General features: G+C 43.8%; 1 protein-coding gene across 1 annotated transcript; it reads left to right on the forward strand.

Annotated features, from left to right (window-relative positions):
- Window positions 1–1,971: 1,971 nt before the first annotated feature.
- Window positions 1,972–28,785, forward strand: LOC106591224 (putative G-protein coupled receptor 139). The gene is made up of 3 exons (XM_082976378.1): window positions 1,972–2,612; window positions 20,275–20,277; window positions 26,090–28,785. The coding sequence occupies exons 1-3, from the start codon at window positions 1,979–1,981 to the stop codon at window positions 27,070–27,072; spliced, it is 1,620 nt and encodes a 539-aa protein (XP_082832504.1). The 5' UTR covers window positions 1,972–1,978; the 3' UTR covers window positions 27,073–28,785.
- The last annotated feature ends 43,304 nt before the right edge of the window (window positions 28,786–72,089 follow it).

Genomic DNA, 72,089 nt, shown 5'->3' on the forward strand with positions numbered 1-72,089 from the left:
CCTGTCCTCGCCAGATATCCTCCGCTGCTTGGTCCTGGTATGGTGGGTAATTCTGTAACGGCTGTCTGAAGAGAGAGTGGACCAAAACGCAGCGGAGTTAGTGTTCATCATATTTAATTAAGAAAGAACACTATACAAACAAAACAAGAAAAAAACGACAGCCAAACAGTCCTGTCAGGTGAAACACAATGACAGAAACAATTACCCACAAAACCCCAACGGAAACACATGCACTTATGTGTGACTCCCGATCAACAACAACGAACTTCAGCTGTGCCTGATTGGGAGCCACACACGGCCCAAAACAAAGAAATACAAAAACATAGAAAAAGAACATAGAACGCCCACCCAATGTAACACCCTGGCCTAACCAAAATAAAGAACAAAAAACCCCTCTCTATGGCCAGGGCGTTACAACAATGTAGGACCCGCAAACAATGTATAGCTAATATGTTGTTCAAATGTTGAGAAAGAGGACTTGTATGCAGAAGATTGATAGTCTCCTGTGTGGCTCAGTTGGTAGAGCATGGTGTTTGCAACGCCAGGGTTGTGGGTTGGATTCCCACGGGGGACCAGTACGGAGAAAAAAAAAATGTACTAAATGACTAAAATGTAAATTGAGCATAGAAATGGAATGAAGAGATTGTATTTCTATGGGACGAAGTAGGGCAGTGGAGTCATGTGTGTTATGAACAAACAGTTTGACCATTCTGTAATTGTAGAGACAGAGGATTAAGCGAATGAATATATTGTATTTCTATGGAATCAACCAAATAAATAGAATGAATAGATTGTATTTCTATGTAGAGGATTAAGCATAGAAATATAATAAATATATTGTTCTATGGAATCAAGCAAAGGTATGAAGTAGAGCAATAAATATGTGTTATGAACAAACAAATAACTTCCACCCATAGGACCCTAGTACAAAAATGTTATTCAATGTAGAGACAAAGGATTTATTGCACTAGATTAAGCATAGAAATATAATGAATAGACTATATTCCCATGGGATAAAGTACGGCAGTAGAGGCACATAGGGATCAACAGGAATAGATGCCGAGGGGTGAGCACTTTGTACGTGTCACAATGACACTGATTCACTGATTCACTGATTCACTGACTCACTGATTTACACAGATTACCTCATAGTTTACACTGTAGGCAATCAGGATATCTAGTTAACCATGCGCACAGGTGTTCCCACACATGTACACAACACGTGTACACACGTATGACCATTGAACTTGTTGGCACACAAGCAATCACACACAATCACACACGAGATGACAGATGGGAGTTCAATGATGCATGTGTACATGTGTTGTGTACATGTGTTGTGTACATGTGTTGTGTACATGTGTGAGAACACCTGTGCGCACACATAACCGTTAAACTTGTTGGCACACAAGCAATCACACACAATCACATGCACACACACACACACACACACACACACACACACACACACACACACACACACACACACACACACACACACACACACACACTACTCCCATCTGTCATCTCGTCTTCCCCCCAATTTGATATGTTCTTTGTGTAGACTATACTATGTTCTCACAAGGGAAACATTACCACTCCTCCTCCTTCCTCCTTCCTCCTTCCTCCTTCCTCCTTCCTCCTTCCTCCGCTCCCTCACTCTCACTGCCTTCCTGTCTTCTCCTCACTCACACATATCCAAATCATCTTTATCCCTCTCTCCTCTCTCCTCTCCTTCCCGTCTGCTTTTCCCTCTTTTGCTCCCTCACTTCTCCTTACTCACTCCTCTAGTGTGCCCTGGCTCTCTCTCTACCCCCTCCCTCCTGTCTCTCACTCCATCTCTCTCTCTTTCAATTTCTCTCTCTCTCCCTCTCTCTCTGTCTTTACCCCTCCCTCTCTAAATCTCTCTTTTTCTCTCTCTCCATCCTCTCTGTCTCTGTCTTTCTCTCGGTTCATTCTGATTCTCTCTTAGTCACACATGCATGGAGCATCTTCCCTCCCCACTTACTTTCTCTCTCAACTCTCCTCCTCCTCCCTCCCTCCTCCTCTCTCCCTCTATCACACACACATATCACCTCTTATCTTCCTGTCTGTGTCGTCTGTGTCTCAACATCTGTCTCTCTCACACAGACACTTACAGCCTCTTCTCCCCTCTCTGTCTCCCTCCCTCTCTCTTCTTCTCTCTCTCACTCAGACACGCACAAACGCTCGCGCAACCTCAGCTTCAACACATACCACACATTCATGCCGACTGGCACCCAAGGACAGAGCACCCTCTCTCTCTCTCCCTCTCCCTCTCTCCCTCCGTCTCTATCTCTCTCTCTCTCCCTTTCTCTGTCTCAGTCCTGCTGTCTGGGTCTGTGAGAGTGTGTGTGTTTCTGGGCTTCCCCGACACCGAGCCGAGCTGAGCTCACACGCTCCTGAGCATTTGAGGACGAGGACCAGGAGGAAGAGGAGGGCCATGGAGCACAGCCACATCTTCACCCTCCTTTCCCCCCCCAACAGCAGTGCCTGGAGCCCGGGGCAGCAGCTGGCCGACACTCCCCAGGGTTGCCCCCTCGGACCACTACCCGTCATCTACTACAGCGCCCTGCTCTGCCTCGGCCTGCCCGGTAAGAGAGAGAGGGGGGAGAGGATGGATTAGAGAGAGTGTGTGTGTGTGACAGTGTGTGCATTGTTTGTGTGTGTGTGTTGTGCCTGTCTTACTACGTATATGTATTTTCTGTGAATATGTATTTGTTTGTGTTTGTATGACAGTGTGTGTGTGTTTGCTATACTCTAAGTGAGTGTGTATTTGTGTTTGAAGTCTGTGTTTTGTGCTCAGCTGCTCCAGTCATTCATTTATATCTCATATTGACCTTGTCTTATCTGTGTGCTCGAGTGTGTGTGCATGTGTCTGTGCCAGTGTGTGTGTGTGCCCATGCCGCACACACAAACACAGAACTACTTGTGTGTGTGTGCTCACCTGCACGTCGGTCTGTTAGATCAACAGAGATAAAAAGCCAGACAAATGAAAAAAGGGATTTCATTTTCTGTTACTCAGCTCAAATTTCACCTCTTTTAAATCATCCGGCTTCTATTCACCCAGTGAATTACAATGATGTGAAGCAGAAAGAAAGACCTGAAGGATTTATCCAGGTGATGACTGGTCCTGAAGTGTGACTATTTCCTATGTAGACGTGACCTCTAGGACATAATGTGGGACTGTCTTTCCTACGTAGACGTCACCTCTAAGACATCGTTTGGGACTGTCTTTCCTACACAGACACGGCTCCCTGACCTCTAGGACATACTGTGTGTTAACCGGCTCTCTGACCTCTGAAAGATATTGATGCATCCCAGTCATGTCTGATCCAAAGACGTATGGGTCAGTTCAGACCTGGGCTGATAGCTTGACTGTAATATGTGTTTGGAGTAAAACACGCTGCTTCCTAGAGAACTCCTTGTCTGTGTTATAGCTGCGGGTAGACACACTTAAATGAACATACTGTACCATTAGTCTGTACTGAGACTGCCGTGGCTTTCAGGTGCATAGCCTACGAGCCATCGTGTTGTTGGGTTACTTACAGTACTTCATCGTTTCTGTAAAGGCTTATTGATGAGTTTATTCACAAGACAGATTTTCTATGTCTGCTTCCCTACTCTGTGGTCTATGGATGAACACTTACCCAGTCTGGGCAAAATAGTCTCATTAGAATGTGTTAAAATAGTGGCATATAACCACTGTAATAACCGCGCATTTGGAAAGTATTCAGACCCCTTGACTTTTTTCACATTTTGTTATGTTACAGACTTATTTTAAAATGGATTCAAAAAAATCCTCATCAATCTACTCACAATACCCCGTAATGACAAAGCAAAAACAGGTTTTAAGAAATTGTTGCAAATGTATTAAAAATAGTATTCAGACCCTTTACTTTGTTGAAGCACCTTTGGCAGCGATTACAGCCTCAGGTCTTCTTGGGTATGAAGCTACAAGCTTGGCACACCTGTATTTGGGGAGTTTCATTCTTCTCTGCAGATCCTCTCAAGCTCTGTCAGGTTGGATGGGGAGCGTCACTGCACAGCTATTTTCAGGTCTCTCCAGAGATGTTCGATCCGGTTCAAGTCCGGGCTCTGGCTGGGTCACTCAAGAACATTCTTGTTCCGAAGCCACTCCTGCGTTGTCTCGGCTGTGTGCTTAGGGTCGTTGTCCTGTTGGAAGGTGAATCTTCGCCCCAGTCTGAGGTCCTGAGCACTCTGGAGCAGGTTTTCATCAAGGATCTCTCTGTACTTTGCTCGATTGAAAAACATTGCCACAGCATGATGCTGCCACCACCATGCTTCACCGTAGGGATGGTGCCAGGTTTCCTCCAGACGTGACGCTTGACATTCATGCTAAAGAGCTCAATCTTGGTTTCATCAGACCAGAGAATCTTGTTTCTCATGGTCTGAGAGTCCTTTAGGTGCCTTTTGGCAAACTTCAAGCAGGCTGTCATGTGACTTTTACTGAGGAGTGGCATCCATTTGGCAGCTCTACCATGAATGCCCGATTGGTGGAGTGCTGCAGAGATGGTTGTCCATCTGGAAGGTTTTGCCATCTCCACAGAGGAACTCCGGAGCTCGGTCAGAGTGACCATCGGGTTCTTGGTCACCTCCCTGACCAAGGCTCTTCTCCCCCGATTGCTCAGTTTGGCTGGGCGGCCAGCTCTAGGAAGAGTCTTGGTGGTTCCAAACTTCTTCCATTTAAGAATGATGGAGGCCACTGTGTTCTTGGGGACCTTCAATGCTGCAGACATTTTTTGGTACCCTTCCCCAGGTCTGTGTCTCGACACAATTCTGTTTCGGCGCTCTACAGACAATTCCTTCCACCTCATGGCTTGGTTTTTGCTATGTCAACTGTGGGAGCTTATATAGACAGGTTTGTGTCTTTCCAAATCATGTCCAATCAATTGAATTTACCACAGGTGGACTACCATCAAGTTGTAGAAACATCTCAAGAATGATCAATGGAAACAGGATGCACCTGAGCTCAATTTTGAGTCTCATAGCAAAGGGTCTGAATACTTATGTAAATAAGGTATTTCTGTTTTTTATTTTTAATACATTTGCAACAATTTCTAAATACCTGTTTTTGCTTCATCCTTATGGGGTATTGTGTGTAGATCGATGAGGGAAAAAATGTGAGAATAAGGCCGTAACGAAACAAAATGTGGAAAAAGTCAAGGGGTCTGAATACTTTCCGAATGCACTGTATATGTCACATATTACCTCTGGTCTGGTTCTATGTGTTGTGGAGAGTGAGAGGGAGCGAGAGGGAGAGCGAGAGGGAGAGCGAGAGGGAGAGAGAGGCTAGGGGTCAGGACAAATGCTGATGTCCAATCTATGATTAAAGTCTATGTTCTGCCCTTGAGGCTATAGCAGATATATTCACTCTGCTTCAGCTCCAGACCAGAACTTCACCTCAATTTGTTTCAACAGGGAAAAAAGATTGTAACCCTCAATTCGAAAGCTATTACCCTACGTGCTTTAATGTATTATATTCCAGTTTTATTTTCAACATTGCATGTTTTAAATGCATTCACTAAAAGAGGTTATTGCACTCAGTGCTAGTTTTAAGTAGAGTGTGGAGTGAATTGACTGGCCCTTATTCTGAGCAGTAATACTGTGATCTGTGTTTGATAACAGTTTCATAAGGGATGTCCTACTTTCTAGTACAATGGATCAGGAGTAAGAGATTTGAAGATGTACACTCTGTTCTCAATAAGGGAATCTGCAATTCAAAGTAATAGAAGTGCTTTGTTTGCCAAACTATCATAAAAATGTTTCCTGCACGTCGCCTGCTGTCTTGAAGAAAGAAAGCTCCTTTTACCTCCTCGGGCTCCATTTTTCTGTTGGAAGGTAAATCTATACTGTAGTAGCTGACCACAATCAATTATGTTTTCAGCCCTGCATGCTGAATCCTTGGAAGATTGTAGGAGTTTGAATCTTCTGATTTTGAAATGGTTGATTTTTACTTGTTCTACTCCAGTAGTTTTGCTGACATATCATCCCACCTGACCTGGACTGATAGCTTGACTGTAATGTTCATTTGGAGTAATAGTATTGCTGCCTAGATACCTATTTGTCTGTGTTGTAGCTTGGGGTTAGTCGCACTCCCACTGGGCACAGATGTCAATTCAACGTCTATTCCACGTTGGTTCGACGTAATTTTGTTGAAATGACATGGAAACAATATTGATTCAACCAGTGTTTCTCCCAGTGGGATGTAATTAACACACTGTGCCATTAGTCTGTTCTGAGACTGCTGTGGGCTTTGGGTACGTATGTAAATCATCTTGTCTTTAGGTTACTTACAGTGACCTCGATGTAGAAAGACATAAAGAGAGAGGGATGGATAGATTTGAAGATGGAGGTAGAGAGAGTGCATGATGAGACGATGTGAGAAAGAGAATGTTATTTCTAGGACAAAAAGAATAAGTGTCGAGGAAAAGATGTGCAAGTGACTTGAGGGTGAAAAGTGAAACTGAGAATGAGAGAGATAACGAGAAAGAAGTTTAAATAGAGAGGAAGATCAGGAGAGAAAGAGATGTGAGAAGGGAGAGAGACGTAGAACAGGAGAGAGAGGTGAAGAGCCAGAGAAGGAGAGTGAGAGAAAGAGAGAGAGAGATGAAGAAGGATAGAGAGGTGAAGTTGGAGGGAAAGAGAGAAAGGGGTGAAGAGGGAGAACGACAGAGCAATAGAACAACGGAGTGAGAGAACGACAGAGCGAGAGAGGTGAACATGGAGAGCAAAAAGAGAGAAGTGAAAAACAAATTGCTAGAGATATTAGAAGAGAAAGAGAGAGGTGAAGAGAGAGAACGACAGAGAGAGGGAGAGAGATTAATAACAGTGGAGTCAGTGAAGTAGCACCCTGAGACCTGAGTGAGGAAGCCAGACGACAGAGCTATGACGAATTGCCACCTATTTAATTAATCGCTCACCCGTTCTTAACGGGCGCTCTCTCTCTGCCTCACGAGGCTGCTGCTCTATGGGAACAAAACCAGCGTGTTCAGGCTGTCGTGTTCAGGCAGCAGCAAACATTACAGTACCCTACAGTACCACAACACTGGGCCGGGGATGTGTTATAGTCTGTGTCTATGCTTATGTGTGACTAACAGGAATTCAACTTTTCAGTTGTTGTATTGAAGTTATGGTTTGTAGCCTAGGCAAAGCAATGAAACACAAGCATAAGTTTAGGTATTGTTACAGCATTGTTAGGTGTCATAAAAATGATTGAGGACTTTTATGTGGTGGTTGTGGAATGAAATAATGTCTTCTTATACCATAGAGAGTTTGACCGTCTCTACTGCATGTTATTGAGAGGACATCATTTTTGGGGGATTCTTGTTTATGGTTGGTGTCACCTAGCCTGGCTAGACCACACAAAAGCACAATGTTCAGTCCTGGTGTAGCCAGGCTAGGTCATACCATGAGGAATATCTGAAACAGTGTTCAGTCCTGGTGTAGGCAGGCTAGGTCATACCATGAGGAATATCGGTAACAGTGTTCAGTCCTGGTGTAGCCAGGCTAGGTCATACCATGAGGAATATCGGAAACAGTGTTCAGTCCTGGTGTAGCCAGGCTAGGTCATACCATGAAGAATATCTGAAACAGTGTTCAGTCCTGGTGTAGCCAGGCTAGGTCATACCATGAGGAATATCGGAAACAGTGTTCAGTCCTGGTGTAGCCAGGCTAGGTCACACCATGAGGAATATCTGAAACAGTGTTCAGTCCTGGTGTAGCCAGGCTAGGTCATACCATGAGGAATATCTGAAACAGTGTTCAGTCCTGGTGTAGCCAGGCTAGGTCACACCATGAGGAATATCTGAAACAGTGTTCAGTCCTGGTGTAGCCAGGCTAGGTCATACCATGAGGAATATCTGAAACAGTGTTCAGTCCTGGTGTAGCCAGGCTAGGTCATACCATGAGGAATATCTGAAACAGTGTTCAGTCCTGGTGTAGCCAGGCTAGGTCATACCATGAGGAATATCGGAAACAGTGTTCAGTCCTGGTGTAGCCAGGCTAGGTCATACCATGAGGAATATCTGAAACAGTGTTCAGTCCTGGTGTAGCCAGGCTAGGTCATACCATGAGGAATATCGGAAACAGTGTTCAGTCCTGGTGTAGCCAGGCTAGGTCCTACCATGAGGAATATCTGAAACAGTGTTCAGTCCTGGTGTAGCCAGGCTAGGTCATACCATGAGGAATATCTGAAACAGTGTTCAGTCCTGGTGTAGCCAGGCTAGGTCATACCATGAGGAATATCTGAAACAGTGCTATACTAGGTCCTACAGCTATAAACTCTTAGAAGAAAGGGTTCCAAAAGGGTTCTTCAGCTGTCCCCATAGGAGAACCCTTTTTGGCTCCAGGTACAACTCTTCTGGATCCAGGTAGAACATTTTTGGTGACATGTAGAATCCACTGTAGAAAGGGTTCTACATGGAACCCAAAAGGGTTCTACCTGGAACTAAAAGGGTTCTTCAAAGGGTTATCCTATGGGGACAGCTGAAGAACCCTTTAAAGTTTTTTAAAGAGTTTATGCATGCACCATTGCAGCTGTTCTACTGCTGTTGCTTTCCGATGCCAATAACTCTCTGTACCTTTTTATTCACAACCAATTAACCAACGTCTCACCAGGGAGCAGCTCCTGTGCTTACTGTTAACAGAGTCCTGATGCATGTGTGTAGTCACTAGCTAGGTTGCTTACAGTCTTGTATGCTGTATGTAGTCAGGGGGTTTGGTGTATGTATACTGTATGTAGTCAGGGAGTTTGGTGTGTGTATACTGTATGTTGTCAGGGAGTTAGGTGTATGTATACTGTATGTAGTCAGGGAGTTTGGTGTATGTATACTGTATGTAGTCAGGGAGTTTGGTGTGTGTATACTGTATGTACTCAGGGAGTTTGGTGTATGTATACTGTATGTAGTCAGGGAGGTTGGTGTGTGTATACTGTATGTAGTCAGGAAGTTTGGAGTATGTGTACTGTAGGTATACTGTATGTAGTCAGGGAGTTTGGTGTATGTATACTGTATGTAGTCAGAGAGTTTGGTGTATACCATATGTAGTCAGGGAGTTTGGTGTATGTATACTGTATGTAGTCAGGGAGTTTGGTGTGTGTATACTGTATGTACTCAGGGAGTTTGGTGTATGAATACTGTATGTAGTCAGGGAGGTTGGTGTGTGTATACTGTATGTAGTCAGGAAGTTTGGAGTATGTGTACTGTAGGTATACTGTATGTAGTCAGGGAGTTTGGTGTGTGTATACTGTATGTAGTCAGAGAGTTTGGTGTATGTATACCATATGTAGTCAGGGAGTCTGGTGTATGTATACTGTATGTAGTCAGGGGGTTTGGTGTATGTATACTGTATGTAGTCAAGGAGTTTGGTGTGTGCGTACTGTATGCAGTCAGGGAGTTTGGTGTATGTATACTGTATGTAGTCAGGGAGTTCGGTGTATCTATACTGTATGTAGTCAGGGAGTTTGGTGTGTGTATACTGCATGTAGTCAGGGAGTGTGGTGAATGAATACTGTATGTAGTCACGGAGTTTGGTGTACGGAGTCTGGTGTATGTATACTGTATGTAGTCAGGGAGTTTGGTGTATGTATACTGTATGTAGTCAGGGAGTTCGGTGTATGTATACTGTATGTAGTCAGGGAGGTTGGTGTGTGTATACTGTATGTAGTCAGGAAGTTTGGAGTATGTGTACTGTAGGTATACTGTATGTAGTCAGGGAGTTTGGTGTATGTATACTGTATGTAGCCAGAGAGTTTGGTGTATGTATACCATATGTAGTCAGGGAGTTTGGTGTATGTATACTGTATGTAGTCAGGGAGTTTGGTGTATGTATACTGTATGTAGCCAGAGAGTTTGGTGTATGTATACCATATGTAGTCAGGGAATTTGGTGTATGTATACTGTATGTAGTCAGGGAGTTTGGTGAATGTATACTGTATGTACTCAGGGAGTTTGGTGTATGAATACTGTATGTACTCAGGGAGTTTGGTGTATGAATACTGTATGTAGTCAGGGAGGTTGGTGTGTGTATACTGTATGTAGTCAGGAAGTTTGGAGTATGTGTACTGTAGGTATACTGTATGTAGTCAGGGAGTTTGGTGTGTGTACTGTATGCAGTCAGGGAGTTCGGTGTATCTATACTGTATGTAGTCAGGGAGTTTGGTGTGTGTATACTGCATGTAGTCAGGGAGTGTGGTGAATGAATACTGTATGTAGTCACGGAGTTTGGTGTACGGAGTCTGGTGTATGTATACTGTATGTAGTCAGGGAGTTTGGTGTATGTATACTGTATGTAGTCAGGGAGTTCGGTGTATGTATACTGTATGTAGTCAGTTAGATTGGTGTATGTATACTGTATGTAGTCAGTTAGATTGGTGTATGTATACTGTATGTAGTCAGGGAGATTGGTGTGTATATACTGCATGTAGTCAAGGAGTGTGGTTATGAATACTCTATGTAGTCAGGTAGTTTGGTGTATGAATACTGTATGTAGTGAGGAAGGTTGGTGTCTGTATACTGTATGTAGGCAGGGAGTTTGTGTGTGAATACTGTATGTACTCAGGGAGTTTGGTGGATGAATTGTATACTGTATATAGTCAGGGAATTTGGTGTATGTATACTGTATGTAGTCAGGGAGTTTGGCGTATGTATACTGTATATAGTCAGGGAGTTTGGTGTAGGTATACTGCATGTAGTCAGGGAGTTTGGTGTATGTACTGTATACTGTATGTAGTCAGGGAGTTTGTTGTGTATACTGTATGTAGTCAGGTAGTTTTGTGTATGTATACTGTATGTAGTCAGGGAGTTTGGAATATGTATGCTGTATGTAGTCAGGGAGGTTGGTGTATGTATACTGTATGTATACTGTATGTAGTCAGGGAGGTTGGTGTATGTATACTGTATGTGGTCAGAGAGTTTGGTGTATGTATACTATATGTGTTCAGGGAGTTAGGTGTTTGAATACTGTATGTAGTCAGGGAGTTTGGTGTGTGTATACTGTATGTGGTCAGGGAGGTTGGTGTATGTATTCTGTATGTAGTCAGGGAGTTTGGTGTATGTATACTGCATGTAGTCATGGAGTTTGGTGTGTTTACTGTGTGTAGTCAGGGAGTTTGTTGTCTGTATACTGTATGTACTCAGGGAGTTTGTTTGTGAATACTGTATGTACTCAGGGAGTTTAGTGGATTAATTGTATACTGTATATAGTCGGGGAATTTGGTTTATGTATACTGTATGTAGTCAGGCAGCTTGGCGTATGTATACTGTATATAGTCAGGGAGTTTGGGGTATGTATACTGCATGTAGTCAGGGAGTTTGGTGTATGTACTGTATACTGTATGTAGTCAGGGAGTTTGATGTGTATACTGTATGGAGTCAGGTAGTTTTGTGTATGTATACTGTATGTAGTCAGGGAGGTTGGTGTATCTATACTTTATGTAGTCAAGGAGTTTGGTGTATGTATACTGTATGTAGTCAGGGAGTTTGGTGTATGTACTGTATACTGTATGTAGTCAGGGAGTTTGGTGTGTATAATCTATGTAGTCAGGGAGTTTGGTGTGTATCCTGTATTATACTGTATATCGTCAGGGAGTTTGGTGTAGGTATACTGCATGTAATCAGGGAGTTTGGTGTATGTACTGTATACTGTATGTAGTCAGGAAGTTTGGTATGTATACTGTATGGAGTCAGGTAGTTTTGTGTATGTATACTGTATGTAGTCAGGGAGTTTGGTGTATGTACTGTATACTGTATGTAGTCAGAGAGTTTGGTGTGTATACTGTATGTAGTCAGGGAGATTGGTGTATGTATACTGCACATAGTCAGGGAGTTTGGTGTATGTACTATATACTGTATGTAGTCAGGGAGTTTGGTGTGTATCCTGTATTATACTGTATATCGTCAGGGAGTTTGGTGTAGGTATACTGCATGTAATCAGGGAGTTTGGTGTATGTACTGTATACTGTATGTAGTCAGGAAGTTTGGTATGTATACTGTATGGAGTCAGGTAGTTTTGTGTATGTATACTGTATGTAGTCAGGGAGTTTGGTGTATGTACTATATAATGTATGTAGTCAGGGAGTTTGGTGTGTGTATAATGTATGTAGTCAGGGAGTTTGGTATGTGTTTAATGTATGTAGTCAGGGAGTGTGGTGTTCTTATTCTGTATGTAGTCAGGGAGTTTGGTGTATGTGTACTGTATGTAGTCAGGGAGTTTGGTGCATGTACTGTATACTGTATGTATTCAGGGAGTTTGGTGTATGTATTCTGTATGTAGTCAGGGAGTTCGGTGTATGTGTACTGTATGTAGTCAGGGAGTTTGGTGTATGTATACTGCATGTAGTCAGGAAGTGTTGTGTATGTATACTGTATGTAGTCAGGGATTTTGGTGTGTGTATACTGTATGTTTTCAGGGAGTTTTGTGTGTATACTGTATGTAGTCAGGGAGTTTGGTGTGTGTATACTGTATGTAGTCAGGGGGTTTGGTGTATGTATACTGTATGTTGTCTGGGATTGTGGTGTATTTATACTCTATGCAGTTCGGGAGTTTGTGTGTGTTTACTTTATGTACTCATGGAGTTTGGTCTATGAACTGTATACTGTATGTAGTCAGGGAATTTGGTGTATGTACTGTATACTGAATGTAGTCAGGGAGTTTGGTGGATATACTGTATGTAGTCAAGGAGATTGGTGTATGTATACTGCACATAGTCAGGGAGTTTGGTGTATGTAGTATATACTGTATGTAGTCAGGGAGTTTTGTGTATGTATACTGTATGTAGTCAGGGAGGTTGGTGTGTGTATACTGTATGTAGTCAGGGAGTGTGGTGTATGTATTCTGTATGTAGTCAGGGAGGTTGGTGTGTGTATACTGTATGTTTTCAGGGAGTTTTGTGTATGTACTGTATACTGTATGTAGTCAGGGAGTTGTGTGTGTATACTGTATGTAGTCAGGGAGTTTGGTGTGTGTATACTGTATGCAGTCAGTGAGTTTGGTTTATGTATTCTGTATGTATTCAGGGAGTTTGATGTATGTATACTGTATGTAGTCAGGGAGTTTGGTGTATGTATACTGTATGTTGTCAGGGAGTTTGGTGTATGTACTTTATACTGTATGTATTCAGGGAGTTTGGTGTGTGTATACTGTATGTAGTCAGGGAGTTTGGTGTATGTACACTGTATGTAGTCAGGGAGTTTGGTGTGTATATACTGTATGTAGTCAGGGAGTTTGGGGTATGTATACTGTATGTTGTCAGGGAGTTTGGTGTATGTACTTTATACTGTATGTATTCAGGGAGTTTGGTGTGTGTATACTGTATGTAGTCAGGGAGTTTGGTGTGTGTATACTGTATGTAGTCAGGGAGTTTGGTGTGTGTATACTGTATGTAGTCAGGGAGTTCGGTGTATGTATACTGTATGTTGTCTGGGATTGTGGTGTATCTATACTCTATGCAGTTTGGGAGTTTGTGTGTGTTTACTTTATGTACTCACGGAGTTTGGTCTATGAACTGTATACTGTATGTAGTCAGGGAATTTGGTGTATGTACTGTATACTGTATGTAGTCAGGGAGTTTGGTGGGTATACTGTATGTACTCAGGGTGATTGGTGTATGTATACTGCACATAGTCAGGGAGTTTGGTGTATGTACTATATACTATATGCAGTCAGTGAGTTTGGAGTGTGTATAATGTATGTAGTCAGGGAGTTTGGTGTGTGTATAATGTATGTAGTCAGGGAGTTTGGTGTATGTATAATGTATGTAGTCAGGGAGTTTTGTGTGTGTATTATGTATGTAGTCAGGGAGTTTTGTGTATGTATACTGTATGTAGTCAGGGAGGTTGGTGTGTGTATACTGTATGTAGTCAGTGAGTGTGGTGTATGTATTCTGTATGTAGTCAGGGAGTTTGGTGTATGTGTACTGTGTGTAGTCAGGGAGTTTGGTGTATGTGTACTGTATGTTTTCAGGGAGTTTGGTGTATGTATACCAATACCAATTGATCTGCTTGCCCCATTGGGGAGGTGTGCGTTGTTTGTCTGTGCTTGTGTGCGTGTGTATTTATGTGTGTGTCTGTGTGTGCATGACTGCATGTGTGTCAGGGAGAAAGGAGGATAGGATGGAGGGAGAGAGAAGGATAGGATGGAGGGATAGAGTAGGATAGGATTTAGGAAGAGAGGAGGATAGGATGGAAGGAGAGAGGAGGATAGGATGGAGGGAGAGAGAGAGAGAGGAGGATAGGTTGGAGGGAGAGCGGAGGATAGGATGGACGGAGAAGGATAGGATGGAGGGAGAGAGGAGGATAGGATGGAGGGAGACAGAGAGGAGGATAGGATGGAGGGAGACAGAGAGGAGGATAGGATGGAGGGAGAGAAGATAGGATGGAGGGAAGCGACAGTCATAGTGGAGGAAGAACAAAGGGAAGGAAAAGTGACAGAAGGTTATATCAGACGGGAGGGAGAAGATTCTCTTGTGTACTGCTGAAATGAAGAGAATGGAGGGAAGGAGGAGGAAAGGAGGATGTAGGGACCGGAGTTGACAGAGGGAAGGGACAGGGGCTTTGGGGACGGTCTCAGGAAGGGAGGGAAAGAGGAGGATGCTCTCATCCTCCTAAAGTGAGGCATTGTCTGGGGAAATGATGGAGGGAGGAAGAGGAGGAGGAAATAACCAGTGTTATATCCATCAGGCAGCGGCCTGTCAGGGAGGAGATGAGCCAGAGATGACAGGGGAGGAGGGAGGAGGGAGAGAGGGAAGAGAGAGGTGGGAAGATAGGTGTTTTTAAAGCTGTTGACACAGTGACAGTTCTGACTGGTGTTGAAAGTGCATCCGTTACCCACATAAAAACCAACTAGGCAGTGTTAAACTGTGAGAAAACACTGAGAAAGGTGTACAGTATCCTTAAGGCTCGCTCAGTACCGCACAGCACTGTTTAAAGGAGGACTTAGATCTCATTTGTCAATGTTTACTAATCATTAGGTAGTCGTGGAATAGCTCCCAGGAACTGACATTCATCTCCCAATCTGCCGGCCATACCCCTCCTCTCATCCTACTCCTCCCCTTATTATCCTCTCTTTACATCCTCCCTCTGCCCCTCTTCTTGTTGTTTACTTCCTGGTCTCTCCCTCATCCTCCCCTACAAAACTCTATCTCCCTCTCTGGTTCTATCATCTCCTATTCATCTTCTTGGTCTCTCTCTCTCTCTCTCTCTTTCTCTCTCTCTCTCTCTCTCTCTCTCTCTCTCTCTCTCTCTCTCTCTCTCTCTCTCTCTCTCCTCATCTCCAGGTTGCTATAGAGCTTCTATAGACAGTGAGAGCAGAGCAGGAGTTGAACAACAAGGTTTGGTTCAATAGACTGTGTGCTCTGAAGAATCTAAAGGTCTCATCAGGCAGTACCACAACACTGCAGTGGCATCAATACAAACCTGGCCCGGCATCTCTTTCTCTATCTACTCTCTCCTCTTCTCTCTTATTTGCTTGTCTCTGTTTCTCGCTCTACAATTATTCTTAGCTTTTCTTCTCGCTCTCTGCCTCTATTCTCACCCTCTCTCTCTCTCTCTCTCTCTCTCTCTCTAACTATCCTCTCTCTCTCTTTCTCTTTCTCTCTAACTATCCTAGCCCTCTCTCTCTCTCTTTCTAGTTTGCCCTCTCTATCTCTACCTCTATTGTCACTCTCTCTTTTTCATTCAGTATCTCTGTCTTCACCCTCTCTCTCCTACTCTAAAATATTTATATTCTCCACCTCCATCTCTCTCTTTAGGAATGTATTGATCTATGAAAGCACACAGCAGTGTATGGTTAAGTGTTAGTTCACGGGAGACGAGATAAATAAAGAAATAAACTCAACATCTGTCTTTGTAGAGAGGGTACATAGAATATTCTAAGAAAAAGGGTTGTACCTGGAACCAAAAAGTGTTTATTCTGCAGGGACAGCCGAAGAACCGCAGAACCCTTTCTTTCTAGGTGTATAGCCAAGATTGGATCGTAGATGTACAACATAAATAGAGTGAATGGATTGGTGGATTGGTTGCTCAGTCTAATCAGACTCTTTGATAAGACAAAAGGGCAAATGTTTGTCATAAGGTTCAAAGTGCGTGTGACCTTTGAAACTGCCTTTTGATATTTCAATCATGCCTCTGTTTTCCTCCCACTCCCTTACCTCCTCCATCACTACCTCTCTTTTCCTCCCACTCCCTTAACTTCTCCATCACTACCTCTCTTTTCCTCCCACTCCCTTACCTCCTCCATCACTACCTCTCTTTTCCTCCCACTCCCTTAAGTTCTCCATCACTACCTCTCTTTTCCTCCCACTCCCTTACCTTCTCCATCACTACCTCTCTTTTCCTCCCACTCCCTTACCTCCTCCATCACTACCTCTCTTTTCCTCCCACTCCCTTACCTTCTCCATCACTACCTCTCTTTTCCTCCCACTCCCTTACCTCCTCCATCACTTCCTCTCTTTTCCTCCCACTCCCTTACCTTCTCCATCACTACCTCTCTTTTCCTCCCACTCCCTTACCTTCTCCATCACTACCTCTCTTTTCCTCCCACTCCCTTACCTCCTCCATCACTACCTCTCTTTTCCTCCCACTCCCTTACCTCCTCCATCACTACCTCTCTTTTCCTCCCACTCCCTTACCTTCTCCATCACTACCTCTCTTTTCCTCCCACTCCCTTACCTTCTCCATCACTACCTCTCTTTTCCTCCCACTCCCTTACCTCCTCCATCACTACCTCTCTTTTCCTCCCACTCCCTTACCTCCTCCATCACTACCTCTCTTTTCATCCACATCTTCACTCTCTCCATTAAACTATATCTGCCTCTCCTCTCCCTTTCGCTCTCAATCAACCTCTCACCTAACTTTTTCCTACCTCATCTTACACTCCTACCTCACTTTCTCTCCTACTTTCTGTCTAACCTTCTCTCTATTCTGCCCCTCACCTCTCTCTCTCTCCCTCTCTTATTTCTCCCTCTCTCCTTCTCCTTCTCTCCTTCTCTCTCTCTCTCTCTCTCTCTTTCTCTCCCTCTCTTATTTCTCACTCTCTCTCCTTCTCCTCTCCTTCTCTCTCTCCCTCTTTCATTTTTTTTCTCTCTTTCTCTCTCTTTCTTTCTCTCTCTCTCTCTTTCTCTCTCTCTCTTTCTCTCTCTCTCTCACACACACACACACACAACACGTCCACCAGACTGATTAAGCTGACTCCCTCAGATATGCAGCCTGAGTCTAACTTCAATTTCCTCATCATCCCAAAAACGTAATTGCAAGTCTTTTCTCTCATTTCATTTATCTTATTTTCATAATTCCTTTCTCTTTTCAAATTTTGACTCTCTTTTTCTGTGTAGCACTACCAGGCCCAGGGTGTAGATTGCGGCATCTGTCTGACAGAAGACTCTGCATGAAATAGGGTGCTATTTGGGAGGCAGCCATAGTGTGGCATCATCTAATGTATTTACCTCTTCTTTCTACAGGGTTAAACTGTGCCTCTCCTGTCTTCTCCTCCGCCGGAGCAATGGGGCTTGTTTCTACACCTCCTTTTTTAAGGGGGATGACTCAGCATCATTACACACCTCGGGGAGCACTATGTGTCTCAGTCTGTGTGTGTGTGTGTGTGCATGTCAGTATGTGCATGTCAGTATGTTTGTGTATCAGAGTGTGTGTGTATCGTTCCCCCCTCCTCCTCCCCCAACAATGTCATTGGCCTCGTCCCCTGTTATATTAAAGAAGCAGCAGAGTAGAGACGCACAAACACGTGGCAACAGCCCCCATTCCCTCTCTCTCTCTCTCTCTCTCTCTCTCTCTCTCTCTCTCTCTCTCTCTCTCTCTCTCTCTCTCTCTCTCTCTCTCTCTCTCTCTCTCTCTCTCTCTCTCTCTCTCTCTCTCTCTCTCTCTCTCCTCTCTCTCTCTCTCTCTCTCCCCACAGGTCATTCTAATCCCAACTCAGTTGGAGACAGCCCAGGCTGCCCTCATCTCCAGCCTATTTCTCCCAACGTCATGGTCACACATGAGACAGAGGGAAGAGAAAGGTGAAAAGGGAGAGAGACAGAGACATAGAGAGAGAGGCAATTGTTCTTTGATTTTTATTTGATTTTAATATTTTGAGAGAGTTTGAATTTGAGAATTTGAGATAGAGAGAGAGAACCACAGAAAGAACCACAGAAAGAGACACAGTGGGAGAGAGAGAAAGAAAGCACAAGGGAAGCACTTTATGGTTGTTGTCTGTTTTATTCTCAGTCTGTCATCATCCCTTCCTCCCCTGGTAGAGATGGTTCCCTCCTGGACCGAGCCGCATGTCGAGTAGAGCCACCCTGCCTGCCCGTTCTAAAGTAGTGCACTATACAGGGAATAGGGTGCCATTTGGGATGCACACAGAGACAGAGAGCAGCAGTCAATTGAAATGAATGGGCCGTCCAGTGGAGGCTGGCTGTGGCTAAATGGAAATGTCAAGCGCACATCCGATTCCCTTTGTCCGTCTGTTCAAGTCCCTGTCTCACTAGGGAGTGCCTGGCTTTTCACTGAATAATACCATGGCCACGGAAAAACACCCCATTTCAATTCCACATATGGTCATCCCTCTTTAGAGGTAGATGGAGAAAGAGGGCTGGATAGAGAGAGAGAGGGAGAAGGAGTTAGATGGAGAAAGAGGGCTGGATAGAGAGAGAGAGAGAGAGAGAGAGAGGAGAGAGAGAGAGAGAGAGAGAGAGAAGAGGAAAGAGATAGATGGAGAAAGAGGGCTGGATAGAGAGAGAGAGAGGGAGAAGGAGATAGATGGAGAGTTTAGAGGATTATTATTTGAGGAATCCATTGCGTTGGATTTGCTGGCATCTTCTAATGTCTCTCCCCAGGTGGCTTAAGGCTTAGTGACACACTTTGATACACATAAACACACAGAGACACAGAGACACGCAGGAGCAAGGAGAGAAACCACCTGGTTACGCTTTCAGGTACTCCAGGCAGATGTACAGACAGACAGACAGACAGACAGACAGACAGACAGACAGACAGACAGACAGACAGACAGACAGACAGACAGACAGACAGACAGACAGACAGACAGACAGACAGACAGACAGACAGACAGACAGACAGACAGACAGACAGACAGACAGACAGACAGACAGACAGACAGACAGACAGACAGACAGACAGACAGACAGACAGACAGACAGAGAGTGATAGGATGAGATAGTAGAGCGAGAGACATTTAACTTTCCACTCTGGAACAACATCAGTAGCATAATGAAGTGAAGTTCAACAACAAAACAATTGAGTGGCTAGATGAGTGTCCGGGAGGCTGACTGGTGAGTGATCAGCAGCACACAGGATGGGATCGTCTGCTGGATTATCCCATTACACTTGGAGAGGAGAGAGAACCTGAAATGCTGCAAAGCAAACTGATAATGTGTGTGTGCGTTTGCGTGTGCGTGTGTGTGTGCCCGCATGCCCGTGTGCCTGGGCATCTCCGCCTGCGTCTGACAAGGACATCTTTAGTCATTATCTGGAGCCTGCTTTGTCATTAGTAATCAGCTGATAGCAGAGAGGTGTGACATGTGATGGACTAGACTCTGAGCTGCCATCTTTAATCCAATCCCACGTCTATTACCAGACAGACTGGGAGAAAGAGAGAGGGGGAGAGAGAGATAGAAGGAGAGAGACAGAGGGAGAGAGAGAGGTGGGGGGAGGAAAAAGATAGGTGGAGGGAGAGGCACCACAGACCTCTTTCATCTAGCTAGATGTCCTGTGACGTGCTAAGTGCATTGATGTCTCTGTGACATAACAATGCAAATCAATGTCAAAAATGTCATGGACAGACATACAGCAGCTTTATCTACTGCAAGAGAACAAAGAGGGATGAATGTTGCCTGGTTGCCTTCAACACACATCATTGGAATCAGCCATTTTAGATGTAAAGGGAAACTTCTGATTTAATCAACAGAGCTCGCTTGGTTACAAAAGCACAGATCTTGACAGCTGTTGACAGCTTGCACATGTTCTCTTTACGCTTAAGGCTACTTCCAAAATCTCCACTTTTCTCCCAAGGTGTACACTTTTATACCATCATGAGGTACAATGCAGTTTCCCACACACATGTACTTACACATGTACACACGCATGACCATTGAACTTGTTGACACACAAGAAATCACACACACACACACACACACACACACACACACACACACACACACACACACACACACACACACACACACACACACACACACACACACACACACACACACACACACAGTTGGTTTTGCCTTAGTACAGCAGGCTAAATCATATAGACCCCTTTGTGTCCACGTTTCTCCTACTACTGGCAGAGTCCCAGGAAGAGGGCAGGGAGGGAGGGATGGAGGGAGGGAGGAAATAATAGAAAACTGTGATTGTCCCAGCATGACAGAGGGAGGGAGGGATGAAGGGAGGGAGAGATGGAGGCAGGGAGAGAGGTAGAGAGAGAGAGGGAGGGGGGAAAAGTTATAGAAAACTGTGATTATCCCCCACATCTTGCTCATGATCAATTCACCATGGCCCAGCACAACCCTTAAGAAGGGTGGGAGGGAGGGAGTGAGACTGGGAGAAAATTATAGAAAACTGTGATTGTCCCTCCATGTCCCCTGAGTCATTCCCCATGCTCCATCAAGGACAGAAGGGAGGGACAGAAGGGCGGGACAGAAGGGAAGGACAGAAGGAGAGAGGAAATAAGAAATGTGAGGGAGGGAGTTAGAGAGCAAAGAAAGAGGCGAATGAGGAGGGAAGGAGAAGTGAAAAGGGAGAGAAAAGATGGAAGAAGAAGAAAGGAAAAGAAAAGAAAAGAAAGAGTGAAGGCGTGAGGAGAGGAGGAAGAATCAAGAGGGGGAGGAAAATACAGAGGGAGAAAGAGGATGGTGTCCTTGGACTGTTTATCTGGGCCAGCCGGAGCCTCAACGACTCAGCAAGGCCGTGACGGTGCGCTGTCATTGTTCCCTGGTTTTGTTGTGGCGCCGTATATTATTATTTAATCGGGCTAACTAATGGACCCGCGAGTGCCACATTGCAACTCAGCAGGTGGAGGGTGGAGGAGGTGAAGGATATGGTGAGAAAGAGATGGAAGGAGGGAGCGAAGGATGAGGTTGAAAAGGGAGAGGAAGGAGGGAGGGAGAGAGAGAGAGGGAAGGTTGAGGAGAGAGGGGGAGAGAGAGGAGAGGAGAGGAGAGGAGAGGAGAGGAGAGAGGGAGAGGAGAGGAGAGGAGAGGAGAGGAGAGGAGAGGAGAGGAGAGGAGAGGAGGGAGGAGAGGGAGAGAGAGGGAGAGGAGAGGGAAAAATGGTCACAGGGAATATTCTACTGAGAAAATTATTAGTCTTTAGAAAGGGGTTAGGGTTAGGGTCAGCATTGTAGTAGACTGCATATTGAGTGTCTTGGTCTTGTCTTGGTGCCGGATACATTTGTACTCGGTCGTGACTCAGTCTCTGACAGTGAGGACTCATCATTTCTTCCAGAGACCAGCAGAGACCAGCGGAGTAAAAAACTCCTAACTATCAGCTTCCATTGAGTCAGCCCATAAAACCACTTCGCCAGGCCAAATATATACACTCCTTCCTTGAAACATGAATATCTTAACAGCCTTTATATCTACAATAGACATGTTTGCGTAGTGGTGAACCTACAGGCCTTCAGCGTGTGACAGGTTCATGATTCTGACAGGACAGCAACTGTAATACCAGAGCTCTCATGTAGGAGAGTGCACTTTCTGTAAAACACAAAGGGCCAGTGGTGCACTGGAGGGTATATGCAGGTATAAGCATACACTCAGTTCTTAATCCCTACTGATACAACTTATCAATTATGTAGTACAATAGAGAAATCATGCACAAAGTAGCCTACACAATTGCAAAGTACGTGAAATATATTCACATGCGTGCTGCACACATAGCCTAGTTTCAGTGGAATATCATTTGCAGGCAGCAAGAGCGTGCATCTCTCAACTGGTTTTGGCATGGAGCAGCTCACAGAAGAATGACATCGGTAGCTGGTAGGGTAGGACAGACGTTTCAACATATGATATCTACCAGTATATGCTAACTAAGGCAACAATGGGTATGCAAACCATTTATTGAAAAAGTGTTGGTTGGTAGGCTATATGTGATGCGCAATTTTCATCATGTGCTGTTTGCATCAGGGGCGTAGACATGGACCGGCCTGGGTGGACAGAGGCCCACCCGCTAGGGAGCCAGGCCCTGACAGGCCCACCCAATCAGATTGATGTAGTTTAAACATTGTTGTGGATTTAGACCATCACATTTTTGTCTTTTTTCTGTTAAAAAAGGTGTGATTTTGAGAGTGACAATTAGAAAAATCGATAGGAAAACTCATTAAAAAAAAACACAAGAAAACATAGGATTTTTCACACAGGGTGCCTTTCCTTCGCTGGGGGGGCCGAACTTTTTGGCAAAATTAGAGTATACCCACTTCTCCAAGCACCACTTCACCACTGCATAGGGCTGATGGAAAGACAGCAGTCACACACAGCATGATGTTAAAGGATAAGCAGTCCATAAACTAGGACATAATAAGCCAGTAGGTCCCAATCATAAGAATACAAAAACACAACCATTAACAATTTCCCAATCGAAATGTACAACTTTTAATTCCCATTGCAAAAAAACAATTCACATTTAGCAAACAAAGTAACTGGTGACCTAAAGTTTAAAGTGGAACTTACAGCGTTTTTACTACTTTGCGGATATGAAACAAACAGACAATCATAATCAGTAAAAAATATAAAATTCCCAGTTTATGCTGCAAAACCAACTTTAGAGACGTTTTAAAAATAGGTTATATTTGACTCAACGTTCCATGACGTACACTAAGGCATTGTTGGCAGAATAGATGGATGCAGTTCAGTATATGATTAATATAATTCACCAATACATTTCTTGGTAGTCCAAAAAAGTACAGTGAGGGAAAAAAGTATTTGATCCCCTGCTGATTTTGTACGTTTGCCCACTGACAAAGAAATGATCCGTCTATAATTTCAATGGTAGGTTTATTTGAACAGTGAGAGACAGAATAACAACAAAAAATCCAGAAAAACGCATGTCAAAATTGTTATAAATTGATTCGAATTTTAATGAGGGAAATAAATACTTGACCCCCTCTCAATCAGAAAGATTTCTGGCTCCCAGGTGTCTTTTATACAGGTAACAAGCTGAGATTAGGAGCACACTCTTAAAGGGAGTGCTCCTAATTTCAGCTTGTTACCTGTATAAAAGACACCCATCCACAGAAGCAATCAATCAGATTCCAAACTCTCACCATGGCCAAGACCAAAGAACTCTCCAAGGATGTCAGGGACAAGATTGTAGACCTACACAAGGCTGGAATGGGCTACAAGACCATCGCCAAGCAGCTTGGTGAGAAGGTGACAACAGTTGGTGCGATTATTCGCAAATGGAAGAAACACAAAAGAACTGTCAATCTCCCTCGGCCTGGGGCTCCATGCAAGATCTCACCTCGTGGAGTTGCAATGATCATGAGAATGGTGAGGAATCAGCCCAGAACTACACGGTTGGATCTTGTCTACGATCTCAAGGCAGCTGGGACCATAGTCATCAAGAAAACAATTGGTAACACACTACGCCGTGAAGGCCTGAAATCCTGCAGCGCCCGCAAGGTCCCCCTGCTCAAGAAAGCACATATATATGCCCATCTGAAGTTTGCCAATGAACATCTGAATGATTCAGAGGACAACTGGGTGAAAAGGTTGTGGTCAGATGAAACCAAAATGGAGCTCTTTGGCATCAACTCAACTCGCCGTGTTTGGAGGAGGAGGAATGCTGCCTATGACCCCAACAACACCATCCCCACCGTCAAACATGAAGGTGGAAACATTATGCTTTGGGGGTGTTTTTCTGCTAAGGGGACAGGACAACTTCACCGCATAAAAGGGACGATGGACGGGGCCATGTAAGGTCAAATCTTGGGTGAGAACCTCCTTTCCTCAGCCAGGGCATTGAAAATGGGTCGTGGATGGGTATTCCAGCATGACAATGACCCAAAACACACGGCCAAGGCAACAAAGGAGTGGCTCAAGAAGAAGCATATTAAGGTCCTGGAGTGGCCTAGCCAGTCTCCAGACCTTAATCCCATAGAAAATCTGTGGAGGGAGCTGAAGGTTCGAGTTGCCAAACGTCAGCCTCGAAACCTTAATGACTTGGAGAAGATCTGCAAAGAGGAGTGGGACAAAATCCCTTCTGAGATGTGTGCAAACCTGGTGGCCAACTACAAGAAACGTCTGACATCTGTGATTGCCAACAAGGGTTTTGCCACCAAGTACTAAGTCATGTTTTGCATAGACGGATAATTTCTTTGTCAGTGGACAAACGTACAAAATCAGCAGGGGATCAAATACTATTTTCCCTCACTGTATTGCTATCAGGTTGTAAATCACAGCTGGCCTGGTACATTGTTTGCTGCCTCCACATGCACTGTTTCCGTTTCAATTACTCAATATTCTGGACAAAAACGGACGAATGTAATTACGGCTGGGAATGTCAATATAATCAAACTAGCAAGCTAAAAACACAGAGCCTAATGTTAGCTAGATAACTAGCTAGCTAGCTAGCTGCTAGGTGGATGTCATTTCATGCCATTGGAAGAGTGGCTGTGACTGACTTTTTCCCCTCATATGTTTTTTTTCGGTAGCTATACACAGCTAGAGATGAATGCGTCATTTAGTTATCTAGCAAGAACTTGAACGACTGTTATACAGTTAGCATATCTCTTGTGTTGCAAATTCACTCTACCTATCTTCTCCGATTTCAGAGCACTCACGTCTGAGTGCAAAACAACTAATGAATTTGCAAAATCCGAAACTCCTGCTGAACATGACCAGTGTCAGTAAATATAGACAAAGAAAGTCATAGTTATTCAAGAACTAGACTAGATAACACTCTAGATAACATGTAAACAGCCTAACCAGCTCTGCTACAGCGAGAAAAATGGTCAGAGTGAGGTGTTCTCTCATTTGTGTCTGGGAGTAGCTAGCTCACAAGCTAGCCAATTTTAGCCAGTTAGCTTGGGTGCTTGGTTGGGACAAGCATGCATTGGCAGGCAATCTGCAGAAGGACTAGGAGGCTACAATTCCCCATCGTTTATTAGTGCAATTTTGACGACCAACTAGCTGAGAAAGCTTGAAAGGGTTTATCCAATGTTCCTTCGTTATAATACTCATTTAGAACTCTTACTATGGTGGTGATTTGTAAAATCTACAACATAGTCTTGAATTGGACATTTTTCTGGTCTCGGTCTTGACTCGTCACGGAACCCTTGTCCCCCTCCAGATCTCAGTCTTGACCGGTCTCGCCCTCCTCCGTTCTTTGGTCTTGACTCAGATTTGATTTGGTCTTCAATCAGTCTCGCTTTAAGTGGTCTCGAACACAACACTTGTTAGGGTTATGTAAAGGGTTGTTATTTGGTTCTCTTTATGCCAATAAATGGCAGACAAATTAAACTTTGTGTAGACGTGTGTGTGTGTATGTGCATGTACATGGGTGTGCTCTATATAGGTAGAGTGTGTGCTGTTTCTGATTGGCTGAATGAGTGTTGTTCCTTGTCAATGACCTCCCCAGTAAAACTAACTCTCTTCCTCTCTTTCATTTTCCTGTGGCATAACCCGTTTTCATTCCACCTTCAATTTCAACCTCTCATCATTATTTTTTCTTCACTTCCATGCTTTTCCTCTCATGTAATTTCCCCATCACTTTCCTCTCCTTTCTATCTCTGTCTCCATTCATCTCCCCATATATCTGACCCTTGGCTCATACTCTCCCCCCTCACATCCGTTCCTTTCTTTCGTTGCAACAACTTGTTTCCACTCTGCTTTCTATCTCTCCCTCTCGTCTTCCTTTCTCAACTCTCACCTATTCAATTTCTCGGCCACTCGCTTCCTCTCCTCTTCTCTCCTTTCATTCCCTCCATAAACCACCCATCTGTGCCTCCCCATCCTATCCCTTCCCCCCTCCTTCATCTCCCAAACCTATTCCCTTGTGTCACCCTCATAACCTTCCCCCTCCCCCTCATCCAGCCAACATACTCACTGTCATCATCCTCTCCCAGCTGGTGTTACGGCGTCAGAAGTCCTCCTATAACTACCTTCTGGCGCTTGCCGCCGCTGACATCCTGGTCCTCCTGCTCATCGTCTTCGTCGACTTCATATTGGAGGACTTCATTTTGGGCGCGCCCCTTCCCCCCTCCCTCAACAAGGCAGTCCAGGTCCTGGAGTTCTCCTCCATCCACACCTCCATCTGGATCACGGTCCCCTTGACCGTTGACCGTTATATTGCAGTCTGTCACCCGTTGAAGTATCATAGCGTTTCCTACCCGGCCCGCACACGGCGGGTCATCATGGGCGTCTATATGGGGTGTTTGGTGTCTGCGGCGCCTTACTACTGGTGGCCTGAGCTGTGGCATGGTTTACCTGGAGGTGGTACAGGAAGTGGAGGAAGGGGGAGTAGTAGTAGTAGTGCTGCGCAGCATGTGCTAGTCTGGGTGCACTGCGCGACTGTCTATCTCCTCCCCTGCTCCGTCTTCTTCTCCCTCAATGCAATGATCGTCAGGAAGCTCCAGCGCCGTCGCAGCTGCTTCCGCCTGCGCGGCTACTCCACGGGCAAGACCACCGCCATCCTGCTCGCCATCACTTCCGTGTTTGCTGTCCTCTGGGCACCACGCACCATCGTGATCCTTTACCACCTGTACACAGCTCCGCCGGCGTCCCCGGGTCCCGCCCGCCTTCTGCACCTCCTAACCGATGTGGCGAACATGCTAGCTCTCCTCAACACCGGGGTCAACTTCTTTCTCTACTGTTTCATCAGCAAGCGTTTCCGGACCATGGCGGCCACTGTTCTCCGGACGTTGTTCCGATGCCGTAAGCAGCCGCCGCCGTTCTATGCTGGACACAACTTCTCTATCACTAGTAGCCCCTGGATCTCCCCTGCCAACTCCCACTGCATCAAGATGCTGGTATACCAGTACGATAAGAACGGCAAGCCTATCTGCATCTCCTCGTGAGGGGGGAAGTGTGGAGGGTTTCCCTGACGACCGACCTTGATGATGACCCGATTCTGGGACTCTTTGAGCTTTTCAAATGTCAACAGACATTTAGAGTGGAGGGCTGGAAAGGTGGAGGAGAGGAAAGGACGTGGAGAGGAGAGGTGATGAGAGGTGGATGAGAGGAGAGATGGAGGAGAAGAGAGGTGGTGGAGAGGAGAGGTGGAGGAGAGAAGAGATATGTGGTTGGTGTATGGATAAGCAACAATCTATCTATCTGAAGTGAGAGAAAGAATGTTTGAGAACAAGAAGAAGAAGAAAAGTTGAGAAATCAAGTAGGAATGTTGCTGAGCACAAACAGCAGAACAGAACTCACAACCCAGCAACAGAGTGTTGAGAACCATCTCTCCACTCGTTCATGCGGAAAAGCAATCTAACAGATTGATCATTCAGCCTGGATAACTGCCTGTCTTTTTGGCTGTATTACTGCTCCGACAGTGTCTGACGATGAGCTTTGACTGTGATCAGGGATTGATAAACGAGCATCATGGCGGCTGCTTATTACTAGGTTTTATAGCCAGCCATTTGTAAATGGGAATGGAGAGTGACAACTGAGGAATTCCTCTGTGACATATCAACCTCGCTTTGACATTGGGACGTTTTTGGTACTGTCTCTGTTATACTGCTGTCGACGGATGGGGAGGAGGAGGTGATGATGGAGGGACGGTGGGAGGATGAGGGAGGCTCTGAATCTGAACAGATGGCCATCATTCAATGGGAGCCCTCTCTAGTCAAAGAGTTCATCACAGAGATTCTCAGCGAGAGAAACCACTCACCTTTGAAGAGGTATCCGTGGCATAGACGTCCTTGTCCTTAGTGGTGGCCTTAGATGATTTGATTCGTAATCACTACCATGTCCCCTGACATGTTTTGAAACCCTGCTGACATTTCCTGTTAATATATAGTGGGTCTCAGAGGTGCATTAGACATTACAAGATACTTTTTATTAAAAAACGGATCTGTGGATGTTAAGATGTTCTCAGTGAGTGAATTCATCAAAGATGGAAGGGATTGGGAAAGATAACCATCCAATCAGGAGCAGTCTCACAGGTGTTGTTAAGGATAAGTAGGAGCTGCCTGTTGTCATGGTGAAGGATTATGGTAGACTTGACTGTTAGATCAGTGTTCTTTAATACCGATCTTGAAGACACACACATGTAGGTTTTTGTTCTAGCCCAGTACTAACACACTTGATTCAGCGAATCAACTGATCATCAAGCAATTTGAGAGGTTGAATCAAGATGTGCTAGGTGTGTTAATGCTGGGTTAAAACAAAAAACCTGTACACTTTGTGTGTCTTCAGGACCAGGATTGAAGGAGGTTGTTGTAGACGCACAAAAATAAAGCAAAACAATTACAATACTTTATAATTGAGGTTCCATAGGATCAGTAATCTTGTAACCATGGATTCCACAATTTTAAAAGGAGGACATTTCTACCATTTACAGAGTCTTCAATTAAGTATTGGTTGTCTTTGATGATTGTCTTAGTCATATTAGAATGAATGTATTTGTGCAGCTCCTCAGACCCTTAACTTTATATCACTGACTAGATAGTGTGTGTGTGTGTGTGTGTGTGTGTGTGTGTGTGTGTGTGTGTGTGTGTGTGTGTGTGTGTGTGTGTGTGTGTGTGTGTGTGTGTGTGTGTGTGTGTGTGTGTGTGTGTGTGTGTGTGTGTGTGTGTGTGTCTGTCTCTGTCTGTCTGTATGTATGTATGTATGTGAGAGAGCAAGAGAGGGAGAGAGACAGGCAGAGAGAAAGAGAGAGATAGAGAGAGTAAACGAGAGTTAATTAATCATTAACGCCAGAGGAGGTGTGGTATATGGACAATACACCATGGCTAAAGGGTTGTTCTTATGCACGATGCAGAAGGAAGTGCCTGGACACAGCCCTTAGCCCCTTAGCCGTGGTATATTGGCCATATACCACATATCCCTGAGGTGCCTTATTGGTATTATAACCAGGTTAACAATGTAATTAGAACAGTAAAAAGTCAGTTTATTCTCGCTCTCACCCTCAAAGCTGTATTTTCCTATTCTCTCTTCAACCCTCCTCTGTCTGCCTGGCACGAGGGTGATGACCAGATGACTGAGAAACTATGAATCTATGAAGCCACGACAACTCATAGATCAACTGTGTTCTGTCCTGCCCAGAAACAACAACCTATAAAACCAGCCAGGTTGCTCACGATTGACTGTGAAATTTGAAGTCCGTCCAGGTATGCCGGACGTTGTTAGAAGACCTTAACCTCTATGGGCTAGGTGGAACGTCACCGTCCCACTCTATTCAACAGCCAGTGGAACAGCGTGGCGCAAAATACGAACACCTCAAAAATGCAATAATTTCAATTTTTCAAACATACGACTATTTTACACCATTTTAAAGATAAGACTCTCGTTAATCTAAACACATTGTCCAATTTCATAAAGGCTTTATAGCGAAAGCAAAACATTAGATTATGTCAGGAGAGTACATAGCCCAAAATAATCACACAGCCATTTTCAAAGCAAGCATATATGTCACAGAAACCCAAAACACAGCTAAATTAAGCACTAACCTTTGATGATCTTCATCAGATGACACTCCTAGGACATTATGTTATACAATACATGCATGTTTTGTTCAATCAAGTTCATATTTATATCAAAAAACAGCTTTTTATTGGCGTGTGATGTTCAGAAAATGTATCCCCACCGACCACTTCCGGTGAATTTACAAAATTACTCATCATAAACGTTGACAAAATACATAACAATTATTTTAAGAATTATAGACAGAGACCTCCTTTATGCAATCGCTATGTCAGATTTTAAAATAGCTTTTCGGCGAAAGCACATTTTGCAGTATTCTGAGTACATAGCTCAGCCATCACGGCTAGCTATTTTGACACCCGCCAACTTCGAGGAACACTAAACTCAGAATTAGTATTAGAAAAATTGTATTACCTTTGCTGATCTTTGTCAGAATGCACTCCCAGGACTGCTACTTCCACAAGAAATGTTGTTTTTGTTCCAAATAATCCATAGTTATGTCAAAATACCTCAGTTTTGTTCATGCGTTCAGGTCACTATCCAAAGGGAAATGCGCGAGCGCATTTCGAGACAAAAAAAATCTAAATGTTCCATTACCGTACTTAGAAGCATGTCAAACGCTGTTAAAAATCAATTTTTATGGTATTTTTTCTTTTTCTTGTAAAATAGCAATAATATTCCAACTGGACAATAGTGTATTCATTCAAAGAGGAAAAGAAAAAAACAGCGAGGTCTCGTGAATGCGCATATCCAATCTCTTAGTCACCAGGCAGACCACTGACAAACTGCTACTATACTCTGCCCAGAGACAGGAGACGCCTCAATCCGCTTTCTGAAGGCTTTAGAGAGCCAATGGAAGCCTTAGAAAGTGCTACGTAACCCCAGAGATACTGTAATTTCGATAGAGAACCAAAAGAAGAACTACAAATTCTCAGACAGGCCACTTCCTGCTTGGAATTTTCTCAGGTTTTTGCCTGCCATATGAGTTCTGTTATACTCACAGACACCATTCAAACAGTTTTAGAAACTTCAGAGTGTCTTCTAACCAAATCTACTAATAATATGCATATTCTTGTTTCTGGGCAAGAGTAGTAACCAGTTGGGTACTCTGCTGACATAATCTAATGTTTTGCTTTCGTTGTAAAGCCTTTTTGAAATCGGACAGTGTGGTTAGATTAACGAGAGTCTTGTCTTTAAAATGGTGTAAAATAGTCATATGTTTGAGAAATTGAAGTAATAGCATTTCTAAGGTATTTGAATATCACGCCACAGGATTACACTGGCTGTTGAGCAAGCGTCCCACCTAGCCCATAGAGGTTAACCTGTCAACATCACTCTTATCATAGGCTTTAGCAATTATCTTTCCAATTACCACACACCACACACACCACACACACACACACACACACACACACACACACACACACACACACACACTCATTCGTTAAAAATAACTACTCCCCAGTAAGGAACCTTCAGAGCATGGAAGGGAGGTATGTTGTTAGAGCTATATAATGAAGATAGTTGACCTCAGCTGAGACACTGTCAATAGTCAATAATGACCCAGCATGCTCTCTGCCTTGACTTGAACCCTGTCCAATCAATGTTTATTGGTCACATTAATGTTTTTTTTTTGGTGGTTGCCCATTGGTCATGTTAATGTTGTTTTTTATGGTTGGTCATGTTAATGTTTTTTTTTTGGTTGTCTATTGGTCAGGTTAACATTGTTATGTGATTGTCCATTGGTCATGTTAATGCAATTTTTTGGTTCTCTATTGGTCATGATGAGCAATATGCATCAATGCCACAACAGACACTTCAGTACCACTTTATTTGACCAGTTACAGTGTCATAACATTGTCATATTGTCATAAACATGCATAACAAATTATATAAAATATCCTGACAGTTTATGTCACTGAATGTCAAGTGACAATCAGTAATAAAATGTCAAACAGGACTTAACTATCCCATAAAATGCAATGAGATTGAATCTAAGCAATTATGGATTTTCTTTATTGAAAGCATCCCAACATTGCTAGTGTGACATTAATTTATAACCCTCGTCAAAGGTTCCCACCAACGTTAATTCGACTGATTACAGTAATTTGATTTGTGAAATAGTAAACTACTACTGAAAACACCAGGGGGGTGCAGTCCTTGCCTAAGCTGTGGTTGGAAAACAGATTCAATGAATACGACCCAGGTGTCCTCTCCATTTACCACGTGAGGGACTCTGAAACAGGTGGGAGGGAGTGGTAGTTGCTATGGTGATGACTAGGGAACACCCACTGTTGGTGACATCAATAACTCATAACCAGATAATCATCATAGGAAACTCTTATCTCTGGAGGCTTCACGCTTTTCTCAAACAGATACTGTAAACCTGTATATAAAAAAGGGCAAATACAAATAGATCATATAAGAATAGAATATTTTATTTTCCTCCACTCTTTCATTTTCTCTCTCAGAGTATGTCGGTATGTTTGTGTGTGTGTGTGTATGTGTGCATGCGTGCGTGCGTGCGTAAGTCTTTGTGTGCTTCCACGTGAGCACGCATCTGTCTGAGTGCAAGAGCTTTCAAAAGTGCGTAAAATATTAAGTCAGTTAAGACAAAAAATGTGTACAGTAAATGAAGCAAAATATCTCTGTACTCCAAATTATTAAATAGCTTATTTATGCTCCTTGGTGTAGATGACCAGTCCATATACAGAACATTATTATTAATACATTAGCATATCTGAGATTGTATTTCCCTCTGCTTACAGTATGGCAGTCTACTGATAGCTTTTCCATTGTGTGTTTTCTACATGTCAGGCTCTTTTTAAAATCAGCTGTTCTCGTAGCCTGTTACCAGATCTGTTGGTGCTGTATTGCCAACTCAAACCAATTACCATAGGAGTTGTCAAAACAGCATAAGCAGATCTGGGATCAGGCTACAATTTCTCCATGACAGCACTTCATAAGATGTGAATTTATTGAATGTAATGCATTAATTGTTTTGGCTTGCATAATTAAGGTGCAATATGCGGAAATCGCTCTGCCATTTCCTGGTTGCAAAAATTCTAATAGTTCGCCTAATGTCAGTTTATGTGACAAAACAAGCAGTCATTGTGTAGAGAATCATTGTACCATCTAAACTGCTGTGAAATATATATTCCATAACCAACAAATATTGTATTTCTAGCTGTTTGAAGCTGGTGTACAAAACCAAAAGTAAAACAAGCAAAAATGAAACATAAGAATGGGAAGCATAGAAATAGTGCATATAAAACAGATCTACAGCTTCTCAGACTCGCTTTTAATGAGAATGACAGATCTATAACTCAGATTTCTATGTAAATTTGGTCAGGTCACCCAAAAAGTTACATATTGCAGCTTTAACTAATGAATTTAAATTAATATAATGTATGTACAGTATGTATTTGGTAATTTCCTGTGAGAAGGCATGTTGAGAAGGATTATTCCCCTCTGATATTTTATAACTGAGAATAAGATAAAGATACCCTCTAATAATCAAAGATGTCTGCCTGGTCTTGTTTGTCTCTGTCAATTGTTTTTAGCACATTCACACATGAAATAACATAACACAGTTGAAGTTGTATTAATTTTCCTAATATATTGTGACACACATGGCATGATTTGACGTGTAAAGTAAAATCCTGATCCTTATATTCTATTTTATAATGTTCCTAATGATGAATAGAATACGTGTACCAAGTTTCATGGTTGTATCAGAAAGTGCACAAATTCAGTATTTTCCTGGCACTTATCTGCGTATTGTGCAAATCAAAAGGTTTTCAAAGTGTTGTAACACCCAATGAATATCACAATATCACAAAGTACATACCAAAATCCTCAAAGAGTTGTCATATCCTAAATGAACCTGATTGTTCACGGTTCGACCATCACGCGATACTTCAAACAATAAGGAGGTCAAAGACACTCACTGAATGTGTCCCAAATGACACCCTACTCTCAATACAGTGCACTACTTTTGACCAGGGCCCATAAGGTTCTTGTGAAACGTAGTGCACTATGTAGGGAATTGGGTGCCACTCACCCACTGTCACCACTCACCATGAGAGTTGTGCAAATGTTTTTCCATTGTTACAAAATCATTGCATCATAATGAATTGTAATGCTTTGTACAACCTTTGAGTTGCTATTCACGTCATTAACAAAAACAACGTTCACCGTGGGGGAGAACAACTGCCTTTCACCATCTGCGCCCATTCAATATTGCCTAGATTTGCATAGTTATAACAAAATACAACTTTTGGGGTTCTCATAAGCTTACAATGCTGTTTTGATTATTGTTTGAACAGTCACTAAGATTATATGTGACCCGTTTCAGGAAACTAGGCATATGTGGTGGGTCACTATTTCACAGGAGAGCCATTTGAACATAATTATTTTTTTATCAAAATGTGTTTTTTGGCAGAAATGCCTTCTCGAACATGTGAACTTTCATGTGCCTTAATAATAAACTTGTATGCCATCTCTAAATATGAATAACACTTTTCAATTACGAGCCTAGTTGGTTTTGCCAAAGACAAAGTCAGTAACCTTCCCTCTAGCCATTATTGGCTGAGATAATGAGTGGGCTAGACATGCCGAGAGATGAGTTTGCATTGGTCTGCCATATATCACGCTTCTGTTTATTTGAGTTGGTCAGTATGTCTAGGTAATCCTGTCTAAAGCAGCTTTTAAAAAAATGGATTGTGTATTAAAACTGTTGCTTTTGTAACGGCTGTCTGTGGAAGTAGACCAAGGTGCAGCAGAGGATGTGTTCATCATTAGAATTTTAATAGAACAATGTGAACACTATACAAAAAACAAGAAAACTGACAGCCAAAACAGTCCTGTCAGGTGCAAACACTAACAGAAACAATTACCCACAAAACCCAAAGGAAAAACATGCTCCTTATGTGTGACTCCCAATCAGCAACAATGACCTTCAGCTGTGCCTGATTGGGAGCCACACACGGCCCAAAACAAAGAAATACTAAAACATAGAAAAAGGAACATAGGACGCCCACCCAATGTAACACCCTGGCCTAACCAAAATAAAGAACAAAAACCCCTCTCTATGGTTACAGCTTTCCACTTTTTGGAGGACTGAGTTTTGAAATCAGTGGAATTTGAGTTTGATAGCTAAGGAGATGGAGAAAACAACTGTCTCCAGATTACATCTTCAAGCTAAGGGCAACCATGGCATCCGACAGGAGATGTGTCCAACCATGAATGATGTATACGGGTAAGATATTACACATTTCTAATTTTGACAAAAAAAGCCATTTGCTTGCTTAGCTATAGCCTAATTTTAGCTAGCTAACCATTGAACCTGGTTGGTTAGCTACCTGCAGATTCATGTAGGGTAGTAACGTCATGAGTTGTGATTATGGTTGATTGTTTACCTAGCTAGCTAGCTAACGTTAGCTGGCAGGCTTGCTAGCTAACGTTACGTGTATGACCTTATTATTCGTATCTCAGAGCCATTTGCTTATAGCCTAATGTTAGCTCGCTAACATTGAACCTGGTTGGTTAGCTACCTGCAGATTAATGCAGGGTAGTAACGTCATGAGTTGGGATTATGCTTCATTGTTTACCTAGCTAGCTAGCTACACGTCTAAACTAAATACTCCACTATGCAAGCAACCATTTCAGGTGCTTGCATAGGAGTCACCAACTCTCTGGATAATATGAAAACAGCCTAACCAACTCTGCTAGGGCGAGTAAAATGGTCAGAGTGGGGTGTTCTGGTCTCGAAGTACCTAGCAAGCTAGCCAATGTTAGCCAGTTAGCTTGGGTGCTGGACTGCCGTTGTGAGGTCAGAACGTTTGGATCAACCCTACTCATTGGCCAGAGCGCCCAGCGCACGCTTTGAACGCGAAACACTCTGAATTTACGAATGGACAATCTGACAGCACAGTTGCAGTCACCAATGCTCCGGATAACATAACAGCCTAACCAGCTCTGCTAGGGCGAGTAATGTTCATTGAGCTGTTCTCTCTCACTTAGATGTCTGGAAGTAGCTAGGAAGTTAGCTTGGGTGCTTGACTAACGTTAGTACATTCAGATCAAACCTTAAAGTGATGGTTGGGGCTAAAGCTTAAGAGGGTGTGAACGATGCTGAATGGGTGTAGACAAAGAAGGGCTCTCCAATAGTAGTACCAAAACATTTAAAAGCCATTTTCTCAAAAGTGAGTTTACAAGTTGATCAACTTTCAAAGCAAAATTACTTTCCCATTGTTCCTCAAATGTAGTGTATGGTATACCATTTTGTAGCTCTGAACCTCTACTTTTACCCAATGTAAAAAAAAAAAAAATTCAAATGGTATCTACGTAAGACCGATTTGAGCCTGTCGGTCAAATATTTGGTTGTAATAGTTGCAAAAAAACTATTTTGGACACAGCAGATGTTAGCTAGAATGCTAACGCTCATTGACATAGGCTGGTAGCAAAGCAACACTACTAGGCAGCAGGACATTCATAAAAGCCTTACAATTCAATTATAATCCAAAATTTGTGTGCAATGCACTCATTCGCAACATGTAAATGGAGGCTTTTTTTGCTGGCGGTCTATGAGAACTTGCAAAGTATTCAGACCCCTTGACCTTTTCCACATTTTATTACATTACAGCCTTATTATAAAATTAATACAATTATTTGTTTTCCTCATCAATCTACACACAACAATCCATAAGGACAAAGCGAAAACAGGTTTTAAGAAATGTTTGCAAATGTATAAAAAAACAGAAATACCTTATTTACATAAGTATTCAGACCCTTTGCTATGAGACTTGAAATTGAGCTCAGGTGCATCCTGTTTCCATTGATAATCCTTGAGATGTTTCTACAACTTGATTGGAGTCCATCTGTGTTCATTTCAATTGATTGGACATGATCTGGAAAGGCACACCTGTCTATATAAGGTCCCACATTTGACCAAGCTGTGAGGTCAAAGAATAGTCCGTAGAGCTCCGAGACAGGATTGTGTTGAGGCACAGATCTGGGGAAGGGTACCAAAACATTTCTGCAGCATTGAAGGTTCCAAAGAACACGATGGCCTCGATCATTCTTAAATAGAAGAAGTTTGGAATCACCAATACTCTTTCTACAGCTTCCAACAGGACAATGACCCTAAGCACATGGCAAAGACAATGTAGGAGTGGCTTCGGGACAAGTCTCTAAATGTCCTTGAGTGGCCCAGCCAGAGCCCGGACTTGAACCCGATCGAACATCTCTGGAGAGACCTGAAAATAGCTGTGCAGTGACACTCCCCATCCAATCTGACAGATCTTAAGAGTGTATGCAGAGAAGAATGGAAGAAACTCCCCAAATACAGGTGTGACAAGCTTGTAGCGTCATACCCAGGAAGACTCAAGGCTGTAATCGCTGCCAAACGTTCTTCAACAAAGTACTGAGTAAACGGTCTGAATACTTATGTAAATGTGATATTTAAATCTGCATAAATGTCTATAAACCAGTTTTTGCTTTGTCATTATGGGATATTGTGTGTAGATTGATGAGGGGAACAAAACATTGAATCCATTTTTGATTAAGGCTGTAGTGTAACAAAATGTGGAAAAGGTCAAGGGGTCTGAATACTTTCCGAATGCGCTGTATATACATGTAAATAGGAGTAATAGTGAGGCTTAAAAAAATGTTTAAGAAGGTCATACCAAGGATCCTTTTGCTATTAGATTTTTTATTTTAAGACCCCTTGAAGTATAAAAAATATATATAGAAAAAGTATTTGAAAAAAAAAGATGTTGCTTTTAGCCCATACAAAAAATCTAAAGAAAGTTTGTTCTGAAGTGTCTAACCTATATGATGTGGGGGTGCTTTGCTGGTGACACTGTCAGTGATTTATTTAGAATTGAAGGCACAGTTAACCTCTATGGGCTAGGCGGGACGAATTCGTCCCACCTACGTAACAGCCACTTGAAGCCTGTGGCGTGATTTTCAAAACCTTAAAAATCCTATTACTTCAATTTCTCAAACATATGACTATTTTACAGCTATTTAAAGACAAGACTCTCGTTAATCTAACCCACTGTCCGATTTCAAAAAGGCTTTACAATGAAAGAAAAACATTAGATTATGTCAGCAGAGTACCAAGCCAGAAATAATCAGACACCCATTTTTCAAGCTAGCATATAATGTCACAAAACCCCAGAAGACAGCTAAATGCAACACTAACCTTTGATGATCTTCATCAGATGACAACCCTAGGACATTATGTTATACAATACATGCATGTTTTGTTCAATCAAGTTCATATTTATATCAAAAACCAGCTTTTTACATTAGCATGTGACGTTCAGAACTAGCAAACTTCCGGGGAATTCGCTAACATTTTACTAAATTACTCACGATAAACGTTCACAAAAAGCATAACAATTATTTTAAGAATTATAGATACAGACCTCCTCTATGCACTCGATATGTCCGATTTTAAAATAGCTTTTTGTTGAAAGCACATTTTGCAATATTCTAAGTACATAGCCCAGGCATCATGGGCTAGCTATTTAGACACCCGGCAAGTTTAGCACTCACCATAATCATATTTACTATTATAAAAGTTTGATTACCTTTTGTTGTCTTCATCAGAATGCACTCCCAGGACTGCTACTTCAATAACAAATGTTGGTTTGGTCCAAAATAATCCATCGTTATATCCGAATAGCGGCGTTTTGTTCGTGCGTTCCAGACACTATCCGAAATGGTAAAGAAGGGTCGTGCGCATGGCGCAATTCGTGACAAAAAAATTCTAAATATTCCATTACCGTACTTCGAAGCATGTCAACCGCTGTTTAAAATCAATTTTTATGCCATTTTTCTCGTAGAAAAGCGATAATATTCCAACCGGGAATCTCCTTTTCGGCAAACAGAGGAAAAAAATCACAAAGACGGGGGCGGTCAGGTCACGCGCCTAAGCCCAGAGTCCCTTGATCGGCCACTTGAGAAAGGCGATAATGTGTTTCAGCCTGGGGCTGGGATGACGACATTCAGGTTTTTCCCGGGCTCTGAGCGCCTATGGACGACGTAGGAAGTGTCACGTTAGAGCAGAGATCCTTAGTAAAAGATAGAGATGGCAAAGAAGTTCCAGAAATGGTCAGACAGGCCACTTCCTGTAAAGGAATCTCTCAGGTTTTGACCTGCCATTTGAGTTCTGTTATACTCACAGACACCATTCAAACAGTTTTAGAAACTGTAGGGTGTTTTCTATCCATATGTAATAAGTATATGCATATTCTAGTTACTGGGTAGGAGTGGTAACCAGATTAAATCGGGTACGTTTTTTATCCAGCCGTGTCAATACTGCCCCCTAGCCCTAACAGGTTAACCAGCATGGCTACCATAGCAGCGGTAAGCCTTCCCATCTGGTTTGCGCTTAGTGGGACTATCATTTGTTTTTCAACAGGACAATGACCCAACACACCTCCAGGCTGTGTAAGGGCTATTTGACCAAGAAGAAGAGAGATGGAGTGCTGCATCAGATGACCTGGCCTCCACAATTACCCAACCTCAACCCAATTGAGATTTGGGATGAGTTGGACCGCAGCGTGAAGTAAAAGCAAGTGTTCAGCTTATGTGGGAAGTCCTTCAAGACTGTTGGAAAAGCATTCCAGGTGAAGCTGGTTGATAGAATTCCCTAGCGTGTGCAAAGCTGTCATCAAGGCAAAGGGTGGCTACATTGAAGAATCTAAATTCTAAAATACATTTTGATTTGTTTAACACTTTTTTGGTTACTACATGATTCCATGTGTGTTATTTCATAGTGTTTATGTCTTCACTATTATTCTACAATGTAGAAAATAGTAAAAAATAAAGAAATACCCTTGAATGATTAGGTGTGTCCAAACTTTTGACTGGTACTGTATACTTCCACAAATTTTTTCAACTGGTACCGGGGGACCTTCAGACGAGCCTTGTGAGGCCTGTGGTCGTCCTAGAGTAAAAAAACAAACATGTACTTGTTCTTGAGTCTCATCTTTACACAGAGTTGTCGTATTAATTCAAAGCCCAAACTGTTTGGACACTACAGACAGAAGTTGGCAGATCAGCTGTACCGACTTCAGACGAGTCCCAATACGCTCGTGTTCGTGAGAGTCTCATCTTTCTATAGAGGGGTCATAATAGTTTGTAGGCCAAACCATTCGGACGCTACAGACGATTTTGTGAGAAGACCGATTTTCTGGATGTCTCATGGTCTGACAAACACCTCTCTAGCTCTGTCACCTTTCACCGCAGATGCGGAAGTGTTATATAGGCGGATGCAGTGGATTAAAACATATCTCTAGCTTAAATTGACAGATTTCTATGGGGATTTTGTATTATGTTAATTAGATTTCCTCCGAGGCACGGATATTGACCTTAAGGGGTTTTAACCTGTCTCCTCCCTTTCATCTACACATTCTGAAGTGGATTTAACAAGTGACATCAATAAAGGATCATTGCTTTCACCTGGATTCACCTGGTCAGTTTATGTCATGGACAGAGCAGGTGTTCTTATTGTTTTGTATACTCAGTGGAGATACATACTAATGGTAATAGCAATCAATAGTAAGTAGTGATAGTAATACATCTCTAGAGCCTTCTGGTCGAGGGCAGTGCAGTTGCCATACCAGACTGTGATACAACCAGTCAGAATGCTCTCCATGGAGCAGCTGTAAAAGTTCTTAAGGATCTGAGGGGCCATGCCAAATCGTTTCAGCCTCCTGAGGGAGAAGACGCACTGCTGAGCCTTCTTCACGACTGTGCTGGTGTGAGAGGACCATGATAAGTCCCCAGTGATGTGGACACTGAGGAACTTGAAGCTCTTGACCCTCTCCACTGCGGCCCCCTTGATGTGTCTGTAGGTGTGCACCCGACCTGTTTCTAGAAGTCCACGATCAGCTCCTTGATCTTACTGACGTTGTGGGAGAGGTTGTGGTCCTGGCACCAAACCTCCAGGTCTCTGAACTCCTCCTTGTCGCCATTGGTGATCAGGCTGACCACCGTTGTGTCGTCAGCAAACTTGATGACGGAGTTGCAGTCGTGCGTGGCCACACAGCCATGGGTGAACAGGGAGTTCAGGAGAGGGCTAAGCACACACCCCTGGGGGGAATAACGACTCAGAGCATGTTTACCCCTAGTGTGTACATGGCAATGAGGTACAGAGTGTTCCTGCTGCAGTTGGAAGTCATGGTGACATTTAATTGGCCACTCGTTGGTGATGATCACACAGTTAAGGTTCTACAGGTTACACCTCTGTAATTGCGAACTGCGCAGCCATTTAAGATCCACACACACACACACACACACACACACACACACACACACACACACACACACACACACACAACACACACACACACACACACACACACACACACACACACTTCTGGATGAATTCTGCTGTAATTGTACATACCGTATTGATCCTCAACAGCAACACTCAGGAGGTAATGTGACGTTTGACTGATGATCCGTGACACTGATCGCAGCCTCGAGGGAACGAATGATCAGTCCATCACTTCTACCCTATAACCTGTCAGCCACTAAAACAGTACAGTACCAACCCCTTCTCGCTCTTGAATAGTATTTGAACCCAGGTCTGGTGTGGGTGGGCTTCAGAGAGCAGTTAGAGAGACATACAGTGGGATGCAGGGAGATATTACGATGCAGTGACGAGCACCACTCTGCAGTTACACAGCACTGCAGATACCAGCTGGGCTGATAAAAACAAGGCAATAACCGCATGAATCTGCCTCTCCGACTGACGCACTAATATGGGTCTCAGAGAGGTGAGAATGGCAAGATGTCTGAGTGTGTGACAGAGAAACTGGAAGGGCGGGGGGGGGGGGGGGTTGAGGGTGGGAGAGAGAGAGAGAATGAGCGAAAGAAAGAGAGACCAAGAGAGACCAAGAGGGAGTGAAAGAGCGATAGCACAAGAGAGGGGTGAGGGGGAGAGATAGAGCTTATAAAACCTCTATCCCCCACTGTCCCAGATGACCTCTATAGCTGAGAATTGACACACACACCTTTTGAATTTTGAATGAAAGAGTAGAGGCAACTTTACACCTTTACAGATTTGAACAGAGAGGGTTCACCCAACCAGACCCCACACAGAGAGGGCTGTGCTCGCCAATCACTGTCTCTTCGTCACTTACAGAAGACACAGCTAGCTAATCAATGCCTGTCTCTTACATAATACTGTTCAGTAGTGGAGGCTGGTGACTTGGACAATTGAGGAGGATGGGAGATCAACGGTATAGACGACAAAGTGTTTCATAAATCGTCAAAGACAAATTATTTTAACCTAAAACATTTAATAAAGACATTTAAGGTCAAATATTAAGGGGAATGGGAATGAGAGGACTACTTACACAGTGGAAGGGACCACGGCAGTGATTGAATGAGGGTATTGCGCATGAGTTGAGGTGTTCAGAAGCTTGACTTCAGTGCAGGACAAGGGTTGAGGTGTTCAGAGGCTTCAGTGCAGGACAGGCTCACCATGAGGGCAGGACAGGATTTGACTGGGAAGACAAAAAACAACACAACACAGTTATTCATAGGAGCTAAGAAATAGTAAGTCCAAGCAAGGATTAAAATCACATTGATGTAAATGTAACAATAACGGGATTGTGTTTGTGTGTGTGTGATTGACTTTACATACAGTGATGAGTGAAAATTGACATGGGCTACTCACAGTGCTTGCAGTAGATTAGAGGACACATCAGACATGGCTTCAGTTCATGTTCATTTGTTTCTCAAATGATTGCCTCGCCTGGTTCACCAACTACTTCTCTGATAGAGTTCAGTGTGTCAAATCGGAGGGCCTGTTGTCCGGGCCTCTGGCAGTCTCTATGGGGGTGCCACAGGTTTCAATTCTTGGGCCGACTCTCTTCTCTGTATACATCAATGATGTCGCTCTTGCTGCTGGTGATTCTCTGATCCACCTCTACGCAGACGACACTATTCTGTATACTTCTGGCCCTTCTTTGGACACTGTGTTAACAACCCTCCAGACGAGTTTCAATGCCATACAACTCTCCTTCCGTGCCCTCCAACTGCTCTTAAATACAACTAAAACTAAACGCATGCTCTTCAACCGATCGCTGCTGTAACACTCGTCGTTGAAGGGGGACCAAAACGCAGCGGGTAAAGTGCTCATTCTCTTACTTACTAACCTGTTAGGGCTAGGGGGCAGTATTGACACGGCTGGATAAAAAACGTACCCGATTTAATCTGGTTACTACTCCTGCCCAGTAACTAGAATATGCATATAATTATTGGCTTTGGATAGAAAACACCCTAAAGTTTCTAAAACTGTTTGAATGGTGTCTGTGAGTATAACAGAACTCCTATGGCAGGCCAAAACCTGAGAATATTTCAAGCAGGAAGTGGCCTGTCTGAGAAGTAGTGTTTCATCTTGGCTCTTTTTATTGAAGACTCAGGATCTGTACAATAACGTGACACTTCCTACGTCTTCCATAGGGTCTCAGAGCCCGGGAAAAAGTTGAACGATATCGAGGCAGGCTCTGGCTGAAACACTTTATCACTTTTGGCAAGTGGCCACTCAGAGTACTATGGGCTTAGGCGCGTGCCCGCTTCGACCGAAAGCTTTCTTTTCCTTTGTCTGTTTATCTAAACGCAGATTCCCGGTCGGAATATTATCGCTTTTTTATGAGAAAAATGGCATAAAAATTGATTTTAAACAGCGGTTGACATGCTTCGAAGTACGGTAATGGAATATTTAGAATTCTTTTGTCACGAATTGCGCCATGCTCGTCACTGTCACGTCCTGGCCAGTATAAGGTTAATTGGCATTGTAGTTTGGTCAGGACGTGGCAGAGGGTATTCGTTTTATGTGGTTCGGGGTGGTGTGTTTGTTGAAGGGGCATTTGGTTTAAGTATTCCGGGGTTTTTGGGCACTGTTTGGTTTTCAGGTATTCTATGGTTAGTCTAGTATGTCTGTTTCTATGTTTGGTTCATTGGGGTTGGGACTCTCAGTTGAAGGCAGGTGTTGTCTATCTGCCTTTGATTGAGAGTCCCATATATTAGGGTGTGTTTGTTATTTGTGGGTGATTGTTCTGTGTTAGCCTTGTAGACTGTCAGCCAATCGTTATTTCTGTTTGTTATTTTGGTGTTCATTTTGTATTCATTAAAACGTCGAGATGAGCATTCACATACCTGCTGCGTTTTGGTCCTCTTTAACCGACGACAAGCGTGACAGTCACCCTTAGTTACCCTTTAGGATAGTGTCTAGAACGCACGAACAAAACGCCGCTGTTTGGATATAACGATGGATTATTTTGGACCAAACCAACATTTGTTATTGAAGTAGAAGTCCTGGGAGTGCATTCTGACGAAGACAACAAAGGTAATAACATTTTTCTTATAGTAAATCTGACTTTGATGAGTGCTAAACCTGCTGGGTGTCTAAATAGCTAGCCCTGTGATGCCGGGCTATCTACTGAGAATATTGCAAAATGTGCTTTCACCGAAAAGCTATTTTAAAATCGGACATATCGAGTGCATAGAGGAGTTCTGTATCTATAATTCTTAAAATAATTGTTATGCTTTTTGTGAACGTTTATCGTGAGTAATTTAGTAAATTCACCGGCAGTGTTCGGTGGGAATGCTAGTCACATGCTAGTCACATGCTAATGTAAAAATCTGGTTTTTGACATAAATATGAACTTGATTGAACAAAACATGCATGTATTGTATAACATAATGTCCTAGGGTTGTCATCTGATGAAGATCATCAAAGGTTAGTGCTACATTTAGCTGTGGTTTGGGTTTATGTGACATTATATGCTAGCTTGAAAAATGGGTGTCTGATTATTTCTGGCTCGGTACTCTGCTGACATAATCTAATGTTTTGCTTTCGTTGTAAAGCCTTTTTGAAATCGGACAGTGTGGTTACATTAACGAGAGTCTTATCTTTAAAATGGTGTAAAATAGTCATATTTTTGAAAAATTGAAGTAATATCATATCTAAGGTATTTGAATAACGCGCCACAGGATTCAACTGGCTGTTGAGTAGGTGGGACGCAAGCGTCCCACCTACTCAACAGCCAGTGTAATCCCGTGGCGCGATATTCAAATACCTCAAATGCAAAAACTTCAATTTTTCAAACATATGACTATTTTACACCATTTTAAAGACAAGACTCTCGTTAATCTAACCACACTGTCCGATTTCAAAAAGGCTTTACAACGAAAGCAAAACATTAGATTATGTCAGCAGAGTACCCAGCCAGAAATAATCAGACACCCATTTTTCAAGCTAGCATATAATGTCACATAAACCCAAACCACAGCTAAATGCAGCACTAACCTTTGATGATCTTCATCAGATGAGGTCTTGTCTTTAAAATGCTGTGAAATAGTCATATGTTTGAAAAATGGAAGTTTTTGTATTTTTGAGGAATTTGTCATTCGCGCCACGCCTATCATTGGATATTGGAGCAGGTGTTCCGCTAGCGGAACATCTAGATGTAAGAGGTTAATGAAAACACTTAACCTCGTTCTGCTAGCGGAACGCCTCGCCAAATATCCAATGGAAGAACGTGGCGCGAAATACAACTACCTCAAATGCAATAATTTAAATTTTTCAACCATACGACTATTTTACACCATTTGAAAAATAAGACTCTCGTTAATCCAACCACATTGTCCGATTTCAAAAAGGCTTTACAGCAAAAGCAAAACATTAGATTATGTTAGGAGAGTACACAGCCCAAAATAATCACACAGCCATTTTCAAAGCAAGCATATATGTCACAAAAACACAAAACACAGCTAAATGCAGCACTAACCTTTGATGATCTTCATCAGATGACACTCCTAGGACATTATGTTATACAATACATACATGTTTTGTTCAATCAAGTTTATATTTATATCAAAAAACCGCTTTTTACATTAGCATGTGATGTTCAGAACTAGCATACCCACCCAAAACTTCCGGTGAATTTACTAAATTACTCATCATAAACATTGACAAAATACATAAACAATTATTTTAAGAATTATAGATACAGAACTCCTTTATGCAATCACTATGTCAGATTTTAAAATAGCTTTTCGGCGAAAGCACATTTTGCAATATTCTGAGTACATAGCTCAGCCATCACGGCTAGCTAATTTGACACCAGCCAAGTTCGGGGTCACCTAAACTCAGAATTACTATTAGAAAAATTGGATGACCTTTGCTGTTCTTCGTCAGAATGCACTCCCAGGACTGCTACTTCCACAACAAATGTTGTTTTTGTTCCAAATAATCCATAGTTATGTCCAAATACCCCCGTTTTGTTCGTGCGTTCAGGTCACTATCCAAAGGGTAACGCGCGAGCGCATTTCGAGACAGAAAATGTCAAAATGTTCCTTTACCATACTTAGAAGCATGTCAAACGCTGTTTAAAATCAATTTTTTATGGTATTTTTCTCGTCAAATAGCAATAATATTCCAACCGGACAATGCTGTATTCATTCAAAAAGGAAGAGAAAAAATGACGAGGTCTCGTGAACGCGCATCTCCAGTCTCTCTGTCACCAGGCAGTCCACTGACAAACTGTGCTGCTGTTATCTGCCCAGAGACAGGAGATGCGTCAATCCGGTTTATGAAGGCTTTAGAGAGCCAATGGAAGCCTTAGAAAGTGTCACGTAAAAGCTCAGATACTGTAGTTTCGATAGACAAGCAACAGAAGGACTACAAATTCGTAGAAAGGCCACTTCCTGCTTGGAATCTTCTCAGGTTTTTGCCTGCCATATGAGTTCTGTTATACTCACAGACACCATTCAAACAGTTTTAGAAACTTAGTGTTTTCTATCCAAATCTACTAATAATATGCATATTCTCGTTTCTGGGCAAGAGTAGTAACCAGTTTAAATCGGTACGTTTTTTTTATCCGGCCGTGAAAGTACTGCCCCCTATCCCAGACAGGTTAATCAATACAAAACAAACGACGAAAACAGTCCAGTATGGTGCATAGACTATACTAGAAACAACCACCCACACAACCCAGTGAAAACAAACACAACTAAAAATGGCCTCCAATTAGAGACAACAACAACCAGCTGCCTCTAATTGGAGGTCATTGACAAAACTCACATAGAACTAGAAAAGCTAGATAAACATAGAAATAAGAAAACTAGAACCTAAACCCACAATACCCAACCACACAAAACAAACACCCCCTGCCACGCCCTGACCAACTACAATGACAAATAACCCCTTTTACTGGCCAGGATGTGACAGCTGCCTACACCTGCCCGCCCATCCAGCATCACTACTCTGGACGGCTCTGACTTAGAATATGTGGACAACTACAAATACCTAGGTGTCTGGCTAGAGTGTAAACTCTCATTCCAGACTCACATCAAACATCTCCAATCTAAAGTTAAATCTACAATTGGCTTCCTATTTCGCAACAAAGCATCCTTCACTCATGCTGCCAAACATACCCTCGTAAAACTGACCATCCTACCGATCCTCGACTTCGGCGATGTCATTTTCAAAATAGCCTCCAATACCCTACTCAATAAATTGGATGCAGTCTATCACAGTGCCATCCGTTTTGTCACCAAAGTCCCATATACTACCCACCACTGCGACCTGTACGCTCTCGTTGTCTGGCCCTCGCTTCATACTCGTCGCCAAACCCACTGGCTACAGGTCATCTACAAGACCCTGCTAGGTAAAGTCCCCCCTTATCTCAGCTCACTGGTCACCATAGCAGCACCCACCCGTAGCACGTGCTCCAGCAGGTATATTTCACTAGTCACCCCCAAAGCTAATTCCTCCTTTGGGCGTCTCTCTTTCCAGTTCTCTGCTACCAATGACCGGAACGAACTACAAAAATCTCTGAAACTGGAAACACTTATCTCCCTCACTAGCTTTAAGCACCATCTGTCAGAGCAGCTCACAGATTACTGCACCTGTACATAGCCCATCTATAATTAGCCCAAACAACTACCTCTTCCCCTACTGTATTTATTTATTTAGCTCCTTTGCACCCCAGTATTTCTACTTTGCACATTCATCCACTGCAATCTAGCATTCCAGTGTTTTAATTGCTATATTGTATTTACTTCGCCACCGTGGCCTTTTTATTGCCTTTACCTCCCTTATCTCACCTCATTTGCTCACATTGTATATAGACTTATTTTTCTACTGTATTATTGACTGTATGTTTGTTTAACTCCATGTGTAACTCCGTGTTGTTGTATGTGTCGAACTGCTTTGCTTTATCTTGGCCAGGTCGCAGTTGTAAATGAGAACTTGTTCTCAACTTGCCTACCTGGTTAAATAAAGGTGAAATAAAATAAAAAAAATGTCAGGAGAGAGTTGACACTGGTAGTGGAGTGGAGTGGAGGGGTCATCACCTCTTACAGTTTTTCTCAATTATTTACACACAAATACTGGTACTTGAGACACAATGACCACAACATGTAACTCATGCACCAACCCCCTGAACCAATTCTGCTAAACTACAAGCACAAATCCTGCTTTACACTCAAATTACAGTTCTAAAACACACTTTTTTCAAATCACTACACACAATTCTTAGCATTTGGCACAATTTTCACGCAGAAAATCTCTTGTTTTCACAATGAACACACTGCCATTCAAATATGCATACTGACTCATCACATGGGCAAACACCCGTCTCACAGTTTTACAATTAGCAATCAGAGCTTTAGCATAAAAGGGCAACAGGTGAGCTCTTCTGTTTTGGAGCAATGGATGCCAACATTGGAAACAGAGGCAGAGCCAGAGGAGTGAGAGTAAGAGGAGGAGGACGGGGAGGACAAGGACGAGGACGAGGAAGGCCAAGGACCGTAATCTCTGATGAGATCTGAGCCCCTTTGGTTGATCATGTGGTCAACCATGGTCTAACAATGAGGGAGGTTGGGCAAAGAGTACAGCCAAATTTGAGCACGTACACTGTTGCATCCATCATCCGGACAATCCGAAATGAGAATAGGTAAGAAATCTACTCTCACTAGAAAATTGCAGTACTGCATATCAATACAGTACTCAATGAGTACAGTAGTACAGTATTGCCTGTGGACTGTTCTGTAGGACTGTAAAAAATAAAGTATGTTTCAAGTATTTGGGAAATGTATTCCTACTTTGTATTTACAGTATTTTACTATTTGTTTGGCCGAACTGAAAGATTGCCAACACAAGGTGGTCGGGAATGTGTTCTGTCTCCTGAACAGGAAACTGAAATCATGAACATGGTCCTAGAAAATAACGCCATAACATTACGGCAAATACAAAGAAAAATAATAGAAGACAATGAGATATTTCAAAATATTGATAGGGTAAACTTATCAACACTGGACCGTGTCTTGCTCAGAAATAATCTCAGGATGAAGCAGGTCTACAGGGTGCCACTTGAATGCAATTCAGAAAGAGTCAAAGAATTGCAATATAACTATGTGCAAGTAAGTCCTACACAATCCCACAATTGATGCATACTCTCAACATTGTATAAATTATACATATTTCAGTATTGTAATCATAATGATTGTGCTTCACAATAGTGACCACTCCATGTCTATTTCTGATATTGTCATGTGTGTTTCAGAGAGTCCTTGAGCTAGAGGTGGCTGCAGTGGAGCACCAGTTCATCTTCATTGATGAGGTTGGATTCAACCTCACAAAAAGACGAAAGAGGGGAAGGAATATCATCGGCCAGCATGCCATTGTTCAAGTCCCTGACCAGCGCGGAGGGAACATCACAATGTGTGCAGCGATTACCCACCACGGCGTCATCCATCACCATGCTACCCTTGGCCCCTACAACACCGCCCATCTGATCACATTCCTGGACACCCTACACAACACACTCATTCCACCAGATCAGGTAGATGGCCCAGAGCAGCTCAGGTACGTTGTCATTTGGGACAAGGTAAGTTTCCACAGGGCTGCTCTGGTTCGTAACTGGTTCACTGCCCACCCACGCTTTGTAGTTGTTTATCTCCCTCCATATTCTCCATTCCTCAATCCTATTGAGGAATTTTTTTCTGCCTGGAGATGGAAAGTGTATGACCGAAATCCACAAACGCGTATACCTCTTCTCCAAGCTATGGAAGACGCATGTGGAGATATAGCAGCTGATGCTTTTCATGGCTGGAATCGCCATGCTAGGCGATATTTCCCCCACTGCTTGGCCAGGAAAAACTTTGCTTGTGATGTGGATGAGGTGCTGTGGCCAGATCGCAACAGAAGAGAGGATGCAGCATAGTTAAAAAAAATATATATATATATTTTTTTTTTACTGTAACTGTATACATTAAATTCTTCTGTTTTGTATGTAGACCACTGGATGTGCAACTTTGTGTTGGTTAGTAATGGGATGTACACTGTGTACATTGTTTTTGTGGGAAAAATAAAATGTATTTGTTACCGTGTATTTGTGTGTTCTGAGTATAAAAACAATATTCTCAAATATTTTACAACACACTTATGTATGTACTGTCTGTAGTAATGGCAACACAACCAAAAAAAGGCCTAAGTCATTATGAAGAATGGAGAAGAAGTGTTTTCCATTCATCATAGTGTTTTACATTGAGCACATCAGTGTTCAACTGGTTCTTATAAATGTCTATTCATATGATGGTTTGTGTCATTTGAAAACAAAATACCATTTTGATAAGAAATAACATTGTTTTGAATGTAAAGTTTCATTTTGCTGGAGAATTGACGGGTTTTGCCCATTGTGTGTGTTTTTTGATTTGTGTGTAGAGTTCTGAGAATATGAGGCATGCTTTCAGAAAATGTGTGTAAACAATTGAGAAAAACTGTAATCAGGGAACAGGAGGGGATTTAGCTGTGAATACAAATATCAGATACATTCCATTACAGCAGCGCCATCATCGGTTTAGGCAACAAGTTTTTTTTTCTCCATGAAGTTAAACTCAGACATTTCAGGTCAAACACAGACTGTGCATCTCGCCCACTTGACACATCAAAGTAGCACAAGATTCACAAAACGTTCCTGGAAAAAAGCCCTGATCATCCACATACCTGTTGATAACGGAGAACTGCTAGCGACAGCTGATGTATGTGGTTTCATCCATTTGCCATGCAAAAAAAATTGCTGCGTCAACTTTTCTTTTAATCTTTTAATCTAACTTTTAATGGATGATTAAATGGAAGCTTTCAAATCATTCTGAATTGATTTGACATTCAATAGAAGACAGTAGAAACTTCCACTTGCTCAACAAGCAAAGCATCGTAATGTGCAATTACCTCTGCAAGCTCTTTGTAGTTGCCCTCGTTAGCGGAACTTCCCGCTCATCATGCCCCCTAAAAGCCAACTCTTATATGCCCAAAAAATGCAGAAGTGTTAATAAGCTGCTTGAGACCATACCTGTTTCGTCTTACCTTCTTGTTGTGTTACTCATTGTGAATATGTCGACCTTTGTCAATTACATGATTGATTCAACTTTTTCCCAGAACCTTGAATCTGTTGTGGGCAATGAAGGGGTTCTTCAACCAAAAAAATCACTACATTGTCATTAGCATTAGCTGTCAATTTTGGCAGAGAGAACTGCACTCTGGTAGAAGCAAGGGTCATCAAAATTGTGAAAAGGTTATCAAAACAATTTTAATAAATGCAACATTGGACAATGGAGGAAGATACTCCAAACATTTAGAATTTTTATAATCCATCAGATATTAAATGAATTATAGCACATAAAACATTTGACTGGCACGGACAATGTTGTCAAGTTTTCTTGCATAATTCAACAATTGTGGCAATAGCAGGATACCCTTGGATTAAAAAACAACACGCTTGTCTCTAATTAAACATTTATAAACATACTTTAAATTGTTTGCAAGATCAGACATAACATCACTATAATCAGAGTTTTAATTTTTGGAAGTTGCTTTCATTTCAGCACATTTCATTTGTAAACATTTCAACTGTATTAAATTATAAATTTTTTCAATTCCAAAAAAATGAACACCCATCAAAAAAAATGTATCTTTCTTCTCTTTCTTGTGATGTAAGTGTTGAGACGGTGCATTAAATCCCTTAACCTTTAGCATTCTTATTGTTTCAATGGAAAGACAATGTATTCCACTGAGCCCATTTCAGCCATTACTGGGGTGTGTTCGACAGGTCATTACAAACATTTCCGCGCTCATAACGTTAATGGGGAAAAAAAACGGCAGGCACCAGCAAGAGTAGAATGAAAGCAATCAATCCAGTGAGATTTAAGTGACAAGTGAATTTTGCACCCCTCAAACACAGGAAATAGATGGCTGAAAATGACAGATTCTCAGGTGGGAGGGGCATGTTAGCAAAGCAAATTGAAATAAATTACAGTAAGTCGACACAAAAATAAAGTTTTAAAACCAAGAAAACAATATATAATCTACCTCCTCCATTTCCTGTAGTTTGAATAAACTAATTAGAATTTAAGACAATTCTAAAAATGCTTAACTATCGCTGTTCACTATCTCAAACTCAATCTATCCAATAATGTTACCAACTCACCAAGCTTCTTAATCACACATGCATAAAATAAGATTCATTCTCTGGTCCTTTTGATTGGATGAACAACATGTCAGTTCATACTGCAAAAGCTTTGATTGGTTGGAGGATGTCCTCAGGAAGTCTTCATAATTACCATGTAGGTTTATAAAAGGAGATGAGGAGCACGAGCCTCCTAGGGTTTGTATTGAAATCAATATTGCCAGAGGAGAACGGAAAATAGCTGTCCTCCCGCTACACCATGTTGCTACCGTAGAGGGTGCTGTTGAGACTACTGTAGACCATTAAAACATTTGTTTTAATGAGGTATTTGGTGACATGTGAATATATTTAGTATAGTTTTACCTCAAAATAATAACTTTTTTAAGGGGCCCTCCCCTTCCTCCTCTGAGGTGCCTCCACTGCTGTACAGAGGGCATAGTGATATAGACAAAAGACATATTGCAAAAATGTGTTTCAATCACGTATTAGGTGACATGTGAATATATTTAGTATAGTTGTATCTGCATCAGAGTGTGCAAAGCTGTAATCAAGGCAAAGGGTGGCAACTTTGAAGAATCTGAAATATAACATATATTTTGATTTGTTTAACACTTTTTGGGTAATTGCATGATTCCATATGTGTTATTTCATAGTTTTGATGTCTTCACTATTATTCTACAATGTAGAAAATAGTAAAAATGTACCCCTGGAATGAGTAGGTGTGTCCAAACTTTTGACTGGTACTGTGTATATATATACTGCTCAAAAAAATAAAGGGAACACTTAAACAACACATCCTAGATCTGAATGAAAGAAATAATCTTATGAAATACTTTTTTCTTTACATAGTTGAATGTGCTAACAACAAAATCACACAAAAATAATCAATGGAAATCCAATTTATCAACCCATGGAGGTCTGGATTTGGAGTCACACTCAAAATTAAAGTGGAAAACCACACTACAGGCTGATCCAACTTTGATGTAATGTCCTTAAAACAAGTCAAAATGAGGCTCAGTAGTGTGTGTGGCCTCCACGTCCCTGTATGACCTCCCTACAACGCCTGGGCATGCTCCTGATGAGGTGGCGGATGGTCTCCTGAGGGATCTCCTCCCAGACCTGGACTAAAGCATCCGCCAACTCCTGGACAGTCTGTGGTGCAACGTGGCGTTGGTGGATGGAGCGAGACATGATGTCCCAGATGTGCTCAATTGGATTCAGTTCTGGGGAACGGTCGGGCCAGTCCATAGCAGCAATGCCTTCCTCTTGCAGGAACTGCTGACACACTCCAGCCACATGAGGTCTAGCATTGTCTTGCATAAGGAGGAACCCAGGGCCAACCACACCAGCATATGGTCTCACAAGGGGTCTGAGGATCTGATCTTGGGAACCTAATGGCAGTCAGGCTACCTCTGGCGAGCACATGGAGGGCTGTGCGGCCCCCCAAAGAAATGCCACCCCACACCATGACTGACCCACCGCCAAACCGGTCATGCTGGAGGATGTTGCAGGCAGCAGAACGTTCTCCACGGCGTCTCCAGACTCTGTCACGTCTGTCACGTGCTCAGTGTGAACCTGCTTTCATCTGTGAAGAGCACAGGGCGCCAGTGGCGAATTTGCCAATCTTGGTGTTCTCTGGCAAATGCCAAACGTCCTGCACGGTGTTGGGCTGTAAGCACAACCCCCACCTGTGGACGTCGGGCCCTCATACCACCCTCATGGAGTCTGTTTCTGACCGTTTGAGCAGACACATGCACATTTGTGGCCTGCTGGAGGTCATTTTGCAGGGCTCTGGCAGTGCTTCTCCTGCTCCTCCTTGCACAAGTGCGGAGGTAGCGGTCCTGCTGCTGGGTTGTTGCCCTCCTACGACCTCCTCCACGTCTCCTGATGTACTGGCCTGTCTCCTGGTAGCGCCTCCATGCTCTGGACACTACGCTGACAGACACAGCAAACCTTCTTGCCACAGCTCGCATTGATGTGCCATCCTGGATGAGCTGCACTACCTGAGCCACTTGTGTGGGTTGTAGACTCCGTCTCATGCTACCACTAGAGTGAAAGCACCGCCAGCATTCAAAAGTGACCAAAACATCAGCCAGGAAGCATAGGAACTGAGAAGTGTTCTGTTGTCCCCACCTGCAGAACCACTCCTTTATTGGGGGTGTCTTGCTAATTGCCTATAATTTCCACCTGTTGTCTATTCCATTTGCACAACAGCATGTGAAATGTATTGTCAATCAGTGTTGCTTCCTAAGTGGACAGTTTGATTTCACAGAAGTGTGATTGACTTGGAGTTACATTGTGTTGTTTAAGTGTTCCCTTTATTTTTTTATTATTTTCCCCTAACCCTACCACCCCTCCCTTAATTGGAGTAAACTAAAGGACAACAACACTTAGGCTTCTACTTCCAGCTTATACATACTATGTATATTTTATGGACACAGTATATTTGAAATTAGTTATCTTGTTGTTTTTAGTCCCACCATTCAGCTCCCATCTATGAGAATAGAAAGGTGCAGAACTTTTGTGAAACATCACAGCACATTTGAAAAATGCCCATGTTGTTAAGAGGACAGACGTTCCGCTAGCCGAACGCCTAGCCAATATCCAATGGAACAGCGTGGCGCGAAATACAAAAACCTCAAAAATGCAATATTTTCAATTTTTCAAACATACGACTATTTTACACCATTTTAAAGATAAGACTCTCGTTAATCTAAACACATTGTCCAATTTCAAAAAGGCTTTACAGCGAAAGCAAAACATTAGATTATGTTAGGAGAGTACATAGACCAAAAATAATCACACAGCCATTTTCCAAGCAAGCATATATGTTACAAAAACCCAAAACACAGCTAAATGAAGCACTAACCTTTGATGATATTCATCAGATGACACTCCTAGGACATTATGTTATACAATACATGTATGTTTTGTTCAATCAAGTTCATATTTATATCCAAAAACAGCTTTTTACATTGGCGTGTGATGTTCAGAACATGTATTCCCACCAAAAACTTCCGGTGAATTTACTAAATTACTCATCATAAACATTGACAAAATACATAACAATTATTTAAAGAATTATAGATACAGAACTCCTTTATGCAATTGCTATGTCAGATTTTAAAATAGCTTTTCGGCGAAAGCACATTTTGCAATATTCTGAGTACATAGCTCAGCCATCACGGCTAGCTATTTTGACACATCAGAATGCACTCCCAGGACTGCTACTTCCACAAGAAATGTTGTTTTTGTTCCAAATAATCCATAGTTATGTCCAAATACCTCAGTTTTGTTTGTGCGTTCAGGTCACTATCCAAAGTGTAACGCGTGAGCGCATTTTGAGACAAAAAAAGTCAAAATGTTCCATTACCGTACTTAGAAGCATGTCAAACGCTGTTTTAAATCAATTTTATGGTATTTTTCTCGTAAAATAGCGATAATATTCCAACCGGACAATAGTGTATTCATTCAAGGAGGAAAAGAAAAAACAGCGTGCTCGCGTGAATGCGCATATCCAATCTCTTTGTCCCCAGGCAGACCACTGAGAAACTGAGCTACTATACTCTGCCCAGAGACAGGAGACGGCTCAATCCACTTTCTGAAGGCTTTAGACAGCCAATGGAAGCCTTAGAAAGTGCAACGTAACCCCACAGACACTGTAGTTTTGATAGAGAATCAAAAGAAGAACTAAAATTCTCAGACAGCCCACTTCCTGCTTGGAATTTTCTCAGGTTTTTGCCTGCCATATGAGTTGTGTTATACTCACAGACAACATTCAAACAGTTTTAGAAACTTCAGAGTGTTTTCTATCCAAATCTACTAATAATATGCATATTCTCATTTCTGGGCAAGAGTAGTAACCAGTTTAAATCGGGTACGTTTTTTCATCCGGCCGTGAAAATACTGCCCCCTATCCTAAACAGGTTTTAACATCCATATTGGATTTCTGTTTGCCATATATTTTTCAACTGTGCTGTGATGTTTCACAAACATTCTGAACCTTTCTATTCTCATAGTTTATACAGATTGTAAATTAAAGATAAACATTTTTGCTAAAACTATTATTATATTATTGATCGATAGAATATGACTCTTCAAATCACCCAGTAGTGCTATTTGCAAAGTTGGCTCCAGGTAAATGTTGCAATTCTTCAGCTATTCCTGAACCTGCGACCAAAAACAAGCTACATATGGACAGTAACAAAACAAATTATCTAATAATTCTCTTCACAGCAAAATCTGCAGAGCTGGGATGGTTGTAAAATGTAATGTTAATTCATTATCTACCTAGCAACTCATTTGTTGCTAATAATTGTTTGAGCAAGAACAGGAAGTAGTTAAGTCATGGTTGTATCTGTGGTCAGTTCTTCATTAAATCTGCCCAAGAGTAATTTCTCTCCATTGATGTGTTTGTCTACATAGAGAGTCATGCATCCATCATCTAAATGTTACTCAAACTACACCACTTATTGGACAGGATAATCTTCATCAGAATATTTTTGGACTGGTGAAATTCACCTTGCATGTCATAATTTCAGCACACTGTAGAAAAACAAAAACAACAATTTCTGATTGGACAAATTCAGGTGTCCCTCCCTGTTTCGTCCCGTTTTCTTCTGTTTGGTTCCTTACTGTGAATACACTCCAGTATTCAACTTGAAGACATATCCCAGAAGCTTCTGCTATCATCTTTTAAGAGAAACTGAGGACATAAACTGTATTGTTTGAAATTATTGAAATTTGTATCTGGCAATGTCACACTCCTGTATTGGCCCTACAGGTAACTTAGTGTGGGACACTGGGAGATTGTTCCTGGAACTCCTTTACATGGCTGGAATCTCATTTCAACTTAGATGACAGGTAAAGTGATGAAGAGGTGTATTAGAGTGCCCTGGGCTCCCATTACTCTGTGTGTGTGTGTGTCTGTGTTTGTGTGTGTGTCTTTGCGTGTGTGTGTGCGTGTGTGTGTGTGTGTGTGTGTGTGTGTGTGTGTGTGTGTGTGTGTGTGTGTGTGTGTGTGTGTGTGTGTGTGTGTGTGTGTGTGTGTCTGATAGATAGGCCACAATAGATAGGCCTCGATAATTCAATATCACAGCCTAATATTATTTAAGTGTCCAATATCTCATCATTGTAGGGACCTGTTTGTGGCTGGGTGTTGTGTATTTGATTGTTACTGTAATATATTCCTGTGTGTGTGTGTGTGTGTGTGTGTGTGTGAGAGAGTGTGTGTGTGTTAGAAAGCGAGAGAGAAAGATAATAGTTGAGTATTGTCTAGGAGTGTGTGTGTGACTGTGTCTAGGAGTGTGTGTGTGACTGTGTCTAGGAGTGTGTGTGTGACTGTGTGTCTAGGAGTGTGTGTGTGTGTGACTGTGTGTCTAGGATGGTGTGTGTGTGACTGTGTGTCTAGGAGGGTGTGTGTGTGACTGTGTGTCTAGGAGGGTGTGTGTGACTGTGTCTAGGAGGGTGTGTGTGACTGTGTGTCTAGGAGTGTGTGTGACTGTGTCTAGGAGTGTGTGTGTGACTGTGTGTCTAGGAGTGTGTGTGTGTGTGACTGTGTGTCTAGGATGGTGTGTGTGTGACTGTGTGTCTAGGAGGGTGTGTGTGTGACTGTGTGTCTAGGAGGGTGTGTGTGACTGTGTCTAGGAGTGTGTGTGTGACTGTGTGTGTGTGTGACTGTGTGTCTAGGAGGGTGTGTGTGTGTGACTGTGTGTCTAGGATGGTGTGTGTGTGACTGTGTGTCTAGGAGGGTGTGTGTGTGACTGTGTGTCTAGGAGGGTGTGTGTGACTGTGTGTCTAGGAGTGTGTGTGTGACTGTGTGTCTAGGAGTGTGTGTGTGACTGTGTGTCTAGGAGGGTGTGTGTGTGACTGTGTGTCTAGGAGGGTGTGTGTGTGACTGTGTCTAGGAGGGTGTGTGTGATTGTGTGTCTAGGAGTGTGTGTGACTGTGTGTCTAGGAGTGTGTGTGTGACTGTGTCTAGGAGGGTGTGTGTGACTGTGTGTCTAGGAGGGTGTGTGTGACTGTGTGTCTAGGAGGGTGTGTGTGTGACTGTGTGTCTAGGAGTGTGCGTGTGACTGTGTGTCTAGGAGTGTGTGTGTGACTGTGTGTCTAGGAGTGTGTGTGTGACTGTGTGTCTAGGAGTGTGTGGGTGACTGTGTGTCTAGGAGGGTGTGTGTGACTGTGTGTCTAGGAGGGTGTGTGTGTGACTGTGTGTCTAGGAGGGTGTGTGTGTGACTGTGTGTCTAGGAGGGTGTGTGTGTGACTGTGTGTCTAGGAGTGTGTGTGACTGTGTGTCTAGGAGGGTGTGTGTGACTGTGTGTCTAGGAGGGTGTGTGTGTGACTGTGTGTCTAGGAGTGTGTGTGTGTCTAGGAGGGTGTGTGTGTGACTGTGTGTCTAGGAGGGTGTGTGTGACTGTGTGTCTAGGAGTGTGTGTGTGACTGTGGCTAGGAGGGTGTGTGTGACTGTGTGTGTGTGACTGTGTGTCTAGGAGTGTGTGTGTGTGACTGTGTGTCTAGGAGTGTGTGTGTGACTGTGTGTGTGTGACTGTGTGTCTAGGAGGGTGTGACTGTGTCTAGGAGGGTGTGTGTGACTGTGTGTCTAGGAATGTGTGTGTGACTGTGTGTGTGGCTGTGTGTCTAGGAGTGTGTGTGTGTGACTGTGTGTCTAGGAATGTGTGTGTGACTGTGTGTGTGGCTGTGTGTCTAGGAGTGTGTGTGTGACTGTGTGTCTAGGAGTGTGTGTGTGACTGTGTGTGTGTGACTGTGTGTCTAGGAGTGTGTGTGTGACTGTGTGTCTAGGAGTGTGTGCGTGTGACTGTGTGTCTAGGAGTGTGTGTGTGACTGTGTGTCTAGGAATGTGTGTGACTGTGTGTGTGTGACTGTGTGTCTAGGAGTGTGTGTGTGACTGTGTGTCTAGGAGTGTGTGTGTGACTGTGTGTCTAGGAGTGTGTGTGTGACTGTGTCTAGGAGTGTGTGCATGTGACTGTGTGTCTAGGAGTGTGTGTGTGACTGTGTGTCTAGGAGTGTGTGTGTGACTGTGTGTCTTGGAGTGTGTGGGTGACTGTGTGTGTGTGACTGTGTGTCTAGGAGTGTGTGTGTGACTGTGTGTCTAGGAGTGTGTGTGTGACTGTGTGTCTAGGAGTGTGTGTGTGACTGTGTGTCTAGGAGTGTGTGTGTGACTGTGTGTCTAGGAGTGTGTGAGTGACTGTGTCTAGGAGGGTGTGTGTGACTGTGTGTCTAGGAGTGTGTGTGTGACTGTGTGTCTAGGAGGGTGTGTGTGTGACTGTGTGTCTAGGAGGGTGTGTGTGTGACTGTGTGTCTAGGAGGGTGTGTGTGTGACTGTGTGTCTAGGAGGGTGTGTGTGTGACTGTGTGTCTAGGAGGGTGTGTGTGTGACTGTGTCTAGGAGGGTGTGTGTGACTGTGTGTCTAGGAGTGTGTGTGACTGTGTGTCTAGGAGGGTGTGACTGTGTGTCTAGGAGGGTGTGTGTGTGACTGTGTGTCTAGGAGTGTGTGTGTGACTGTGTGTCTAGGAGGGTGTGTGTGTGACTGTGTGTCTAGGAGGGTGTGTGTGTGACTGTGTGTCTAGGAGTGTGTGTGTGACTGTGTCTAGGAGTGTGTGCGTGTGACTGTGTGTCTAGGAGTGTGTGTGTGACTGTGTGTCTAGGAGTGTGTGTGTGACTGTGTCTAGGAGGGTGTGTGTGACTGTGTGTCTAGGAGTGTGTGCGTGTGACTGTGTGTCTAGGAGGGTGTGTGTGACTGTGTGTCTAGGAGGGTGCGTGTGACTGTGTGTCTAGGAGTGTGTGTGTGACTGTGTGTCTAGGAGTGTGTGTGTGACTGTGTGTCTAGGAGTGTGTGTGTGACTGTGTGTGTGTGACTGTGTGTCTAGGAGTGTGTGTGTGACTGTGTGTCTAGGAGTGTGTGTGTGACTGTGTGTCTAGGAGTGTGTGTGTGACTGTGTCTAGGAGTGTGTGCGTGTGACTGTGTGTCTAGGAGTGTGTGCGTGTGACTGTGTGTCTAGGAGTGTGTGTGTGACTGTGTCTAGGAGTGTGTGCGTGTGACTGTGTGTCTAGGAGTGTGTGTGTGACTGTGTGTCTAGGAGTGTGTGTGTGACTGTGTGTCTAGGAGTGTGTGTGTGACTGTGTGTCTAGGAGTGTGTGTGTGACTGTGTGTCTAGGAGTGTGTGTGTGACTGTGTGTCTAGGAGTGTGTGTGTGACTGGGTGTGTGTGTGACTGTGTGTCTAGGAGGGTGTGTGTGTGACTGTGTGTCTAGGAGGGTGTGTGTGTGACTGTGTGTCTAGGAGGGTGTGTGTGTGACTGTGTGTCTAGGAGGGTGTGTGTGACTGTGTGTCTAGGAGGGTGTGTGACTGTGTGTCTAGGAGGGTGTGTGTGACTGTGTGTCTAGGAGCGTGTGGTGACGTGTGTCTAGGAGGGTGTGAGTGACTGTGTGTCTAGGAGGGTGTGTGTGACTGTGTGTCTAGGAGTGTGTGTGTGACTGTGTGTCTAGGAGGGTGTGTGTGACTGTGTGTCTAGGAGGGTGTGTGTGACTGTGTGTCTAGGAGGGTGGGTGTGACTGTGTGTCTAGGAGGGTGTGTGTGACTGTGTGTCTAGGAGGGTGTGTGTGACTGTGTGTCTAGGAGTGTGTGTGTGACTCTCTCAGCTCAGTGGCCAGTCTTTGCCAGTGTGTCACTGCGGTAATAAAGACGGATGGGCCTGTCTGCTGTTGCTGTGATTGGGCTGCAGCTGATCTGTGTGTGTGTGAATAGCATACTCTGAATAGCATACTCTGAGTTGTCCTTATGTTAGGTCCTGATCTGGCTATGCCATATGGCTGTGGGCTACCCTAGTTCATAGCAGACAAGATTTGCTTAGAATTCCATGGCATTATTTTATATTATTTTATAGTATGACGAATACAATTGAACAAAGATGAATAAAATAGAAAGGATATGTTCTCCAAACGATTTGCAGGATTGTGCACATGCAGCTATTCTGTGTTGAGCGGTTAACAAAGAAATAGGTCCTCCTATATGCTTAATTTAGAGTTATTAATGTAACTTTAGTCGTTCTACAAACGTTGGGCTATATGTTTAGATTTTTAATACATTGTAAGGCTGCATGATGCGAATCTAATGATGATTTGAAAAAAGTCGCTTGAAAGCCATGAGCTGTACACACTACATCAGTCACTCATTCACAATTTGACAAGCACTTGATAATGACTTTTGTGGCCAGTGGCCATTCTGCGCTTCTCACTGAGTGTTGTGCGCTCCATCAGGTGATGGGTCTTTCTCACAGGCTACAAGTGAAGACAGACACATCGGGAACGCAACTGCGCAACTGCGCGCATCCTCCGTGCATATTGAAGATATTGGAAGAACTGTCCACATTTACTTTTCGTCAGCCAACAATATGAGTTGGCCTAACGAACAGCAAAAGCAATAGCCTATGTCAATCTACTATCCCCCATAGTACAAAGGTCAGCCTATTCTATTCTGTGCGAGAAATAAATATTCCAAACATAATCTGGGACAGTTGTGGGATGCGATAGATTCCAAATGAATACAACCACTAGCATCAAAAACATTTTTTTACGCAATGCGGCTGACGCAACAGATCAGAATGTTTAGCTTGAAATGTTGATAAACTATTAGGCTATTTCTTCACATTATAAGCGTAGCAATGTGAACATGGTAGTAGGCTATAAGAGCGAATGTTCCATTAGCGGAAAACACCATTATCAAAAGTGGCAAATGCAATTATGCATGTAATGCTTTTATTATAAAGGTGCATTTTAATGGTGAAAATGATCTTCCCCAAACTTGAAACTCACGCGCTACTTAAGTATGCCAGTTAGTCTCTACACCCCTTGTAAAGCAGATTAATGTGCTTCCTTTTAAAACGTTATGTGGCCACTTTAGTTGTAATACAAACCTTATTAAAACATTTAGGCCTATGGGCTAGGCTACATGAGGTCTGCGACTATTATTCATTGTATTGTTTCTTATACTGGGCATCATTCACAAGTCATAATATATAATTCAGAAGTGATAGACTAATATTGTCACCCACCATACTATTCTTGATTTAATTTTGCTTTTACATATACTAAATAATATATGTGTGACATTTGTTTTGATTTAGAAGGAACCATTAACATGCACCTGTATGGAAACAGGAGCAGGGGAAAATACATGTCATCTATACACTGAAATAGTGAATGGAGGACGCTTTTCCCCATGGCTTATTTTCATGCCAGCCAGGTAGGCTATACACCTGTTGTAAATATAAGCAATGTGCTTAATATTAGGAAAGTTGAGAAATAAGTTGAGAAATATATTAGGCCTAGCCTATAGAAACCTGATTATCCTATTTTTAGTAGAGGCCATCACTCAATTGCATATCTTACTGAAATGTTGCGCAACATGAGCTCATGGGATCTCATGAAGTGGTAGATTTTTGAATACATTTGCATTGATGTCAGAGTGATTAGAGGGGCAATAGAGTGCTGAGTACCAGGCAGTTAGCAAGTTTGGTAGGTTACTAATGACCGTCAGCAGCATCAGAGCTTGGAGAAGCCTAATAACCATGACTAAACGGTCACGTGGAATTTCACTGCCTTCAGGACTCGTGACCGCTGGTGTGGCGGTAATATGGTCACCGCAACAGCCCTAGTAACACAGAGAGCATGAAAGAGAACCATGGCTGGAAAGAGAAATGGAGCAGAGGATAGAGAAAGAGAAAGAAAGAAAGAGAGAACTGTGCTATACCCTGAACTCTGTGACTCCTAAGTCAAACCCAGTCACCTGGCACAAACCGCCACCAGCCATAATGTCATCCATAACCTCCTGCTGACAGTAACACCCATACCACCTCATCATCAGCTTTGCACGTTATGCCCTATTATAAGACAGAGAGAGTAAAGCTGGGTCCCAAATGGCACTATTCCCTTTAAAGTACACGACTTTTGACCAGGACGCAGCTGCAGAGAGCAATATGTACATGCTTAATCATCGCTTTATTAACATTTAAAACATTAGCCAGCTCAAACAATGTCTCATCCTACTGTATTTGTCCCCTGTGACCCCAGTGCCACCTCACAGAAATATAGAGAGGACACTGGGTTCAGATGGGTGCATCTCAAGGAGTTGAAGTTCATTTATCCTGTATCACCTACCGCATCAGCCCCTTGGGTGAGTGACTGTGAGTGATAGGTGACAGTAATATGGTGTCAGCCCTAAGATTGATTGACTCTTACCTATCAAGCCGCCCCTCCCTCCCTCTTTTTCCAGGTCAGTGGGAATAAAGGACAAAACGCCATTTCACTTCAAACAAACACTGTATAGCCTCGTTAAAACTATAATTCTGATCTCATGGATCGTCAGTCCTTGCATCAACAGCTCCGTCTAGGAACCCCCAGCCCATAGCTGTTTACCAAAAGAGAAAAAAAAAGAGTGGCAGGGAAAAGCTTTGTTGTTTGAATCTGTCATGTGTCAGTCGTGCAGAGATGAGAACGGAGTCAGGCGCAGGACACTGAACTGAGTAAAATAGCGTACTTTACTCGGTAAAATAATCAGCCAAATAAATCCACTCAGGGATAACAAAACCCTAACACAAAAGACTAAAACAAAACCAGGAAACAATCACGCACAAAACATAATGAGAACCAGTGGGTTAAATAGGGAAATAATAATAACGTAATGGGAACCAGGTGTGAACAATCAAGACATAACAAATGGAAAAAGAAACGTGGATCGGTGGCAACTAGAAAGCCGGCGACGACAACCGCCGAACGCCACCCGAACAAGGAGAGGCACAAACTTCGGCGGAAGTCGTGACAGTATCCCCAGCAGTGCGCTCCAGCAGTGCGCCGACACCGGCCTCGGGGACGACCCGGAGGACGAGGCACAGGGCGATCTGGGTGGAGACTGTGAAATTCCTGCAGTAAGGAAGGGTCCAGTATGTCCTCCACCGGCACCCAGCATCTCTCCTCTGGACCGTACCCCTCCCACTCCACGAGGTACTGAAGGCCCCTTGCCCGACGCCTTGAGTCCATGATGGCTCGCACTGTATACGCCGGGTCCCCCTCGATGTCCAAAGGGGGCGGAGGAACCTCCCACACCTCAGACTGCTGGAGCGGACCAGCCACCACCGGCCTGAGGAGAGACACATGGAACTAATACGATAATCAGGGGGAAGCTGTAACATACCTCGTTCAGTCTCCTCAGGACTTTAAATGGCCCCACAAACCGCGGACCCAGCTTCCGGCAGGGCAGGAGAAGGGGCAGGTTTCGGGTCGAGAGCCAGACCCGGTCTCCCAGTGCATATACCGGGGCCTCACTATGGTGGCAGTCGGCGCTCGCCTTCTGTCGCCTGATGGCTCATTGCAGGCGTACATGGGCAGCGTCCCAGGTTTCCTCCGAGAGCCGAAACCATTCATCCACCACAGGTGCCTCGATCTGGCTCTGATGCCACGGTGCCAGAACCGGCTGATAACCTAGTACACACTGAAACGGGGACAGGTTAGTGGAGGAGTGGCGGAGGGAGTTTTGGGCCATCTCCGCCCAGGGGATGAAATCCGACCACTCCCCCGGCCGGTCCTGGCAATAAGACCGCAGAAACCTACCCACATCCTGGTTAACTCTCTCCACCTGCCCATTACTTTCGGGGTGAAACTCTGAGGTCAGGCTGATCGAGACCCCCAGACGTTCCATGAACGCCCTCCAGACCCTTGATGTGAACTGGGGACCCCAATCAGACACTATATCCTCAGGCACCCCATAGTGCAGAAAGAGGTGTATAAACAGGGCCTCCACAGTCTGTAGGGCCGTAGGGAGACCGGGAAAAGGAATGAGACGGCAGGACTTAGAAAGCTGATCCACAACAACCAGAATCGTGGTGTTTCCTCGTGACGGAGGGAGATCCTTCACGAAAGCCACCGATAGGTGTGACCTCGGCCATTGTGGAACGGGTAGGAGTTGTAATTTCCCTCTGGGCAGGTGTCTAGGTGCCTTGCACTGAGCGCACACCGAGCAGGAGGAAACATACACCCTCACGTCCTTAGCTAAAGTGGGCCACCAGTACTTCCCACTAAGACAGCGCACTGTCCGAAAGATGCCAGGATGACCAGAGGAAGGTGACGTAGGAGCCCAACAGATCACGAACATCAGACTGAACGTACTTACGTCCAACTGGACACTGGGTGGGAGTGGGCTCCGCACGTAACGCCTGCTCGATGTACGCGTCAACCTCCCATACCGCCGTTGCCATCCGGCAAGAAGCCGGGAGTATGGGAGTGGGATCCGTGGATCTCTCCTCTGTGTCATACATCCGAGACAGTGCGTTTGCCTTAGCGTTCTGGGAACCTGGTCTGTAGGATAGAGACGGGTGAAAAACGGGTGAAAAACATGGCCCACCTTGCCTGGCGAGGATTCATTCTCCTTGCCGCCCGGATGTACTCCAGATTGCGGTGGTCAGTCCAAATGAGAAAAGGGTGTTTAGCCCCCTCAAGCCAATGCCTCCACGCTTTCAGAGCCCCGACAACAGCCAACAGCTCCCGGTTCCCCACATCATAGTTTCGCTCCACCGGGCTGAGCTTCTTCGAAAAGAACGCACAGGGGCAGAGTTTTGGTGGCGTACCCGAGTGCTGAGACAGCACAGCTCCTATCCCAGCCTCAGACGCGTCCACCTCTACTATGAACGCTAAGGAGGGATCAGGATGAGCCAACACAGGAGCCGAGGTAAACAGAGCCTTCAGGTGACCAAAATCCCTGTCGCACCGGTCCCCCTTCAGCAAAGAGGTAATGGGAGCCGCTACTTGACCAAAGCCCCAGATAAACCTCCGATAGTAGTTGGCAAACCCTAAGAACCACTGCACCTCTTTACGGTGGTTGGAGTCGGCCAATTCGCACGGCTGAAATGTGGTCATTCTCCATCTCCACCCCTGACTTGGACAGGTGATACCCTAGGAAGGAGACGGACTGTTGGAAGAACAGACATTTCTCCGCCTTAACGTACAGGTCAAGCTCCAACAGTCGACCAAGCACCATGCGCACCAGAGACACATGCTCGGCGCGTGTAGCGGAATATATTAGAATGTCATCTATATACACCACTACACCCTGCCCGTGCAGGTCCCTGAAAATGTCGTCTACAAAGGATTGGAAGACGGATGGAGCATTCATCAACCCGTACAGCATGACAAGGTACTCAGTGCCCAGAGGTGGTACTAAATGCCGTCTTCCACTCATCCTCCTCCCAGATACGCACCAGGTTGTAAGCATTCCTGAGATCCAATTTGGTGAAGAAGCGCACCCCATGCAATGACTCGGTCACACTGGCAATGAGAGGCAGAGGGTAACTATACTTCACCGTGATCTGATTTAAACCTCTATAGTCAATGCACAGGCGTAAACCTCCATCCTTCTTCACAAAAAAGAAACTTGAGGAGGCAGGTGAAGTGGAAGGCCGAATGTATCCCTGTTCCAGAGATTCGGTGACATATGTTTCCATAGCCGCCATCTCCTCCTGTGACAGAGGATACACGTGACTCCTGGGAAGTGCTTCGTCTACCAGGAGATTTATCGCACAATCCCCCCATCGATGGGGTGGTAGTTGAGTCACCTTCTTTTTACAGAAGGCGAGAGCCAAATCGGCATATTCAGGGGGGATGTGCATGGTGGAGACCTGGTTTGGACTCTCCACCTTAGTTGCACCTATGGAAACACCTATACACCTCCCTGAACACTGACGTGACCATCCCTTGAGAGCCCTCTGTTGCCACGAAATAATGGGGTCATAATGGGCCAACCAGGGAAACCCCAACACCACAAGAAACACAGGAGAATATATCAGGAAGAGACTAATTCTCTCCTCATGACCCTCCTGCGTTATCATACATAGTGGAGCTGTGACTTCCCTAATCAGACCCGACCCTAAAGGACGACTATCTAAGGAATGTACAGGGTAGGGAACATCAACAGGAACAATAGGGATCCCTAATCGACGAGCCAACGAAGGTCAATAAAGTTCCCAGCTGCGCCTGAATCTACTAGCGCCTTATGCTGGGAATGCGGGGAAAACTCAGGAAATTCTATAGATATATACATGTGTGCAACAGGAAGCTCTGGGTAAGTTGGGTGCATACTCACCTGGGATGATCCACCAGTGCCCTACCTGCTGCCTCGACATCCTGGGAACCTCTCCAGCACCGACCAGCAGTGTGTCCTCTGCGGCCACAGATAGTGCAGGAAACAGCCCTCCCTCCGGTCACCCTTAGAGCAGCACCTCCGAGCTCCATAGGTGTAGGATCGGAGGTGCTGGGGGATGGAATGGACGGACCCCGATCTGGACGTCCGCGGGTGGCCAACAGGTTATCCAGCTGGATGGATAAATCCACCAGCTGGTCGAGGGTAAAGGTGGTGTCCCTGCAGGCCAGCTCCAGACGAACGTCCTCCCGTAGACTACATCAGTAATGGTCGATCAGGGCCCTCTCATTCCATCCCGCACTGGCAGCCAGGGTCCTGAAGTCCAGTGCGAATTCCTGTGCGCTCCCCATCCCCTGTCTGAGATGGAACAAGCGTTCCTCCGCCGCTCTCCCCTCAGGTGGATGATCGAAGACCGCCCGGAAGCGCCGGGTGAAATCCTCATAGCGGACCAATGTTGCGTCTATACTTCCCCATTCCGCATTGGCCCACTCAAGCGCCTTCCCCGACAGACAGGAGATGAGGGCGGACACGCTCTCATATCCCGAGGGAGCCGGGTGGACGGTCGCCAGGTAGAGCTCCAACTGGTGCAGGAACTCCTGGCACCCGGCAGCCGTCCCATCATAAGCGCTCGGGAGCGAGAGCCGAATCCCACTGGGTCCAGGTGACGGAGGAGTGGACAGCGTTGTGGGTTGTGGTGTTGGTTGGAGTGAAGTTGATGGGGTTGTGGGAACACCCCCTCTTTCCCATCATTCCATGGTGAGCAGCATGCGATCGATCCATGGCTGTGCCAAGATGTTGGAGCATCGTCGCGTGCTGCTGGACGCGTTCCTCCACTGGTAGCGGAGGACTGGGTGCAGCTGCTGACTCCATAAAAAAAGTGGTGCGTGATTCTGTCATGTGTCAGTTGTGCAGAGATGAGAACGGAGTCAGGCGCAGGACACAGAACTGAGTAAAATAGCGTACTTTACTCTGGAAAATAATCAGCCAAATAAATCCACGCAGGGATAACAAAACCCTAACACAAAAGACTAAAACAAAACCAGGAAACAATCATGCACAAAACATAATGAGAACCAGTGGGTTAAATAGGGAAATAATAATAACGTAATGGGAACCAGGTGTGAACAATCAAGACATAACAAATGGAAAAAGAAACGTGGATCGGTGGCAACTAGAAAGCCGGCGACGACGACCGCCGAACGCCACCCGAACAAGGAGAGGCACCAACTTCGGCGGAAGTCGTGACAGAATCCCAGATTGCCCCTTTAAAGACAATTTCCCTGACGTTCACAGGGATCACATTCACGGTTGTCACTGCGGATATCGACACAAGTGTAAATTACTTTTAAAAGTCAAGTGCATTGCCCGGCCAGGGCATATCAGTTGGAATGAAGGGACTTGTCAGGACTAGTCCTATGTAGGAATGAAGGGACTTGTTGGGACTAGTCCCATGACAGTGACTCATCTGAGAATGGTCACAGGGTCGGTGGGAATGAAGGACAGGAAGCATTTTAAGACTGGTTTGGACCAGTCCTATTATATGACAAATCTCTCTCACTTGAGTAAATCACCTCATTATTTTCATTTAGCTCTTTCGTAGCTTTGTTAACTGTGTGTGCTTTCTAACCCAGTTCGCTCCTCTCCCTGTAGGCTTTACAGACGGTCCCCACCCGGTGGCTAAAACCCTTCTAATTTAATGTACCCTGCACGCACAAACCATGTGAAATTCCTAGTCTCCGGTAGCATTTGGAACTGGCAATATGTTGCCCTTAAGTCCTTACACTTTTTTGGCATGACGGAGGGCTACTCATTTCTCCTAAGTGGAGATTTTCTCTTTCCCCCTATCTCCTGTCTATTTCCTCATGCTGTCACTTGTCTTCTTGACCCTAACCAGTCAGGCTTCAAGATGGCTTACTCAACTGATACCACTCTCCTCTGCGTCACAGAGGTTCTCCGCTCTGCCAAAGCTGACACTCTCTCCACTGTTCTCATCCTCCGAGATCTATCCACTGCCTTTGACATCGTGAATCATCAGATCCACCCTCTCGGGTATGTGCATCTCAGGCTCTGCACACTCTTGGATTGTATCCTACCTGGCAGATCGCTCCTACCAGGTGACGTGGAGAGGATCTGAGTCTGCACCACATGCTCTCACTACTGGTGTCTCCCAGGGCTCGATTGTAGGCCCTCTCCTCTTCTCTCGTCTTCCCTCTTCTCTCTATACACCAAGTCACTCGGCGCCATCATATCCTCATATGGTCTTTCCTATCATTGCTTTGCAAATGACGCTGCTTTGCGAATGACACTACTTTGCGGATGACACTACTTTTCTCCCTCACCCATTCTGATACCCAGGTGGCGACACGCATCTCTGCATACCTGGCAGATATCTCAGCTTGGATGTCAACCCACCACCTCAAGCTCCAAGGCCTCTCATTCATGGTTGACAAATCCATGGTGTCCCCCTTTCAGAATGAAAAAAAACCTTGGTGTGACCCTGGACAACACCCTGTCATTCTCTGCAAACATGAAATTTCAGCTTCAAGTTTTAACGTCTCATGCACAAGTACGGTGAAATGCCTTTCTTGAAAGCTCTAAACCCAACAATGCAGTAATTAATTACAAAATGTAGTGGTAAAAAACTATAAGGTAGAACAACAACACATGAGAAATAAAAATAAGAAATAAGAACATGAGAAGTAAGCATACTATATACATGATCAGTTCCAGTAGCATATTTACAATGTCCAGGGATACTGAAGTGATAACGGTAGATACATTATATTGTACATACAAAAGTATGTGGACACCCCTTCAAATTCGTGGATTCGGCTATTTCAGACACACCCATTGCATGACAAGTGTATAAAATCAAGCACACAGCCATGCAATCTCCATAGACAAACATTGGCAGCTGAATGGCCTTAATGAAGAGCTCAGTGACTTTCAACGTGGCACCTTCATAGGTGCCAACTTTTCAATAAGTCAGTTTGTCAAATTTCTGCCCTGCTAGAGCTGCCCCGGCCAACTTTAAGTGCTGTTATTGTGAAGTGGAAATGTCTAGGAGCAACAACGGTTCAGCCGCGAAGTGGTAGGCCACAAGCTCACAGAACAGTACCTCCGAGTGCTGAAGTGCATAGCGAGTAAATATCGTCTGTCCTCGGTTGCAACACTCACTACTGAGTTCCAAACTGCCTCTGGAAGCAACGTCAGCACAAGAATTGTTCATCGGGAGCTTCATGAAATGGGTTTCCATGGCCGAAAAGTTGCACACAAGCCTAAGATCACCATGCTCAATGCCAAGCCTCGGCTGGAGTGGTGTAAACCTCGCCGCCATTGGACTCTGGAGCAGTGGAAACGCGTTCTCTGGTGTGATGAATCAATCTTTACCATGAATCTGGGTTTGGCGGATGCCAGGAGAACACTACCTGCCCCGACTGCATAGTGCCAACTGTAAAGTTTGGTGGAGGAGGAATAATGTTTTTCATGGTTTGGGCTAGGCCTCTTAGTTCCAGTGAAGAGACATATTAACCCCCCAGCATAGAATGACATTCTAGACGATTCTGTGAGTCCAACTTTGTGGCAACAGTTTGAGGTGAGGAAGGTCCTTTCCTGTTTCAGCATGACAATGCCCTGTGCACAAAGAGAGGTCCATACATATTTTTTTTTCTGAGATCGGTGTTTAAGAACTTGACTGGTTTGCACAGAGACCTGACCTCAACCCCATCAAACACCTTTGAGATCAATTGGAATGCCGACTATGAGCCAGGCCTAATCGCTCAAAATCAGTGCCCGACCTCACTAATGCTCTTGTGGCTGAATGAAAGCAAGTCCCCGCAGCAATTTTCCAACATCTAGTGGAAAGCCTTCCCAAAAGAATGGCGGCTGTTATAGCAGCAAAATGGGGACCAACTCCATATTAATGCCATGGTTTTGGAATGAGATTTTTGACGAGCAGGTGTCCACATACTTTTGGTCATGTAGTGTATATATAAGGGTAAGGTGACTAGGCATCAGGATATATGATAAACAGAGACTCGCTCCTGTAGGTTCATGGTCTACAACATCCGTAGAGTACAACCCTTCCTCACACAGGAAGCAGCGTAGGTCCTAATCCAGGATCTTGTCAACTCCTGTCTAGACTACTGCAACTCTCCGTTGGCTGGGCTCCCTGCTTGTGCAATCAAACCCCTGCAACTTATCCAGAACACCGCAACTCGCCTAGTGTTCAACCTTCCCAAGTTCTCTCTTGTCACCCATTCCTCTGAACACTCCACTGGCTTCCAGTCTAAGCTCGCATCCACTACAAGACCATGGTGCAAAGAGTATCTTAAATTAATCCCACGGTGAGCACTGCTAAATGACTCAAATGGAAACGCAAACGTTATGATGATGACTCTGATAGACCCAGGGTTAGAGTGACCTCATTTTCCTGTCGGTCCATGTGCCTCCAGGTCACTGTGACTCAACTGAAACACAGATTGACTGACTGTTCTGTGCACAGTCGTATGTGTCTCAAATATGCTCCCTGGACCAAAGTAGTGCACTATATAGGGCATATGGGTGCCATTTGGGACGAATCCTCTGACTCTCAGAGAGTGTAGTGTTTGCATGCAATTGAACTCATTAGAACTTCAACAGTTTGTACATTTGCTGTAATTTTCTCATCTGTGTCAGTATAACAGCATGTAAAGAGGATAACACATGGGCAATTATCTGCATTTACAATACTACTGTATCTG

The sequence above is a fragment of the Salmo salar genome, chromosome 06 (genome assembly GCF_965601325.2).
Source record: "Salmo salar chromosome 06, fSalSal1, whole genome shotgun sequence".
In the NCBI taxonomy this organism is placed as follows: domain Eukaryota; kingdom Metazoa; phylum Chordata; class Actinopteri; order Salmoniformes; family Salmonidae; genus Salmo; species Salmo salar.

Excerpts from the sequence above, each read along its gene's own strand:
- LOC106591224 (XM_082976378.1), top strand. The coding sequence starts at position 1,979 with ATGCATGGAGCATCTTCCCTCCCCACTTACTTTCTCTCTCAACTCTCC.